Genomic DNA, 72089 nt, shown 5'->3' on the forward strand with positions numbered 1-72089 from the left:
GGCTGAAAGAAGGGTTCTGCCATCTTAAAAATGGGCAGAAGAGAGCACTTTGGGATAGCTAGATGCCACACTTCACAGGAAGTTGTCATCAGTAGGAGGAAACCTGGTAGGCCATTGGCCAGTGACCTCGACCTCCCCTGAGAGCATTTCTGGGCATATAAAGGACAGCCCTGGTACCCAGAAGTCAGATCACGTTGGACGGAAGAAGAGGATTGAAGAAGGAATGCGCTGCTACACCAAGGATATTGCAAAAAGAGGCTGCAACGGTGTAAACTGCACCTGCTGTACCTGGCGTGTAGCAAAGGAAGAGGGACTCTGCCTCCTGTGCCCTCCATCACGGTAATGTGGTGCTACGCTTAGTAAAATTAATGTAGCTAGATCTAAATCTGACATGGTTTCTTAGAATTGTTGTATACATGTCATACCTACGAAGCTCAATTATACTTTGTTATATATATATGTAAAGCACTATGAAGCTTGATACTGTCAGACACCAAGGTACATCATACACAATTCAATCAGATCAACAAATGAAATTAAAAGCCACAAAAAAGGGCATTATTAAGCAAGTAGCAACATCACAAAAAATGTGTCATGCTGTATTGTGGGGCAATGAGTTCCACTATTATCTGCCCTATGCATTGCTGTAATATGATGTTTCTCATCCAATGTTGTGCTCTTACTCAAAAGAGTGGCGTTCCTCTGTGCTTTTACCCTTGCCACACTAACTTTGCGAATTGATCCTTCTTGTTAGGTGCCCTGTTGAGATTGGTGTGCTGTTAGTGGGGAAGATCCTTGCAATCCAACTCATCTGCGTTCAGCTGTATTATTTACTCCCATGGCCAGCATGTCTTCTTGACCTGTCTTCAGGTGTGGTGCAGCGGCCAAGGTGCCTTAATCCGGACCATGGGTTTCACGGTTCGATACCCGGTGGCAGGTTAGCCCAGCACCATGTGACTCTGGGCAAAAGCTCGCTTAATCTTCCCGACGGCCCCCAGGACCGGGACACCTCTCCGGAGGAAGTTGTGTGCTTTACAAATGCTGGTATTTCATTATTTATTTCATTTCCTCATCCTCTTGCATGCTTTACCTACTTCCGAATTTTCTTAAATCACCTGCTTCCTCTTTTTACTGCTGGTTAGACGACCTGTGTGGTCATCATGCTCACCAAAGCTCACTTAACAGCTGTAATTTCCTCTTCAATATCTGCTCTTCTTTGTGTAGCGCCCCAAACAATATGGCTGAGTAGGACACACATGAGAGATGTTTATGCCATTAGCTTGCATCTTCGGCCAAACATGTGGAGTCGTTTTTGGGGGTTGGTTGTCCTGATGCCATGCCCTTGTAAGTGTTTCCCCCTGCACACTACCTGGAATAAATTCCCGCGACAAGTTCCCTTTTATTAACCTCGTCATTATCCTGCTCTTCCCCCTCTCCACCCTTATTTCAAATTGTACGCGAGATTGGGTTGCTCTCTGTAAATTTGCACTCTGTGAAACAGAGCCTGGGCACCAGGTAGCAGGTAGTAGAAAATCTGTACGTGCATATATGACAGCCATTTCTAATAAATTGTTTAAAAAATGCAATGGATAGATCAAAGAATTCTGTTATCGTTTCAGAATCCTTCCTAGAATAGACAACCATAACCTTATCTAAATGAGAAAGTTATGCAAAGGAAGAGCTAGGGTCGCAAATTATAATTAGGGGTTTTTACACTCATCCTGCATAACAGTATTCTCAAATTAAGGCATTCTTTCAGTCAGAGCACATGGCAAATTGCTATCCACGTCTTCCACCTTCTATGCAGTGACATACCAGATAACTCCTGAAGCAAAATCAATCAGTACAACTCGAAGATGTTCAATCAAGCTAATGTCAATGCAGTAAACTTTAAACGCCAAAATAACACCACCGTCTTGCATTGATTAGATGTATGTTCATGCACTAAGTCACTACTCTGTGCTGCAATTAGATATATAGATTTCATTTGGCATGATGTAGATAGTGTTTGATGATGAATTATACTTTTATTTTAGAAAATGTTCCTGCACTATTAATTTTGTGAAGCTGTGTGTCTTTTAAAACAAGAGTTTCTGAAAGTGCTGGATCTGATGAAGACGTCAACAGTGAAAACAATAGTCAACATACTCTTAGTTGTATTTACATAACGTTGTATGCACCTATTTCAAGCTTATATGCGCACAAGCTGGTATACCAACTGCGTAAGAGAAGATCTTGCTTACCAAACCATGCTGTTTGATTGCGGAAAAGCCAGAAAATACGTGTATTTTCCACGACTGTGTTAGCAAGGGCAGGAACATTTTTTGTATCATTGGAGGGTCGTGTGAATTGTCATTGGAATATGATAAACACTCATAAATGTATATCTTTGTAAGTATTCACAAAGATTTCCACTTTTTGAACATATATATATTTCTGTTAGGCATAAGCCGGGCAGTATGGACAGATAAAAGCCCACGTGGATAACGGAGTGCGTGGCAAATCACAATAGAATGCATCACGACACAAAAATGGAGTGGATACGAGGCCTAAATTGTCAAATGTCTAGGAGTGGAGGGATACATCAAAATAGGAAGTTACATTGCAGGGTAGAATGACGTAGAACATTATTCTTCCATTTTAAGGTGTAATTACAACAGGTGGTCATTAACCCTTTCTGGTAAGCTAGCATGTTTGAATAGAGGGTGAGATTTCAGGTAGGTGATTCCAGAACCTGGGAATGTGGCATGAGAAGGCCTGATTGAAAGCTGTGGGTGCCCCGGTCCCACCCAGGTCACCCTTAGGCTTCAACAATCATTGGGGACTGCAGGGGAGCCTCAAAGCCTCTGCGATCCTACCAGCTCTCTGTCTTCTGCTCCTGAGCTGAGTGGAAGCTGGCACTCTCTACTTAGCTCGCGCAGCTACAGAAGCAACCCTGTTTTGACTTCCGCAGTGGGAACAGCTCGCTTCTTCTATTCCTGATTACAGCTGCAGTAGAAATCTTGCATTGGGTTTAGCGGCCCTCCACTGTTTTTAAGTCGAACCTAGTGACAGCACACACGCACTGCTCTGGGAGGCATGCTGTAGTAGAGTATGCACTGGAAGCCCCGCCCACTCTCCGCCAATATTTTTAATTGGCTTGTGTCATTGTCCTTCATAAACGCTGGCTTCCTATTCACTATGAGGCTTGTTTGTCCCTCTTTGGTACCGCCTTGCCTCCATTTGTTACCGCCCATAAGGACTGGACCTTTTCCTTGGCTCGTTACACGGTCTGCTTTATTTAGTAGGTGAGCACTATTTTCATTATTGATACTGATGGGGACAATGGCAGTCGCTTGTTTGTATTTGCAGCGTACCAGGCGCGCTTTCACTTTGAGACGAGTACTCTGGGGGACGGCGCATGGTGAAGTACTGGGTTTTTCGGAACCCAGCGGTGCCAGGGAACACACCCTAAGACTTCGAGTTCTTCCTGTTTCAGACTACAGAAACACAGAGTCTTCTAGGTGAAGTCAAAGATCGAATTTATTGGCTGCAGCCAGTAACAGGTATCCTAGAAGTACAACACGGTGTATATTCTCAGGAGACTGCTCAAACTTACAAAACTAGCCATCCCTTTTATACAAAATATAATGCTTTAGGCAAACATTCCTTAATTTACAGTTGACCATTCACATATTTTCACTACAAAGAAAAAGCAGAGTAATGATGACAAGCCCATCCATATTTCAGTTTGTTCGGCCCACAATCAATTACCCGGCAAGGCCCAACATTTTCATCAGATATCGGCGGACCCCCAATAAAAACGGGCACCTCCTCCTCGCAAAGTAAGTCATAAAGTAAGGAACAGAGACAGGTGTGAGTAAGATTAGGCATGGTTTGTGTGCGATGAAAGGTTTATGGTATTTTGTGCCTTGATATTAATCTCGATCGGCCACTGGGAGAGGAAGTGCCCGAACAGGTTTCGCCTTGGGCAGTAGAGTCAGCTTGCCCAGGTCGTGCAGGAGTCAGCAAAGGTGTACGTGTCCTTCAGGCTCGCTTTTGGCCTTAGTCACCGGCCTATGTGAGGGCAATTACAAAATGGCTGCCAATCACAAAATGGAACCCGAGGGTTCAGAACGGAAGCTCTGTTTTTCAGGATGATCTCGTGACTCAAATACGACGAAAATACTCGTGCATAGTATACTCGTCATTCTCGGTCTATTGATACTAAAATCGTCATGATACGACGATTTTTATGACACGGGTCAGAATTTTCAGTACCACAATGGTGCACTTCAAATACAAACAAGCAACCGTCAAAACAACAAGGGTGCAAAACAACAGAACACCGACTTCGGCAATGGCGGCTACTTATTTGTATTTGCAGCACACCATGCATGCTTTCACTTAAAAGAATAGCTGCAGTTTCTCACAGCACTCGCCTCAAAGTGAAAGCATGCTGCAAATACAAACAAGCTGCCGCCAATGCTGGTGTTCAACAGACTGGGAGCAAAGGAAAAATCATCTTCAATGTAATAGGTCTCGCATTTACGAAGGTTTAAGCTATTGGCATTGTGTATGACAATGCCTTTTGTTTATGTTTTCAAAACAAAAACAAAAATAAAAGGCATTGTCATTTACTCTAGTTGTTCATTAGAAAATTGTGGGAAACTGCATTAGAACACTGGGGAATCAACTGACACACTGCTGCTGCTGTAGGTATATGATTTATTCAGAACATTAGACATTATTATCACATGGCTGAAGACAGTGTGAAAATATAGATAAGGTGCTCTCCTTGTAGCTTCTGTAGCACCTTCCTTAACCGCAGACACAATCATGAGAGACAACAGTTTGCTCTCTGACACAGTTCATCAAATCCCAGAAGAGGATCATAATTTTTCATAGGATAAAGTCACTGTAGAACACACCACAGTTCCTAAAATTAGTAAGGTACCACCAACAATTCACTAGAACCTGCTATCACCCTTTCGATGTGTTCCTTTTTGTGGCCCTCAAAGACGGGCTTTCACTACATGCATTTGAATGGGGACCATGTCCCCAAATCCTGTAATGGCTGTAAAACATTTTGTCTATGTTGTGGCTAGCCACTCCATGTTTCATCTTCAGGACACAGAGACCCTGTCCCTAAGTCCTGTAATGGCTGTCAAAATATATTATTGAGGTAGTGGCCAGTTAATGTGAATTCACTAGTCTACTTTAAAGTGACCAGAGCATATATTGACTCCAACAACCCAGATATAACATCTTCATGACAAACCAAGCACTTCTTTAAATGCAAATGTCTCAAAAATGGTTGAACTGATGACACCAGTTAATAAATATTAAGAACGAGACGCAGAACGTACAACAGATAAATGTCAATCACAATGAGAAACAGACTAGTGGTAATGAACTGATTCACCATTTATAACCTTTCAAAACATCCTTTGACTAAGATTGAAGAAAGAGTGCTACACAAGGGTTTATCATTCGTCCCCTTGACTTTACAGGACCCTGTGAATATCAAGGCTGATGTCTTACAAGTCCTACGTAAAATCAGATTAAAAATATTCTCCTCTAATTTGGACGAGACCACTGAATTAAATAATAGTGGGTTGCATAAAAAAATCTATGTTTTGTCCTGACAGTTCGACAATGCCCGACGAAATTTTATACTTTGAAGAACAAATTTTGAAAGAAATTGATGAATTTAATCGGAATAAAACATTCTTTAAACCAAATTTTTCCAAACAAGAAATGGTAGCACTTAAAGATTTGTCTAATAACCCCTTTACCATTATAAAACCTGAGGACAAAGGGGGAGGGATTGTTTTATGGGATGCAGATGAGTACGACAGTGTGATTTTGAAGCAACTCCAAAATATAGAACATTATCGTTCTATTAGTGAGGACCCGACCCAAAGACTTAAGGCCCACATTATGCAGATCACTACACAAGCCCTGAATGAGGGATATATATGCAAGAAGGAATATGACGTTTTAAATTTGACGACACAAAAGATCCCTAATATCTATGGCTTACCAAAAGTCAATAAGGACATAAATCTACCGCCAGGTCGCCCAATCATTGCAGCATGTGGCTCCCTGCTGGAACCACTTGCTAAGTATATTGACGTGTTCTTAAAACCCTTTGTCCCACTGACAGAAGCTTACATCAGGGACTCTATGGATTTTATTGCCAAAGTGGAAGATTCAGTATTCGAAAGTGACCAGCAGTTGTTGGTCACTTTCGATATTGAAAGCTTATACACTAATATACCGCAGGAAGAAGCTCTACTTGTTATAGACATAGTGTTGGATGGGAGACCAAGACCTCATGCAGTACCCACTAGCTTTATCTCAGCCTTGGCTAAAATTTGTTTAAAAAATATTTTTTTTGCATTTAAAAATGATTTATTTTTACAAATAAAGGGAGTAGCCATGGGCTGTTGTTTTGCTCCGGAGATTGCGAATTTAGTGATGGACATATTTGAGAGAAATTATATTTTCATGAGACAACACCTTTCAAATCTCACATCATAAAATGGAGTCGATTTATCTATGACATTTTTATGATATGGTCCAGGACTGTAGAGCAACTCTTATTGTTCCATGATTGGCTCAATGCTCGTTCTGCAGATTTAAAATTTTCGATTGCTCATAGCAACTCCAAAATTAAATTTTGGGATCTAAATGTTGTACACAAAGATGGGAAAATTGAGGTGTGCCTTTATTCTAAGCCTACAGATCGTAATACTCTCCTTCATTTCAATAGCGGACATCCCAGGACCCTTAAACAGAACTTGCCATATGGGTAGTTCTTAAGGATCCAGCGTAATTGCACCAAAAAATGTGACTATTTTAAACATGCCGAGAAATTACAAGGCAAACTATGTAATAGGGGAAACCCAAAGAAATTGGTTAGAACGGCCCTTAAAAAAGCATGGTTTACACCATGTGAGACTTTTCTGAGCCCCAAGGAAAAACAAAATACAGATAGGATGACTTGTGTTTTAACATATAATCCTAAGGCTAACAAAATCAAACAGATCATCCTAAGAAACTGGAGATTAATAAACAGTTTGACATCCCAAGGCCCTTATTTGCATTTCGCAAGGGCAAAAATATTCGACAACACTTGGTCAAAGCAAGTAGGATGCCTCCGGAGAAAGGCAATTTAAGAAGCATGTTAAACCTTTCTCCTGTACTTTAAGTGTAATGGATGTGTAGTTTGTCCGCTCACCACTAATTCCAAACACGTGACAATAAATAGCCGGAAACACACCCAACTAGGTTTTTCTAATTGCAACACCAAAAATGTGGTGTACTGCATCACATGCCCTTGCGATAAAACGTATATAGGACAAACAACTCAGAGTACGAAAACACGAATTGTCCAACATCAATCAAGAATCAGATGTAAAATCTCAGGAGCCCCCTTTGTACAGCACTACATTGAGTCAGACCATATTGAGAATGACATCAGATGGTCAGTCTTAATGGTAGTGAGGGCCCAAAGTAAAATGTCTGTACAAATGACTTTAAACAAGCTAGAAGCTCGAATGATTGAGAAATATGAGACTGCAAGGGTAGGCCTGAATGATCGTGATGAAATTTGGGCATTGATAAGATCTTAATGTGCGGGATATTAGACTTGAATGAACTGTATATGCTGAACGCTCTATATATCTCCCATACATGGCTATGTATGTTTTTGTGAATATTTATTTTATATATATTGGATTGTGCATATATATTTGTTTTGTGCATATATATTTTTTGTATTTATACATATATTTATGTTATGCTGAGGTGGAGGAGTGTGGCTCAATGGTTAGAGCAGCAGACCCTGACGCAGAGTTCTGGCCAGGGACCAGAGTTCGATTCCCGCCTCGGCGGGGTCTCGGGCTCAATTTCCTCGGACCTGTTAATTCTCGCCTCTGTGACTATTCTAATCACGGGCCCCACGCTGCAACGCTGGGAAATAGCTTGCTTAGCCTCCACACCGGCCCCAACAGAGCTAAGGATGCCTGGCTTCACCCTGGGGGTGCCCAGGAGTGGACACTTTACAGGAAAAGCCAGGACGGGTTCCACAGCGGTATGAGTATCAGCCCCAGGAAGCCGAATAGGCGACACCGCAAGGTGACCGTCTGGTGACAGTGCGCTCTATAAGTACCATGACATATGTTATTTGTGTTGTATAATTTAGGTGTATGTACACTGTGTGAGTAGCTTTGAGATTGTACGTCTACCTCTGTGCCCCCTTTGTTTCTCCGGATCCATTTGAGTGTCACCATTAGTATATTTGAAAGGTCTTTATTTCGTTGTGATAGGTGTCCTGTTGCTGCTTAAGGACTCTTTGGTATATTTATTATAGTTACCTGTATTTTGTTTGGATTTTTTTATTTACTTGCTAATTACTTTATTAATTTTTGTACATAGTGTGGGGTTTGGTTATGATTTTACTAATTATGGCATTTTGTGATTGTAGCCTTTGTCTTTTTGATTTTGGAGCACGGGGCACATACTATTTGTTGTTTACCCCGGGGATTTATTTTAGACATGCCCATTAATGTGGAGCGATCTGCCGCATAAACTCGTTTCTGCTTTCTTTGCTTTCTTCTGTGAGCATAGTCCTCTCTCGATGTCCTTGTTGAGACGTCGGTACGTCCTGGTCACGTGGGACATTACGCACCTCGTTTTAGAGATGAAGTGGCCAGCATTGTGATGCTGGTGATTTATTTACCATGACGGCGGCCCTGCGTTGGGTTGAATGAGCGACTTGCGATTAATAAAGGTGAGATGGCCCATATGATCAATTAGGGCATTAGAGTGCTTTAGTTAGGGATTTTATGTTGCTTGGTCTTAATAGTTATTGATATTTGTTTCCCATGTTTATTTGTAGTTGTTTTCTGGGATATTGAGTTCCCTGAGCCAGACGCTAGTGAGAGCTCTGCTTTAGCAGACACGTGCCTGCTGTGTTGAAGGTATGAAATCCTGGTGATGGGTTTGGCACAGTGTCGCTGTCTAGTTTTGGCATAAGGTAGAGGTGTTTTGAGCCCGTGGTCATAATGTCCTTCTTGAATTTTTGTTTCTTTAGCAGTGGTATTTTCCATTGTGAGAAACCCTCTGCCTGGTGCCGCTGGATAGATTTCCAGAGGTAAGTGGTTTTGCTTTTGATACAATTTGGCATGCTTGATTGCATGTGTTTTTCTTTTTTCTTTTTTCTCCCTGTGTGATTGATTAGTTTATTATTCTTTAATTTTTGGCCACTTCTTTGGACTCTGCCCCTTTGGTTCTGTGTTTCTTATTTGAATGCACTTTTTGCACTTACTTGTTTTACCTGATGCACTCACTGGTCCATGGTTGGTGACGGAAATGGATTTAGGTGGAGTGGGGCACAGAGTATATGACAGTGTCTTTCTAAAAGGTATTTATTGTGTTATATATATTTATAGGTTCTTTATCGCCCTGTCCTGAGGAGGCCAGATTTGTTGGAAGGCCGAAACGTTACCGCGTCGACACTTTCCATAAGGAGGAGTCATTATTTTGAAATACTTTGGGAAATTATTGCCATTGACACATCCGATGATTTGGGTTCTGTTGAATCATTTGTTCAACCAGTTGTGTCTGACTACCTCTTAGTGTACCCCCTAGACTGACTAGGAGGACACTCAGCTGTTGCTGTAATATTGTTTCTGATTGGGCGAAGAAGAAATAATTTTGTGATTTTTTTTGATTTTTGTATAAAGTGCATATGTTATTTTCTTTGTATTCGTTGTATATAGGTGTGTACATATGTATGTATATTTGAGTATAGTGAAAAAAAAATAGATAAAAGAAATTGGTGGCGAATAATTCTGCTTGATTACATTAAATAAAAATGTGTAATCACGTCCTCCCATAGTAGTGATGGCCTTGGTAATTTGTTAGTGATAGATAAGTGGACAAGTGACACAAACGATAGGAGAATTTAGAGTCCCCTATTGGATAAAAAATTTGATATATTTTTCCTCCTTTTTCCACTTTTTTCGGTCTTCTGTACCAGTTAATAAAAAGCACACTTTCTGAATAAAGTTTTAACTTTCTGCCAAATTTGGTGTAATTGTATTTGCCCATTTTTTTGTATTGCTTACCAAAATTTCAATTAACATGGGAAATTAACGTTTTTGGACTCCTCTTTTTCTTGGTCCCCACAAGTCAGATCAGCACAACACTTTTCAGGGAGGAGCGTAGGTATATGAACTTTTTGGGAAAGTTTCTCAAAGATTAGTCGAACAGTGCAAATGTTATTAGCGTAAAAAAACGCATTTTCTATGGAAATTCTGACCTAACTATAATCTCACAGTAGTAACTGCCACTGTGCAATATATCTGCATAATGAGACTAGGCCCATCCATCAGCCCATACTTCGCCAGAAAAGTAGGGAGCAATGAGAATGTGAAAAATCAAGTAAAAGTGATAACATATCCAAAGGATATACAAAGGCTTCTTATGCCCCAGAGGTCAGCACAGCAACGTGGACAATGACATGATTAAAATGATTAAGATGACAAATGTCTTAACACTGAGAGCTCTGGAGAACTACCCCAGCCAAGCACTTTTAAAAGTTGCAGAAAATATAAATTAATCAACCATCTTACACAGACTCACACAAACACTTGTTTGACAAAATTATTGATGAGTGTTTTGCAAGGGTAATGACTGCTGATAACGAAGAAAAATGACTGACACCCTGGCCCTGAAGGCCCCTCAACTACCAACAAGCATACCCAGACAATATAATACCTCAAATATGGAATACATTGAAGACCACCCACAGGATTCTAGAACATATTTAGCACAGCAGTAGTGAGAATGTGATAAATGTGTTAAACGAATTGAGAAATATATCAAAGGGCTCACAGATTGGTACACCAGGCCCCAAACAGTAAAGCAACCCAGTAAGAATGCCTTGTTTAATAAAGTGTGCCCAGATCTTGCCAGTGACTTGTGTTTAGAACAGTCTTGTCATTTTCCAACCCTTGGCCTGAAATGGTTTAATCAGGTGCGGGGAAGACAGGTTCCTGGGACTGGGACTGTCGCTGCATTGCAGATGGAGGGGGAAGCAGACGGCAGATAACTAACCTGCGAATGGTGTACCTGAAAGCCTTAATTAATCAGTAGTGACATGAAGCAGAGCAGGTGCTGGCTTTTAATGAGGTGCGGTTATATTACATTTTGCTAAAAAATCTTTTTTGTGTTAAGTTTCCATGAATATCCCTTTAGTTAAGTACAGTTATACTGGCAAAATATAACTTTATTTTCCTGAGAAGGATCACATTAGGGATTCTATTGTTCTAATATAATACCATCAATTCATTGGCCTGCCAATATTTCCACCTGTCTACATTTGCACCTTAGTGCAATACACATATATTAGTCATTTGCTTAGCTCGGGATATGTTATAAAGCTTAGTCCTCCAGAGAATTAATTACTCAAACCATTCCTGCTTCAGAGTTGCTTGGTACGTTAAATAAAACGTAGCAATTGAGAACTCAAACTTCTTCGGAAACCACATATGACCTAGGACTCCAGCGTTTTAGACACATCTACAATGCATAAGGCCCACTGTTCTAACAGTAGAATAAATTAATACACCTCCAAAGATGTTACTCTTCAGAATGCAATCATTAATTATATATAAAGTTTAACGAGTAATGTTTTTTGTAGAGTTAGTCATGAAATAATATCAGCATTCCTAACTTTCGTATGCCATGATTTTATTTACTGGTACCAAAGTACATGTGCCTCATTAGCCGTTCTTTACCACAGGAGTTTCAATTCAAGCTTTGACAATGCTGACATGTCCAAGCAGCATGCACAGTTTTTTTCACTAATCTTTCTAATCTCACCTTTACTAGGTAACACTTTCTATCGATGTCCATCATTTTATATTCTTTACTATTTACTATAAATTTGATTTGCATCTTCGCTTACAATTGTCTGGCACGATTTTTACCCATTTTATTCAAGATGATGAGTCTCTTTCTAATTTTTCCCTGACATTGCATTGAAGAGGACCACCTATAGATTTTCTTTAAAATCAAAACTTTTTATGAGCTTTAGGCCTCCGATATTATGAACTGAACAGATTGATATTCCTGTGTGAAATTTCACTCCAGTTAATAATGAGTGGGCCATTCTTTCTAAGCCAGGATTTACAGGGAAAATCAATCTTTTGCCTGTAAAATCGAATAGCAGCCCAGACCTGTTCAGTGGCTCCCACTAACTCTCTAGTCTAGTATAGTCTGGCGTTCTTATAGAGCGCATGGCTGCCGAAGGCCTCTCAGTGCTAGAACAGACATCACAGGGTGTCAGATCATCACAGAGTGGAAGATTATTTCCTAAACAGACAAGTTTTCAGGGCTTTAAGGAAAGAAAGTTCATGCCCCAATTCACGCAACTGTGAAAGTAGGGTGTTCAAGAGATTGGGAGCCAAATAGGCCGTTGAACGGCCACCCCATTGGGATCTGCGGATCTTAGGAAAATTAAACAGATGTGCAGAGCAGGTTGGGAGGAGCCTCCCAGCAATGTATGGGGAGCCTGTATGGAGAGGCTAGAGATCATAGCAATAAGGGGCATTTTTTGTTGAGGGCCCTGTGTATTATGCATAACCACATACTGGGTGAGCCGAGGTACAGGGCATTCCCGTAGTCGAGGCATAAAAACATAAGGGACTGAGCAATCCATTTTCTGTGTGTGAAAGGGAAAAGATTGCAGACTTTCCTCAGCAGTCTCAAGATGCCAAAGCAGTTGGCAGCAAGCTTTTTTGCTTGGTGGCCTATCATAAGGCTGGAGTCCAGCCGAGTGGCTTAGTGTGAGGAATCGTTTGCTCAGCCTTTATCCTGCACTCTACTTCCACTTTATTGAAAATGTTGTTTTATGTTTTTTTTTAACCTTGCCTAAGCTCCGCTCTGATTGGCCAGTTTCAGCCAATCCGGGACGAGCCAGGGAGGAGCCAGTTGTGCCTCCCAGGTTCTTGATGTACACCGCATCGCGGACGTGCTCAGCGGATGCGCCGCTGGCGTAGCGAAGCGTAACAAAGGCAAGCCTGTCCGTGCCCGGACATCACCAGGAGCCAGGCACTCTACCCAGTTGTCACCCAACACTTCGTCTAGTCGCGTGAGACCCTGCTCGCCCTGCACCATAATGCCCCTCTCCATGTGGGAGTCATAGCTGGCCCCTACCGCTCATCTCCCTCAGTGTAATCTGTGCAACTTCAAGGTCAGTCCCTGCTCTCGCCCCTCCTCCCACATGAAGGAATACAAAATCTGCAGCCTAAATTGCTGCTCCCTGGCCAAGCATCATGCAGAGGTGTCCGACCTGTTATCTAAACGTTCTCCCGGAATTGTATTCCTTATGGAGACCTTGCTTTCTCAGGACTCTGACGCTATTCCAGCCCTGGCCATGCCCTCTTTCTATGCCATGAATAACCTAAACAGAGCAGCGGGGAGAGGTGGGGGTATTGCAATCATATATAAAGCTACCTAGGCTTGTAGTTTCACCCCGGAAAACTCCCCCGACTATGAAAGTGCTCTCTTTAAAATTGTACTGGCGGACAATTTTACCTTCTCTGGGCTGCTAATCTATCATCTGCCCAGCCCGTCAAAAGCTTTCAGAGAAGCTTTAGCTGATGCTGTCATCACATTGGTACTTGAAACAGCCAATTTCAATATCTTAATTGACCTGAATATTCATCTGGAGTCACAAAGTGACCCTGATATCTACAACTTCTTAGGTGATTTTGCAAGGGGTCAACTGTCGCAACTGGCCCCGGAACCAATGCACCTGGCTGGCCATCTCCTCGACCCTGTTTTTTCTAACATCCCATCCTAAAAGGGCCCAGGCCCCCCTCCCCATGACATGGACTGATCACTCCTTCATTTCTTTTCTCATACATGTAGCAGGCTCTAAATCACAACCCCATCGCATTCCTCTAAATAAACGTCCTTGGCACAAATTGGATCGCACCAACTTCCGAGCGGCACTAAGCGCTCAGAGACCGGAACTGCCTACTAACTTAGAGGCAACCTATAACTCCTTTCTAGGCTGGGTCACTCAAGCACTGGACAAGTGTATCCCGCCCAAACTGTCCTACCGAAAAGACGTGCAGGCTAACACCTGGTTCGATGAATCTCTAACATGGGAGAAGAAGAATTGCAAGGTTCTAGAGTGAGCCTGGAGATGGTCCTCTGATCCCATAGCCACATTGCAGTACAGAAATTCGATCAAGGCCTACCATAAACTGGTCCAGAAGATTAGGGCCACATAATATGCTAATAAAATTAACTCAAGTAGCAAGCCCTCCAAAACAATTTTCTCTCTTCTAAAAGACATGCAGAAATCCTCTCATGCCCCTGATAGTACCATATCCTCCAACTCTCAGTGTGAAGTACTGCCCAAATACTAGCCTATCACTTCATCAGCAAGGTCGAGCGTACCTATGGTAGTCTCTGTCCTGAGAGCAGTGAACCGGACCCCGAGGGTCCCTCCCTCTGGCTCTGTGATCTATTCTCTGTCTTTCCTCCCATCTAGATCGAAGCCCTCAAAGCCTTGTTCTCAAAGGTCAAGTCAGGGTCTCCAGATGATTCCCTTAAACCTGACCTCTTTATAAAGTTCCAACTTTTTCTTTTACCCGGGTGCTTGGAACTGACTAATCTATCTCTATCCTCAGCGTCTTTTCCGGAATCTTGGAAACATGCCAAAGTCATCCCCCTGCTGAAAAACCCTACTCTGGAGGCTACTAGGCATGAAAACATTTGCCCTATTTCCCTGCTTCCGGTCTTAGCTAAAATAACGGAATCACATGTTACCACCATTTTAACTCAGTATTTGGAATTCAATTCGATACTGGGCCCCTCTCAAAATGGTTTAAGGCCACAGTATAGTACGTAGTCTGCTTGCTTGCAGTCACTGAGCAGCTGCCAGCCTCTCTGGACAAGGGCAGAACCTTGGCTCTGATTCTGCTCGGCCTGAGGGCAGCATTTAACATGGTCTCCCACAAGATCCTGCTGCACCAGTTGCGGGAGATTGGCATCGATGGCAAAGCCCTCTCCTGGTTTGCGTCTTTCCTGGCCGACAGGACCTTCCAAATCATTTGCTCCCCTTTCCATTCCCATATTCAACCTTTATGCTGTGGTGTCCCCCAGGGTCCAGCGCTTAGTCCTACCTTGTTTAATGTCTACATCCAGCCTCTGGCTCTGGTAACAAAACTCGCAACATCGCCCTGGTGTCGTATGCTGATGACACGCAGCTGGTACTCTCCTTTTCTAATGATCCTAGCCAGGACTCCGCAAAATTTCAGGAGGACCTGACCTCAATATCTGATTGGATGGTGGCCAATTGTCTTCAACTGAACTCCTCTAAATCAGAGATCCTCCTTTTAGGGAGAGAACCCCACCTTTGGGGTAGCCATTGGTGGCCCCCACAGCTCTTCATGCCCCCCTTGCCTAAACCTGTTGTCAAGAGCCTGGATGTCTGAGTGGATAGCACCCTCTCCTTTGACGCCCCCGCCAAATCAGTAGCAGGCACCTGCTTTGGATTATTATGGGGCCTAAAACCCATTCTAGAACTTTTTGATCCTCACACTTGTCAGATGATTGTCCAATCCACTATCTTGGCTAGGCTTGACTATTTCTAACGTGCTGCTCCTTGGCTCTAATAAGGCAGTGATTAAAAGGCTTGGGCGCGTGCCCAGAATGCACTGCCTGCACTTTGTTTGCACTCCCCAAGTGCCGCCCTGTCTCTGGCCAGCTCCGCTGGCTACACTGGCGGCCAATGGAGCTAACATCCACTTTAAAGCTCCCTGCATCACCCAAAAGATTCTCTCGGGCCTCTGCCCTCAGATTCTGAGTGATCTGTGCCTCCCTTACGCACCTACTTGTGCACCCTGCACACCTCCATCTGGCCCGTGTGCTCCAGATACGCATAGCCAGAGGGCACTCGTGCCAGGCAATCATGCCTGCCCTCTGGAACACCCTACCTCTCTCCACCTGTAGCATTTCCAAACATTGGCCTTTTAGAAGGGCTGTGAAGGCTTGACTATTCTCTGATCATTAGTTCCCTCAGCCGACCTACTCTACCTTGCAGCTTTCATCTCTGGAATGATCCGTTGCTGGGACAGTCATGTGCTCTAAAAATATTTTATAACAACGAAGAGAAATGGCCTATACTGATGTTTGGTTAACAAAGGATTTGCCACCAGAGCAGAGAAAATGTATCAAAGCTGGGATGTGCTTATAAGTAGCCTTTTATTCGAGTATCTCAGTCAAAAAAACAAGGGTATATTTGTATCAATCATATACAGTTTGAACAAAAGCAACATATTTTGAATACACTTAAGAAATTGTGGACAAAAAAAACTCAATAGAATATTAAAATTCAACATACATTCTGAATCCAGTCATATCACAATCATACCTTATCAATCATACACAAAACACGTACAAAAGCAAATACACCCACGGCTAGGTAGAAATAAATAGTCGTGTGATGTATTAGGTCTGCTACAGTCTATACAGTTATATATACACAATTATATTTACAGATATAACTCAAAAAATAAATCAACAGAGTTAAATGTCAAATCAGAAACACTATATACATCAATTTTTTGTAAGCCAATAATGTGTCACTCTATTCACACTACAGGACAACATAAATGTGAAAGAAGCAGACACTGAACATGAGACGGCCTACGCGTTTCAAATCCCCAGGGTTTGACAGGGATTTTCGTCAGGGCCAAAAGTTTCTAAAAAAAGAGAGAGAAAGAAATTTCTATCATGTATCTTTAAAAACTATGTGTAATGAAATATCAAGATGCTCCAATGCATTACCACCCAAGAAGCCTTCAGCTTACCACTATGGAGAATATCCGGAGAAAGGAAAAGCCTGTGATGAGAAAAACAACATACAAGAGGCTACATAAGTAAGGTGAAGGAATCGAAAGGGAATTGAGCTGTCCACTGTCCAGAATTAAATTTACCTTGATAATGTCTGTAAGGGTTGCGTGTTCAAGTAGAGATGGAATGGGGAGCCTGTAAAAGAGCAACGTCCATTTAGTAAGCTAGCGAGACCGGGGTCGGTGTTCATGCATGGACATAAAGCGGAGGGTCTCTTACCAGGGGGTCGTGCGAGAGTACGTCCTTGAACAGGAACGATGGTTTGAAAACAATCCAACACACTTATTAGGAAACAGCCTCTGTTAAACGAGAAGAATGGAAGGCTTGTTTAGTCCATGTGCCAGATTTTAGTAGGCATGTATATCAAACATACCGGTCCTCCCCAGGCTTACCGATTTAGGGCTCTGCAGGTTTCGATGAATCGGCGTCCCCGCTTGCACTAATCTCCCGCGCATGCGTGGAGTGTGGTGTGACTAGCAGGCTCCTCAATAAATGATACTCTGATGCGCATGCGTGGCACAGAGACAAACCGCGGATGGCTCCCTCGGCTTGATTCCAACAGCGCGTCTGTAGCATTATACACAGCAATTGTCTAACCCTATAGCATGATGGAAACAGGCAGCTTTCCTGAATTAAAGTTTATAGATTTCCGATATCTCGTTTAATCCTTTGACTGCTGTATCATATTTTACAATTAGGTAGGCTTCTCTTTTGGATAATTTCTGATCCATATCTCCACCTCGGGCGTCTTTTTCGACGAGCGAGATCACAGTCCATTTGAGATCACTTAGCAAGTGGTTACAGCGTTTCCAGTGGTTGACCAATGGGGCGGTGTCAATCCCATTTTTTATTCTGGATTTGTGTTGGGTAATTCGGGTCCGAATTTCCTGGTTGGTTTTTCTGATATAGAGTAACCCACACGGGCAGGTGATGCCATAGACGACATATTTGGTTCTGCAATTACTAAAACTGTCATGTTTCCATGAAATTCCATGGTGCTGAAAAAGTGATCCCTCGATAGTTAGTTCGCAGCATAAACAAGTGCCACATTTGTGGTGGCCTGTGATGGGTGGTAATCCCATCATCTGTCTTAGCGATGGCTGTTTGTCTTTTTTTATTCCTGCCCTTATCACATGATTAGTCACGCTGCTTTCCTTTTTGAATGCGAATAGCGGTGGAGCTTGCAGGCTGTTATCCAAGTTTTTCACGAGATGCCAATTTTGTAGGATGATTTTTTTGAGGTTATTGGCGTTAGGACAGTAGGTGGTTACACAGACTTGCCTGTTTGAAATAGATTTATTTTTCCTTTCGAGGAGACTTTCCCTCGGGGTCCACCTGGCCCTCTTCATGGAGTTTCGGACAAGTTTTTTAGGGTATCCTCTGTCACATAATTTGGATACAAGATTTGCAGCATGAAATTTGTAGTCCTCCTGTAATGAGCAGTTTCTACGAATTCGTAGAAATTGCCCATAGGGTAAATTTTCCTTTAGGCTTCGCGGGTGATTACTTGAAAAAAGTAAAGCCTTATTCCTGTCAGTGGGCTTAGTGAAAAGCGATGTAACTAGTGTACCTTCTAGCGGAAATACTTCAACATCCAGAAAGGAAATCTTTTCAGCTGAATATGATATACTAAACTGTATATCTGATGTTCTGTTGTTGAGCCAGTTGAAAAATGATATCAAACTTTCTTCACCTCCAGTCCAAATCATAAAGACATCGTCTATAAAACGCCACCATGTGGTGATGTGTTCTTTAAAAGGGTTGTTATTATGGATGTACTTTTCCTCATAGAGTGACATAAATAATACTGCCAACTCCGGCGCAAAGGGACAACCCATGGCCACCCCCTTTGTTTGGAGAAAAAAGTCATTGCCAAAACTGAAATAGTTCTTTTTTAAGGCAAAAGATGCCAGGTCCACAAGGAATTTGGTAGGTACCTGGACAGGTCTCAGTCGTAGGTCCAAGAAATATTCTAAAACTGCCACAGCCTCATCCTGAGGTATTTGTGTGTAGAGCTGGGTAACATCCAGAGTTACAAGTAGATCTTTTTCTTTTTCAAATTTAATGCCGTCCAGCTTAGTAATAAAGTCCGTTGTGTCTTTTAAATAAGAGACAACTAAGTCCATGAATTGTTTTAGGAAACAGTCTACATACTTTGCAACTGGTTCCAAAAGGGAATCACAGCCCGCCACAATTGGTCTACCTGGTGGTTTTGTTTGGTGTTTATGGACCTTTGGGAGGACATAAAAAAGTGGTACTTTCGGATGTTTATTTCGTAAATATTCCAGCTCTTTAGGACCTAGGAAGCCTGCCTCAAAACCTTCTTGTAAGATGGGAAACAGAAGGTTTTGGAATTCTAGTGTGGGATCTTTACTAATCTTTCGATAACACGTTTGGTCATTTAGCTGCCTTAATACTTCAGTAGTATAGTCATTGGTGTCCCAAATGACAATCGATCCGCCCTTATCGGCTTGATTGATCGTAATTGTATTGTCATTTCTTAGCGTTGAGAGGGCATTTGTTTCATCCTTAGAAATGTTAAATTTCACAAACCTTTTTTGTTTTTCCATGTCCGTAATGGCTGAGAGGACAGTTCTTTCGAAGGTAACTACTTCCTTAGGTACTTTGTGCCCAGGGGGACAGAATGTGGATTTTTTCCGTAGTCCAGTAACTTCCGAAGGTGTAGAAGAGGGATTGTCCGCAAAAAATGTAGTGAGGCGCAATTTACGACAAAATTCAATGAACTCCGTTTTCATTTTGACAAAGTCCGTATTTTTTGATGGCACGAAAGATAATCCTTTGGATAAAATACTTTCTTCGGCTGTTGTCAATATCCTATTTGAGAGATTAAAGATCGGGGAGACTGCTAGTTTTTGTACTGTTTTTGGCGGGTTGTCATTTCCCATGGTTGATTGTAACGTTGTCTCCCTCTGGAGCTCGTTTGGCCCCGTCCTAAAAAAGAGTTCGAAGACTGTCCTTGGGGCTGTTGCATTTGGTTCCATTTGCGATTTTTATTGTTGCTTGGTCTACTGTTATTTGTATCGCTATCGTCCCCTGAGGAAGAGGTGTCCGAGAATGTAATGAACTTATTGCGGGATCTACCTCTATTGTCAGACAGATATCTCCTAGAATCTACCTTGGTGTAAAAATCCGGTTGGAGAAACGGATACACGTTCTCGATTCTAAAATTCTTTTTATCTTTCTCAAATTGATTAGATTTTTGAGTTATAGTGAAATCCTTGAATTCCTGAATCTCTTTGTTGACTTTTTCCAATAATCCCTTGGAATCCGTAATAGTTTGATTATTGCTGATTTCTTCTTCTAATTTTGCGATTTCCTCGAGTTCAGCTTTAGAAATCCTAACCGCTGTTTCAATAGTAAGGACCATGAGGTCCCTACTACATTTGGTTTCTATAAAACTGAACCCTTTCTTAAACACCGGGTCCTCAGTAAATATAACGGGGATGTTTTTTATTTGTAGTCCTCCAGGGATGGTGCCTTCACGGAGGTGGTTTAACAAAAAATGACCATGCAGGTCTGTGCGTATTTGTTTCTTTTTAAGTCTTAAGTGTCTGTCAGATTCGGTCTGAGAGGTAGCTGTGGTGCTTAGGGAGACAGATGAAAAAATGGGTGGGTCGCTTAGGAGGTTCTTAATATGATTCTCACTATATGCAAAGGTGTCCTCCTCTGCCATATCCTTTGTAATGAGACGTGTTAAAATGAGTATATCAGGTGTGTACACACAAACATAAATCAAAAACAAATGTGAAGAAACAAAGAACCTCCACCAAAAGAACCGGAGGGAGTGAAAGAGCGGGGATTTTAACCCCTTGTACCTACCGCTAGTAGGATTTACCAAAACCTCGCGAGACTGCTCCCGCTATACACAACCTAAGAACAAATAGGGTCGGCTCTTAATCAGCAAGGCTGAGCCACAGTTCTATAACAACGAAGAGAAATTGCCTATACTGATGTTTGGTTAACAAAGGATTTGCCACCAGAGCAGAGAAAATTTATCAAAGCTGGGATGTGCTTATAAGTAGCCTTTTATTCGAGTATCTCAGTCAAAAAAACAAGGGTATATTTGTATCAATCATATACAGTTTGAACAAAAGCAACATATTTTGAATACACTAAAGAAATTGTGGACAAAAAAACTCAATAGAATATTAAAATTCAACATACATTCTGAATCCAGTCATATCACAATCATACCTTATCAATCATACACAAAACACGTACAAAAGCAAATACACCCACGGCTAGGTAGAAATAAATAGTCGTGTGATGTATTAGGTCTGCTACAGTCTATACAGTTATATATACACAATTATATTTACAGATATAACTCAAAAAATAAATCAACAGAGTTAAATGTCAAATCAGAAACACTATATACATCAATTTTTTGTAAGCCAATAATGTGTCACTCTATTCACACTACAGGACAACATAAATGTGAAAGAAGCAGACACTGAACATGAGACGGCCTACGCGTTTCAAATCCCCAGGGTTTGACAGGGATTTTCGTCAGGGCCAAAAGTTTCTAAAAAAAGAGAGAGAAAGAAATTTCTATCATGTATCTTTAAAAACTATGTGTAATGAAATATCAAGATGCTCCAATGCATTACCACCAAGAAGCCTTCAGCTTACCACTATGGAGAATATCCGGAGAAAGGAAAAGCCTGTGTGATGAGAAAAACAACATACAAGAGGCTACATAAGTAAGGTGAAGGAATCGAAAGGGAATTGAGCTGTCCACTGTCCAGAATTAAATTTACCTTGATAATGTCTGTAAGGGTTGCGTGTTCAAGTAGAGATGGAATGGGGAGCCTGTAAAAGAGCAACGTCCATTTAGTAAGCTAGCGAGACCGGGGTCGGTGTTCATGCATGGACATAAAGCGGAGGGTCTCTTACCAGGGGGTCATGCGAGAGTACATCCTTGAACAGGAACGATGGTTTGAAAACAATCCAACACACTTATTAGGAAACAGCCTCTGTTAAACGAGAAGAATGGAAGGCTTGTTTAGTCCATGTGCCAGATTTTAGTAGGCATGTATATCAAACATACCGGTCCTCCCCAGGCTTACCGATTTAGGGCTCTGCAGGTTTCGATGAATCGGCGTCCCCGCTTGCACTAATCTCCCGCGCATGCGTGGAGTGTGGTGTGACTAGCAGGCTCCTCAATAAATGATACTCTGATGCGCATGCGTGGCACAGAGACAAACCGCGGATGGCTCCCTCAGCTTGATTCCAACAGCGCGTCTGTAGCATTATACACAGCAATTGTCTAACCCTATAGCATGATGGAAACAGGCAGCTTTCCTGAATTAAAGTTTATAGATTTCCGATATCTCGTTTAATCCTTTGACTGCTGTATCATATTTTACAATTAGGTAGGCTTCTCTTTTGGATAATTTCTGATCCATATCTCCACCTCGGGCGTCTTTTTCGACGCGCGAGATCACAGTCCATGTGAGATCACTTAGCAAGTGGTTACAGCGTTTCCAGTGGTTGACCAATGGGGCGGTGTCAATCCCATTTTTTATTCTGGATTTGTGTTGGGTAATTCGGGTCCGAATTTCCTGGTTGGTTTTTCCAATATAGAGTAACCCACACGGGCAGGTGATGCCATAGACGACATATTTGGTTCTGCAATTACTAAAACTGTCATGTTTCCATGAAATTCCATGGTGCTGAAAAAGTGATCCCTCGATAGTTAGTTCGCAGCATAAACAAGTGCCACATTTGTGGTGGCCTGTGATGGGTGGTAATCCCATCATCTGTCTTAGCGATGGCTGTGTGTCTTTTTTTATTCCTGCCCTTATCACATGATTAGCCACGCTGCTTTCCTTTTTGAATGCGAATAGCGGTGGAGCTTGCAGGCTGTTATCCAAGTTTTTCACGAGATGCCAATTTTGTAGGATGATTTTTTTGAGGTTATTGGCGTTAGGACAGTAGGTGGTTACACAGACTTGCCTGTTAGAAATAGATTTATTTTTCCTTTCGAGGAGACTTTCCCTCGGGGTCCACCTGGCCCTCTTCATGGAGTTTCGGACAAGTTTTTTAGGGTATCCTCTGTCACATAATTTGGATACAAGATTTGCAGCATGAAATTTGTAGTCCTCCTGTAATGAGCAGTTTCTACGAATTCGTAGAAATTGCCCATAGGGTAAATTTTCCTTTAGGCTTCGCGGGTGATTACTTGAAAAAAGTAAAGCCTTATTCCTGTCAGTGGGCTTAGTGAAAAGCGATGTAACTAGTGTACCTTCTAGCGGAAATACTTCAACATCCAGAAAGGAAATCTTTTCAGCTGAATATGATATACTAAACTGTATATCTGATGTTCTGTTGTTGAGCCAGTTGAAAAATGATATCAAACTTTCTTCACCTCCAGTCCAAATCATAAAGACATAGTCTATAAAACGCCACCATGTGGTGATGTGTTCTTTAAAAGGGTTGTTATTATGGATGTACTTTTCCTCATAGAGTGACATAAATAATACTGCCAACTCCGGCGCAAAGGGACAACCCATGGCCACCCCCTTTGTTTGGAGAAAAAAGTCATTGCCAAAACTGAAATAGTTCTTTTTTAAGGCAAAAGATGCCAGGTCCACAAGGAATTTGGTAGGTACCTGGACAGGTCTCAGTCGTAGGTCCAAGAAATATTCTAAAACTGCCACAGCCTCATCCTGAGGTATTTGTGTGTAGAGCTGGGTAACATCCAGAGTTACAAGTAGATCTTTTTCTTTTTCAAATGTAATGCCGTCCAGCTTAGTAATAAAGTCCGTTGTGTCTTTTAAATAAGAGACAACTAAGTCCATGAATTGTTTTAGGAAACAGTCTACATACTTTGCAACTGGACGGGGCCAAACGAGCTCCAGAGGGAGACAACGTTACAATCAACCATGGGAAATGACAACCCGCCAAAAACAGTACAAAAACTAGCAGTCTCCCCGATCTTTAATCTCTCAAATAGGATATTGACAACAGCCGAAGAAAGTATTTTATCCAAAGGATTATCTTTCGTGCCATCAAAAAATACGGACTTTGTGAAAATGAAAACGGAGTTCATTGAATTTTGTCGTAAATTGCGCCTCACTACATTTTTTGCGGACAATCCCTCTTCTACACCTTCGGAAGTTACTGGACTACGGAAAAAATCCACATTCTGTCCCCCTGGGCACAAAGTACCTAAGGAAGTAGTTACCTTCGAAAGAACTGTCCTCTCAGCCATTACGGACATGGAAAAACAAAAAAGGTTTGTGAAATGTAAAATTTCTAAGGATGAAACAAATGCCCTCTCAACGCTAAGAAATGACAATACAATTACGATTAAACAAGCCGATAAGGGCGGATCGATTGTCATTTGGGACACCAATGACTATAGTACTGAAGTATTAAGGCAGCTAAATGACCAAACGTGTTATCGAAAGATTAGTAAAGATCCCACACTAGAATTCCAAAACCTTCTGTTTCCCATCTTACAAGAAGGTTTTGAGGCAGGCTTCCTAGGTCCTAAAGAGCTGGAATATTTACGAAATAAACATCCGAAAGTACCACTTTTTTATGTCCTCCCAAAGGTCCATAAACACCAAACAAAACCACCAGGTAGACCAATTGTGGCGGGCTGTGATTCCCTTTTGGAACCAGTCGCAAAGTATGTAGACTGTTTCCTAAAACAATTCATGGACTTAGTTGTCTCTTATTTAAAAGACACAACGGACTTTATTACTAAGCTGGACGGCATTAAATTTGAAAAAGAAAAAGATCTACTTGTAACTCTGGATGTTACCCAGCTCTACACACAAATACCTCAGGATGAGGCTGTGGCAGTTTTAGAATATTTCTTGGACCTACGACTGAGACCTGTCCAGGTACCTACCAAATTCCTTGTGGACCTGGCATCTTTTGCCTTAAAAAAGAACTATTTCAGTTTTGGCAATGACTTTTTTCTCCAAACAAAGGGGGTGGCCATGGGTTGTCCCTTTGCGCCGGAGTTGGCAGTATTATTTATGTCACTCTATGAGGAAAAGTACATCCATAATAACAACCCTTTTAAAGAACACATCACCACATGGTGGCGTTTTATAGACGATGTCTTTATGATTTGGACTGGAGGTGAAGAAAGTTTGATATCATTTTTCAACTGGCTCAACAACAGAACATCAGATATACAGTTTAGTATATCATATTCAGCTGAAAAGATTTCCTTTCTGGATGTTGAAGTATTTCCGCTAGAAGGTACACTAGTTACATCGCTTTTCACTAAGCCCACTGACAGGAATAAGGCTTTACTTTTTTCAAGTAATCACCCGCGAAGCCTAAAGGAAAATTTACCCTATGGGCAATTTCTACGAATTCGTAGAAACTGCTCTTTACAGGAGGACTACAAATTTCATGCTGCAAATCTTGTATCCAAATTATGTGACAGAGGATACCCTAAAAAACTTGTCCGAAACTCCATGAAGAGGGCCAGGTGGACCCCGAGGGAAAGTCTCCTCGAAAGGAAAAATAAATCTATTTCAAACAGGCAAGTCTGTGTAACCACCTACTGTCCTAACGCCAATAACCTCAAAAAAATCATCCTACAAAATTGGCATCTCGTGAAAAACTTGGATAACAGCCTGCAAGCTCCACCGCTATTCGCATTCAAAAAGGAAAGCAGCGTGGCTAATCATGTGATAAGGGCAGGAATAAAAAAAGACAAACAGCCATCGCTAAGACAGATGATGGGATTACCACCCATCACAGGCCACCACAAATGTGGCACTTGTTTATGCTGCGAACTAACTATCGAGGGATCACTTTTTCAGCACCATGGAATTTCATGGAAATATGACAGTTTTAGTAATTGCAGAACCAAATATGTCGTCTATGGCATCACCTGCCCGTGTGGGTTACTCTATATCGGAAAAACCAACCAGGAAATTCGGACCCGAATTACCCAACACAAATCCAGAATAAAAATGGGATTGACACCGCCCCATTGGTCAACCACTGGAAACGCTGTAACCACTTGCTAAGTGATCTCAAATGGACTGTGATCTCGCGCGTCGAAAAAGACGCCCGAGGTGGAGATATGGATCAGAAATTATCCAAAAGAGAAGCCTACCTAATTGTAAAATATGATACAGCAGTCAAAGGATTAAACGAGATATCGGAAATCTATAAACTTTAATTCAGGAAAGCTGCCTGTTTCCATCATGCTATAGGGTTAGACAATTGCTGTGTATAATGCTACAGACGCGCTGTTGGAATCAAGCTGAGGGAGCCATCCGCGGTTTGTCTCTGTGCCACGCATGCGCATCAGAGTATCATTTATTGAGGAGCCTGCTAGTCACACCACACTCCACGCATGCGCGGGAGATTAGTGCAAGCGGGGACGCCGATTCATCGAAACCTGCAGAGCCCTAAATCGGTAAGCCTGGGGAGGACCGGTATGTTTGATATACATGCCTACTAAAATCTGGCACATGGACTAAACAAGCCTTCCATTCTTCTCGTTTAACAGAGGCTGTTTCCTAATAAGTGTGTTGGATTGTTTTCAAACCATCGTTCCTGTTCAAGGACGTACTCTCGCACGACCCCCTGGTAAGAGACCCTCCGCTTTATGTCCCTGCATGAACACCGACCCCGGTCTCGCTAGCTTACTAAATGGACGTTGCTCTTTTACAGGCTCCCCATTCCATCTCTACTTGAACACGCAACCCTTACAGACATTATCAAGGTAAATTTAATTCTGGACAGTGGACAGCTCAATTCCCTTTCGATTCCTTCACGTTACTTATGTAGCCTCTTGTATGTTGTTTTTCTCATCACACAGGCTTTTCCTTTCTCCGGATATTCTCCATAGTGGTAAGCTGAAGGCTTCTTGGGTGGTAATGCATTGGAGCATCTTGATATTTCATTACACATAGTTTTTAAAGATACATGATAGAAATTTCTTTCTCTCTCTTTTTTTAGAAACTTTTGGCCCTGACGAAAATCCCTGTCAAACCCTGGGGATTTGAAACGCGTAGGCCGTCTCATGTTCAGTGTCTGCTTCTTTCACATTTATGTTGTCCTGTAGTGTGAATAGAGTGACACATTATTGGCTTACAAAAAATTGATGTATATAGTGTTTCTGATTTGACATTTAACTCTGTTGATTTATTTTTTGAGTTATATCTGTAAATATAATTGTGTATATATAACTGTATAGACTGTAGCAGACCTAATACATCACACGACTATTTATTTCTACCTAGCCGTGGGTGTATTTGCTTTTGTACGTGTTTTGTGTATGATTGATAAGGTATGATTGTGATATGACTGGATTCAGAATGTATGTTGAATTTTAATATTCTATTGAGTTTTTTTGTCCACAATTTCTTTAGTGTATTCAAAATATGTTGCTTTTGTTCAAACTGTATATGATTGATACAAATATACCCTTGTTTTTTTGACTGAGATACTCGAATAAAAGGCTACTTATAAGCACATCCCAGCTTTGATAAATTTTCTCTGCTCTGGTGGCAAATCCTTTGTTAACCAAACATCAGTATAGGCAATTTCTCTTCGTTGTTATAGAACTGTGGCTCAGCCTTGCTGATTAAGAGCCGACCCTATTTTTTCTTAGGCTAAAAATATTTTAACATAACATAACATCCAAAGGGTCTTAATAGAGCTTTTTCAGCTAGGAAGCCAGGAGTCAAGACTTTGTTACTGAGATTATTGCCCAGAAGCATAAACTGTTGTGTCTTAATTGAGTTCTAATCAACAGTTAGCCATCCATCTGGCTAATTTCTGAAGGCACGGGGTCAGGGGTAGGTGACTTGAGCTGGGGTCAAGGGAGATTGACCTGACCAGGTGAGTGTCATTGGCATAAGAAACCAGTTACACCCCGAATGAACACACAAATTCAGCCAGGGGTTACATATAGATGTTCAAAAGGGTAGGGCTCAGGGAGGTCCCCTGAGGTACCCCACAACTAAAATGAAGACTGGCAGAGTAGCAGGACTGGTCTACAACCTGGAAAGTTCTGTTCTCCAAAAAGGAGGAAAGCCATCCAGTTTAGTGCTCTGCCCTTGATACCTACATTTGATATTGTCTGAATAAGTGTAGAATGATCTACCATATCGAAGGCCGCAGTTAGATGGCTGCCGAACCTCCTGATCCAGACGTTGTCTAAGTTCTTCAACCACAGCCAACAAAGCCATTTCTGGGCTGTGCTCGGAATCCCATTTGGGTGCAGTGAGGAACTTCATTGGATTCAAGGAAGGCGGAGAAGTTTTATTAACATGTTTTTCCAGGAGCTTGGAGGCTCCTTGTAACTCTGAGATCGGCCTGTAATTCATCGCGCAGAGGGGGTCGAGGTTGGGTTTGTTTAGACATGGCTTGACTATTGCTGCTTCCATTGATTGGGGACCTGCCCACTAGTGAGAGAAAGATTTAGTATGTCTGTCAGTGCAGGGGCAGTACATTAAGACCCTCGGTGAAGTATGTGAAGGGGGCAGGCTCTAATGGGGAATCTGATTTTACTGTGCTTAAAACATCTATTAAAAGACAATGTAAGATGGGGAAAGGCCGTAAGATTGCGTTCTGGTTCATCTAAATGGGGCTTTCTGTTTGGAGAGTCATCCATGTTAGAACTATCGGGTAAAGAGGAGTAAATATCCATTACTTTTTTTTAAAGAAGAGTGCCAGTTTGTTACTATGCTCTACAGAGGCTTCCGGAGTAGGGATGGCTGGTTTAGGCTTCATGATTCCTTTAAGGATCTGAAAGATCTCTTTAGGGGAGTTTGAAGAGTTTTCCGTTTTTGTGGAGATGTAGGAGGCTTGGGACACTTTTATTTTGGCATGATAAAACCTAATATCTTTCCTCTTCTTGAATTTTCTAGCCTAGTCATAGGACCTTCTCCAGATTCTCTCCAATTGCTTAAACTCCTTTCTCAGGGCCATTAGAGGGGCGTTAAACCAGCGAGATTTGTAGTTCCTCTGGGCTTTCTTCTGCCACCTTGCCAGTAAGACCTTATCCAAAGAGTCAGTGAATCACTCATTAAACCTGAGAGTGGAGAGAGTTATTTGATCAGGTGGCATGGCTTTCTCAGGCAAGGCATGGGGAAGAATATACTGTTCCCGTCTGCCAGCCAGCATGCTCCCTTCCCTTTCCCACCCTCCCCACTCCTCTACCTCTACCCTCTGCCTCACATCAGCCCCTTACACATTCTCCACCAGCTCAGTGAAAGGGGTATGTGCTTTAAACCACATGGAAAGGGGAACACCATGTGGAATTTCAGTCATAATTCTAGATTTGAACAGTGATTCCCCATTAGAGGGATTTAATTATTAGTTCCAAGAATTGTATGAGGACATTCCAGTCAGAATCAGCAATTCCAGCTGGCCAGAATCTCTGCATGCAATTCCTTACAGTTTGTGATTGCAGCCTTCTCTTTCTAATATTGCCAGGATTTCTGGTCCCACTCCCCAGAATGTAGAACTATCCAAACCAATAGGTGTGTTACAGGCAGAATTAAATGCAGAAGCCAAAGGGAAATGGGAGAGAGAGTGGCAGAGACAAACAACACACCAAGGTCTTCTGCGGAACCACTTACTCTTCTATCACACCATGTATCACATCAAGGTTAATAAAGAATATTCTCCGGTGCAGAATTATCTCATCTCCAAAATGGCAGGCCAAGTGCCTAAGACCATCTGAAGGATGAAGAACCGGGTTATTTAAGACCCGGCGGCGCCAGGGGCACCCCCAAAGTCTTCGGGTATCCCCTGTCTTAGAACACAGAGACACGGAAACTTCTTGGTGGCGTCAAAGATCGAATTTATTGGCTGCAGCCAGTAACAGAAGTCCTAGAAATCATCACGGTATGAGTTCTCAGGAGACTGCTCAATTTTACAAAGCAAGTCATCCCTTTTTATGCCAAAATCCCATTCCAGACAAATACCTTACGTTTACAAACTGTCCAATCACATGTATCCACACCAAAGGTATCGCATGACGGTAAAACCCACTTTTCAGTTGCCCAGCCCATGATCAATCATCGGTCAAACCCAACATTCTTCTTTAGACAGGTCGAACGAACCCATAATACAAAAAAGGGCACATCCCAATCGTAAATAGACCATAAAGAAAGGAGCAGAAACAGGTGTGAGTAGGATAAGGCATATTTGTGTGCAATAAAGTTTTACGATGTCCTGTGCTTTGATCCTCAATCTTGATCAGCTACTGGGAAAGGAACGGGCCTAACAAGGTTGGCTTCAGGCAAGAGGGTCAGTTCGCTCAGGTCATTCAGAAGTCAGCTAAAGTGTACGTGTGCTAAAGACTCGTTCGGCCATAGTCATCGGCCTATGTGAGTGCAACCACAAAATGGCTGCCATACACAAAATGGACCCCAAGGGTTCAGAACGAAATCCCTAAATACGTAGTGAATCCATCGGTCTAACGTGATGAAAACACTCATACTTGTCGTACTAACTAGTTACGGTTCGCTAATATCAAATTCGTAACGAAACCATGACCTTTATGAAACGGTTCAGAATTCACGGAACCTCAGACCCTCCTTTTGCCCTTACATAGGCAATAACCTACACTCACTTCAATCTGAGTCCAGGTCTATATTCATCAGATCATCAAGATGTTGCTGGAGCATAATCCTATTACTTAGTACCTCTCTTGGGACAGGTCTCCTTGCACACGTAGTAGCACAGAGGCCACATATAGCAGGAGCGCACTGCACACAAAGACAGAACAGGAAAAGAATCCCTAAAGCCATCCCAATGATCATCAGAATCTTCCATCCCCAGGTCGATAACAGTTCTCAGAACCATCCAATCAACGACCAATCTCCTTTATCCACATTTATAGACTCAGAGATCTTATGTAACCTGGAAATGGCCTGGTATACCGTAGGAGCATTGTCTGGTATGAAAATGCAGCACCTGGATTGGATCACTTTACATACCCCACCTCGATCTGCAAATATGACGTCTAAAACCATACGATTTTGTAACGTCATAAGGCGATCCGCTTGAAGCTCAGCTGTCAGATTACTAAGGGCACCGGCAGTTTCGTTTATGGTGGATTCAACCACTCTCGTCAATTGCCGTAAGCCTCTACTGTTAGCCATAGGTCCCCAAAACGGTAGGAAACCCTCGAAAAAGTCTCCCACTTCTTGTCCTGTGGTATCTTCCTTACTGAGGACACCCCTAACAACTCTCGTTCTGTGGTAATCTACGGCAGCAGTATATGTAGGAGGCAACAAATATGCAACATAACATGTTCCCGAAAAATCAGGGGGCAACCATGTATATGCTCTATCATAGCAGACAAAATACGTGCCCTTAGCTGCTAAAAACGGTGGGGAAGTTTGGGACGGAAAGACATACGTCTGAGTACAAACACTCTTCCCTAACTGAGCTCTCGGATTCTTGCCCTTCCCTTGCATACAAAAATGACCACGATGGGGTACAATCCAAATCAGAGGTGACCTTTTTCGTCTCTGCTTCTCACCCAGACTAATACTATATCCGGTTGCATTCCAGCCAACATATGCTAATAACTCATCCTTGGGAATAGTCTTATACGTTTCGATATCTCTACTCATATCTGTAATTCCCTTCACCAAGGCTTTATTACTTTAGTTATCTCTCATGGAACGCAGGGGATAAACTTCAATGGCATAAACAAACATCGTCTGATATGCCCATACGGACCCATTGTAACTGAATGGCAGAACCAGATAAGGAATACCTCTATCCATAGTATGTGGCATAAGACCACACACCCAACAATTAGTGGTGTTTACTACTAACTGGTGTTGATGCAGAAGTTGTACAAAAGAATTATTCACAAATTCCGACCTTCTAAATTGCTCGTGTTCAGGTAAAGTATGAAAAGAATGCAAAGAAGTAGTAGTAGGAAAGGACATAGGTTGGGAGGTGGGTGCAGAAGTCAATTGGGAAGAGAAAACGAGATATCCCACTAAGAACATCGTTATGCTAAGTAACATTAAAAGACATGTTATCAAAAAACATTTGCTACTCATTAGTTTACACAGTTTCATTTTAAAATTATTTTTCTAGGCAGCTCTCTCAATCTCAAAAAACTCCATCCTCTAACCGATGCCGTTCACAGTGGTTGGTTTTCTTCTGCTAAAGAACGCTTCTGTCAGCCCAGGTAACTCCCTTAGACCAACCAGAACCGTCGACCTTGCATCTTCGACTTGCACTCTCTAGTCTTTTCACCGTGACCCTACAGCTGAACCCGGATGGTGGTTCACAAAAATATACCAAAAATGTTTCTTGGCTGAGAGAGTTCAGTTCCAAAAATCAAAAAGGAATTGTTCGCTTTATTAGTTCATTGTCCCTAGGTCGTAGATTATAACGGTCTTTTCCAGGCTTCGTTTGACTTCGGAATAATAGTTCAGGTTCAGTGGTGTCCAATCTCAAATGCGGAGGCACAGCAGCTTGTAGAACTTCATCATCCTCACGTTCAGACCTTGTCCATGTCAAATGAGCATCACTAAATGGAATGAATCTAGGGACCTTCTCACAATCAAAATCAGCTTTACCATCCCTTACCCACTGATCATATCTTTGTTAAACCTTCTGATTGAACTGCAAACCAACACCTGGGTACAGGTAAAGCTCGGTAATGGCACACATCTCTCTGGGCGAATTCCGACCACAAAAGGCCTAAAGCAAGGCTGTGTTTTAGCGCCGACTCTTTTTAACTTATTCACAGCCGACTTGCCACCTGTCCTAGAAGCCTGTAATGCGCACGCCCCACGACTGGGGGGCAAGGCGCTGCCTAGTATATCCTATGCAGACGACGTGGTTCTGGTGAGCCATACAAAAGTAGGTCTGCAAACTCTGATCAACACGTTACATGGATTTGCTGAATCTAACCTACTAGAAGTAAACACCAACAAGACCAAAGTTCTTTCTATAACTAGGAACAAGCAACAACATACTTGGTTCCTCGAAACAAAGGCTCTTGCAAATTGCTCGGAATATAAATATCTAGAAATCTTGGTTGATAAAGGAGGTTGCTTCTTAAACCAACTAGAGGCCATCAAGAGGGAAGGGATGCTGGTAGCAACTACACTTAAACAGTTAAAGGCAAACTTGAATGGCCCTACCTTACTGCCACTGCTTCGCGTGGCGCAAGTTAAAATAGAGTCATCTTTGACTTATGGCAGTGAGGCTCTAAGAGGCAAAGATGCAGAATTACTGGATATAACCATTGTAAGGGCCTATCGACTTCTTTTTAACCTGCCAACTTACACCTCACAAGCCCAGATCCGATTAGAATTTGGATTGACCAGCCAACTGCTCGCAAGACGAGGTTCTTACATAAAATGTTGGCATAAAATGAAGAACGCACCGGAACCTACACTGAATCACCAGCTCTGGCAAGATTTAAGCAACTTCTCCTCTAAAACGCTGGCAAAATCATACTTAGAGGAGTCTCTGACTGCGACAAGTCTGAAAGCTTTATGGGAAACTCCACTACCACATGCGCAATTTAAGCGGATAGTGAACAAGAGCATAAAAAGACAATCACATGTGGAAGACAAAGCTACCTTTTCCCGTAGGCGACATGCCTGGATGACTCTGTGTACATACAAACTGCCGGGCCTGCAGGCATATTTTGGTCTTGGGTATGGCAGGAAAACGAAAGAAGCTTTTTTGAAGCACAGGTTAGGCATTCTACCATCTATACCTCATCTACAGCCGTGGCTGAGAAAGGCTTGTGGAACAAAATGCAGGCTGTGCGGTGCAGAGAATGAAGACTTTGAACACGTGCTATGCACATGCCCGATGCTGAAAGAGGAAAGGGTCGCCCTGTTAAAAACTGCTTTTAACTAACATAATATCCGCACACGCAGACAGGCAGTTCAGGCCTGCTTCGATCCGGGCCTTCCACCATTAAATGGGAAGTTAGTGAAATTTTTGAAACTACTTGAGCGGAAAGTCACAAGTTCATGAACTTGGCCCTGACAAGATCGATTGAACTATGTCCTAGACAAGACGAAACGACCAACGCTCACTTCCCACATCATATCGTTTTTAGCTTTATTATTATTAATAACTAATGTCTTTCTGGTTTTATAAATATCCCTTTTGTTTTGCTCTTATAATCTTTTACTTGATGACATGTGTTTTAATGTACTTTTGTAATGGTTTTTATTAACCTGAGACAATAAAATGTACACTCTGAGTGATATATATATATATATATATATATATATATATATATAAATATATATATATATCGCTGCTCGAGAGTTGCCCTCCGTAGGGAATCACTGATCATATGGCAAAGGCAAAGGAACTTTTTTACAGTGGATGGCATGCACCCAGTTCTTTTTGCCTGCTACTCTAACAGTGGTTCTAGTAACCAACAAAATCAGATAGGGGCCGGTCCATCTAGGCTGTAAGTTCTTAGTACGCTGAAAATTCTTTGCAAGAACGTACTGTCCAGGTTCAAGTACGTGGCCTGGATCTGTAGTGACTGTCGGCAGAGTGTCATAGACCTGTTGGTGGAGAACACGTAATTTAGCAGTCAAGTCATGTAAGTAATCCACCAACATAGGGTATTCAATACTGCTGTATTCTTTCGGACGAGGCACTCCCCAAACATTCGCTGGACAACCAAACACAACCTCATATGGACTAAGTTCCACTCTAGAATGTACAGTCGTCCTTGTTGACAAAAGAGCCAACGGCAAGGCATCTGGCCATGTAAGGCCAGTGCTCGCTTGTACCTTAGCCAATTTTAGCGTAAGTGTACCATTGTAACATTCAACAAGTCCAGCAGACTGGGGGTGATTCGATCCGTGGTACTTTTGCTTAATTCCTAATCCAGAGCATACTTTCTTCATGATCTGACCCACAAATTCACTCCCATTGTCCGACCATACAATTCTCGGCAATCCATACCTAGGGAAATACTCTTTCAACAAAACCTTGGCTGTAGACAAGGCAGTATTATCTTTTAGGGGGTAAGCCTCTATCCATCTAGAAAAGGCGCAAACAACCACAAGAACGTATTTTAGGTTGTTGCATCTCTCCATGTGAATATAATCTAACTGTATCACCTCAAATAGATACGTCGGAGGAGCAAAATGACCAGCTGGAGTTGGAATTCCCTTACCAGGATTATATTGCAGACAAATCATACAATGTTTCACCACGTTCTCTGCACATTTCGGGATTCCAGCATTCTGCCAAACTGGAGCCAACAACTTGCATATCCCTTTCGAACTTATATGAGCCAATCCATGAGCCATTGTAACCACTGGGAGCACATACGCATCTGGCAACAACCATCGCTGGTGTTCCGACAACTCAATCCAACAACCTGTAGAATCCAACATACCCGTACTCTCTCTCCAAACATTCATTTCCTTTTCTGTAGCTTCAGCCTGAATCATCTTCACACTTTCTATCGTGTCTTCACACATTCCACCAGCCATAACCCAATTAGCTGGGCCTGCAACATGCATACGGCTCATCACATCCTTCTCTGTTTCCTTTGCAACTTCATCCGCAAACGCATTCCCTCGGCCAACATCGTCCACAACTTTCTTATGCGCACTACATTTCACAATTGTAATCTGCTTTGGGAGAGTGAGAGATTCCAAAAGATCATTCACTAACTGCCCATGCGGAATTTTCGTTCCATGGGAAGTAAGGAACACTCGCTCTCTCCACAAACGGGCAAAACTGTGAGCAACACCAAACGCATACTGACTATCGGTATATACATTCACTCGCTTTACTTCCGACAACACACTCGCTCAAGTCAATGCAATCAGCTCTGCTGCTTGCGCAGAATTCTGTGGTATGCGTGCTGTCTCAACAACTGTATTTACAGTTGTGATAGCATATGCTGCAGTCGTTTCACCATTCGGAAGCTTAAAACACAAACCATCAACCCACAGCGTACCATCAACATTCTCAAAAGGAGTGTCCCTAAGTTCCACTCTAGCTTTTGTTTCTTCCTCTGTACGAAGAAAACAATCATGCTGTTCTTGAGCATCCGTCTCTGTAGAGATCGGCAACAACGTAGCTGGATTCAACAAGTTACATCTCTTAATATGAACATGGCTAGCCAACAGTGTCAACTCGTAACCGGAAAGACGTGCACTAGTAAGGTGCTGTGTCTTAGTCCTGTTTAATAAGGTATCCACTGCATGGGGAACCATCACAATCAACGTATTATCCAATACCAGACCAGCAGACTGTCGGATAGAAATGGCAGCTGCGGCTGTAGCTCTGAAACACTCGGCAATGCTTTAGCAACTGGTTCTAACGTCGCTGAGAAATACGCGCATGGACGCTGCTTGTCCCCAAAAGATTGTGTCAATACTGACAACGCACATCCTTCTCTCTCGTGCACGTACAACGTAAAAGGCTTGCTATAGTCTGGAGTACCCAACACAGGAGCTGAACACAATGCATCACGTAACTCAGAAATACTTTTCTGGCATTCATCAGACCAGGGAAGAGGATAGGGAGTATCTTTCGTTGTCAATGCTAACAGAGGTTTCGCCAACAGTGAAAAGTTGGGGATCCATTGCCTACAATACGACGTAATACCCAAAAAGGCACGAACTTCTCTCTGTGTGGATGGCACACTCATTTGCGCAATCGCTTGAATTCTTTCTGGGGTCAATCGCCTTCCCTCCTTTGACAAGAGATGACATAAGTAGGTTACTTCTTGGCGGCAATATTGCAACTTTGAAGGTGACACTTTATGGTGAAGGTCAGACAAATACCGCAACAACGAAAGGGTAGCCTCTTTACAAATCTTTTCATCATCAGCAGCAATCAACAAATCATCAACGTACTGAATAAGAGTAGCACCAGCAGGCAACACAAAACCATCAAGCTGAGTTTTCAACGCCTGACTATAGATTGAAGGACTTTCACAATAACCTTGGGGAGCTCTCTAAAACCGGAAGCTTCGTCCTCCTAAAGAGAAGCCGAAAATATCCCTACTCTCCTCAGCGATTGGAATGCTAAAGAAAGCATTCTTCAGGTCAATGATAGAAAACCAGGCTGCCGAAGCAGGAATCAACGTCAACAAAGCAGTAATATCAGGTACCACGGGAAACTGTGGCACGACGATCTTATTGACCTCTCGAAGGTCGATCACAAACCGATACACAGGTGGCTTAGAAGCATCAGTACGCTTAAGAACAGGCAAAACAGGACTGTTACACACATTTCCTCTCGTTTCTTCAACTACATCCTTCTCAACCAAATCATAGACAATCGCCAAAAGAGCTCTCACCATCGCTCGATATTTTATACTGGGGAATACGAGGTAGCTTAGCATTCGTTTTAAGGGTAACAACATACGGTGGGATCTGCAAAAGACCAACATCATTTGGACCCGTAGCCCAAAGCGTATCAGGAAGCTAACGCAATTCCAGTGGCAAACAATCTTTAGACAAATACATTGGAGAAATCACTTTCTTACCAAGAGTGAGCTGTACTCCCGAAGGAGAACAATGCAATGTCGCATACATTCTTTTCAACAAGTCCAATCCCAACAGATTCTCATTACAACCAGTCGTTAGAATAAGTGGAGCTTCCAATTCACAAGGGCCAATGGAAAGGGACAAAGGACTAGAAACTGGGTTACGAACTGGGGGGCCCGAAAATACTATGGAAACATTAGTTAAGCCAGACAAAGGTGCGCCAGGGAGTTTAGAATGCATAATAGAAGTCTTTGTCGCACCAGTATCCAAAAGAAAAGGCTCTACTACACCTGATGTAATCACTTCAACATAAGGTCCACTCTGATCTACTGGAACTGACACTACCCCCTCTCTTTGCCCATAGCTGTCCTAGCTATCATTATAGCCAACACTCTCACCTTCGACACAGTAATCCTCAACATAATACTGGGCAGACTGTCCACTCGGAGCATTTTGTCTGTCAAAATAATTCACAGATTTCTGAGGGAAGAGGAACGCTCATTCTGGGGGATCACACCACGACCTCTTCCTCTAGGCGCTTGCTGAAAACCACCACGACCTCTCTGACCAGGTGCACCATTCGCACGCTGTAACAGAGCCGGGCAACTATTCTTGAAATGACCTTCTTCTCTACAATAAGCACACTGATTAGGGCCAGGAAAGAATCGCTGAACATATGGCTCAGGTTTCTGTAACAATCTCTGAAATTGCGGAGGTTGCTGAAACTGAGGCTGATTCTGACGAGGCGGATAAGCTTGCTGCAAAAGAACTTTCGTCTTTAAATCTTTCGTTTTCTTCTCCGCTTTATCCTTCTCATCTTTATCCCTATTCTCGTAATATTGGCCAGTAGCCAATATCTGGGCCGACGAAGAAACGGCCCATGAACTCTCAGAATCTTTCAACTTATTGGAAAGTTCGGGAAGCAAATTAAAGACAAATTTATCCACGAACAACCTTTGACCACCTTCCGTACTCATATCCTGACCACTGTGATCGATAAACGTCTCTTCAAACCTAGTGAAGAAGTCAGACACACTCTCCTCTTTCTTCTGCTTACATACTGCTAACTTATCCCAATTCACTCGTAACGCAGGCATCATCGCTTTCATCAAAGTAATAATTTTACCTGGCAATTCTGAAACCAAAGGTTCAGGTTTAGCACCTCCCTCTTGTCTACCATCTGCAGCAATAATATTTGCCCAAGTATCTCCTAATTCTGCTGCATGATTCTCATGACGAATCTTCGCCCACAAAGGTTGCGGAACTACATTACCCATCAACATATCTATGTCAGCTAGATTCATGATACATGCTTCTACTGTCTGAGACAACTCTTTGTAATAACCAGCAGGATTCTTACAAGGGTCAGGTAAGGTCTGCTTAAGAGCCAAGACCTCTGATCTCTTCCAAGGAACATGTACCCATATTCGCTGAAAATACGCCGGAGCGGCAACAATACCCCGATTTACATCAGCCTGAACTGCTTCCTTCCATACAGGAGGAACTTCTCTCATAGGATACTGTCTCGCTTTTCTCCTAACAGAGGAATCAGGTTCGTACAATGTCTGAGGCGGAAGTCTAGACCTAAAAGCCAGTATCGTCTCTACGGCGTCTGTAATATCAGATTCCACTATCATCCCTTTAGCAAAATCCAACTGAACATCAAGTAGTTCCTGCGGGATCAAACCCAAATCATTATCTTCCCATTCCTGACGCAGAAACATACACATCACATTAAAAACATACCTTTGCTTAGGCGGTTCCCACTGACAGAAAACATCCATAACTGCTGGCAAATCATACCTTGAAGCATTTATAATCCATCTACTAGCCAACAAATCCAACACAGCCCGTTCCTCGGAACCAGGAAGCTGACTACGACTCTGCTTACGTTCCGAAACAGGGGTCATATTCAGTGACCCAAACAATGGAGACAACAGAGTGGAAACAGTCTCTGTCATTCGTTTTCGAACAGAAGGAGAAGAAGCAGACATAAGAACAGGCGAATACGTGTTTTGAGGCAAATAAGGTGTAGGAACAAGAACAGTCGGAGTCTCAGATGCAGAAGCGGAAGGCAAAGAAGTTTGAGGCAAAGCTGGTAGCAAAGCTGGCCAGCCTAGAGCGGGTTGCGCAGGAGGAGCACCAGGTGGCTGAACAACAGCAGGAGGTTGAACAACAAAGGGTGGAACAACCGGTGGTAATGGAGGCGCAGTAGCACCCTGTACATAAGGAGGTGGCAATCTCAACAAATGAGAAATCAAAGGATCTTTCTCAAGATCTTCAATCGCTTTTGGAGGAGGAGATGGCAAGGCCGGATAACATTTATCTATGGCCATACAACGCTGCCTATCTGACACCTCAATTGCTTTATCTTCTTTGTTTTCCTTAAACTGCCTAGCAGCTTGCATTATTGACACATTCTTTTCTCTTTTATCTCTTTTAGCTTGTTTAATTTCTCTCTGTTTGGCTTCTTTACGCCAAAGGCGGAAAGAGTCAAACATTGCCAGCCGGGCTTTCTTCCTAAACAATTTTGTTTCTAGATTATCTAAAATCTCAGTATCAAAACTACCATGTTGGGGCCATCGTAAAACACCATCCTTTTTAGTGTAGCGGATCCATACTTCATTATAAGTAATAGGACCCACTCCGTGTTTTGAATAGAGCTCATAAGTCGGAGTTCCAACCGGAGGTATCGGACACGAGTCCTCTAGTCTGGAATCCTTGTTGCAACCACAGCTAAACCATTTTCTAAGTTTGCTAAGACCAGGCATCTTATAGCTCACTAATCTAGCTTCCAACTTCAAGGGGTTATCGACTTTCGATACTCTCGCAAATATATGAGCCCCTCGGCTTCGATTGCTGCAGCAGCCAAATCAACCAAGAACCAAGAACCAAACCAAGAACCAAACAAATTCGTGGGAGCGACCCACTTATACTTAACCAAAATATCTGTCACGCCACCAGAAGACCGTCTATCATCTCCCAAGACAGGGTGACAGTCAGGGCAGCAGTCCTTCGTAGCCGTCGGAAAGCGGGAAGCCTCGCAGCAAACACCTTCGGTCCACGTCGACATACAGGGGTCGATGAAGTGGCGGCCTTCCTCCAGAATTTCCTCACAAAGCTCCTCCCGATCCTCGGGCTTGGACCGGTACCACTGAAGTCGCCCCACGTTGGGCGCCAACTGAAGAACCGGGTTATTTAAGACCCGGTGGCGCCAGGGGCACGCCCAAAGTCTTCGGGTATCACCTGTCTTAGAACACAGAGACACGGAAACTTCTTGGTGGCGTCAACGATCGAATTTATTGGCTGCAGCCAGTAACAGAAGTCCTAGAAATCATCACGGTATGAGTTCTCAGGAGACTGCTCAATTTTACAAAGCAAGTCATCCCTTTTTATGCCAAAAATCACATTCCAGACAAATACCTTACATTTACAAACTGTCCAATCACATGTATCCACACCAGAGGTATCGCATGACGGTAAAACCCACTTTTCCAGTTTCCCAGCCCATGATCAATCATCGGTCAAAGCCAACATTCTTCTTTAGACAGGTCGAACGAACCCATAATAAAAAAAGGGCACATCCCAATCGTAAATAGACCATAAAGATGTCATGATTCCACACCTGCCCTTCCTTAAGAACTACATATCCCCTTTAGGCTTCTGTAGTATTTCCCTTTTTGAAACCCACCCCTGTCCCGTGCTCCCGCACGCTTCAAATCAGTGTGTTTGGTGGTACAGTATTTCATGCCTTGTGAACTATTGTGGGTATTTCCAATGTTTTGTGCAGGTTTCTGTGTTCTCATGCGTTTTATTTCAGGATTAGGAGCCAGCGCTGTCAGAAGACCAGGCCTTCGCTTTGAGCGCTGACGGAAGCCAGGCCTTCGCTCTGAGAGCGTTCTCCTCGCATCCCTCGCACGCGCCTTTTTGGTGCGCTTCTGAGGGGATTCGGGAAGCTTCTATCTCGCGCACTTTCTGTGTGCGTAACCGGGTGGAGCTGGGTGCGGCCCAGTATTTAAACCGCACCCAGCCTTCTGGAAGGCGCTTTGCCTTCAGACTTCCTTTGAAGAAGGTCGCGTCTGGACTTGGGACTTACCTGGGAGGATTCTCCATACCGGCAGGACATCTTCATTGCTCTTCATAATGGCGAATCGATCTCTGCAACAGCGATGATGACCCTAGAAGACAAAGAGTCAGAAAGCTAAGTACTTTCATTTTTTTTGGTTAAAGGCGCCCTTCGCAAGAAAGGTCGATAACAATTTTTGGAACTTTGCTTCACAGAAGAAAACGCAAGGAAAAGACTTTGGACTATTCTGTTTCTTGTACCTCAGTTTTCTAAAGAAGAACTTTGTTTAGGTTTTCATGAGTGTTATTTAGAGCCATATTTTGATTGCGAATACAGTCATCTCTTGTTGTTGTTAAGGTATAGGATATTGTGTATCTTTGCTTATCTTTCCGAAATTAGAGGAAGATTATTAAGAACCCCAAGTCTAGGAAGCAAGACGTTTATTGCAAGTAAGTGGTAGAATTGTTAGGAAGGTTTTGCGAAAGCCTTTTAAAGAATGTTAAGTAATCCTTCTCTTTCATTTCCAGCCTAATTCAACTAGAGCATACAAGCCTACAAGCTGACCACTTATCCTAGAGGGCACTTGACGACATCGTCTTCACTACCATAAAGAAATACTGGACGAAGGCCAACTCCTTACTGATCGCAGGTAGGGGAACGTCTAGACATCCAGTTAGAACCTTAAGTGCCTTAACTAGATTAGTTAAAAGATTTAGAGTAGAATAGGAGGAAACTATAGGACCTAAATAGTAAAGTCTTCTGTGCTTGTTGCCTCGCAGGTCGACAGCAAGAATCAAGAGTCTTCACTGCAACGTCCAGTACCGGCCCTCCTCCCTAATTTCTAGTTAATTTCTTGCTGTGATTTTAGAATCAGTAAGTGTTAGTTAGTAATCAGGGAAGTTGGTCCCTTGCGTCTCTGCGGAATCATCTGCGTCATCCTAGAGGGCATCTGTTCAAGCAAGGTAAGGGACGACGTGGATAGCTTGACAGAAGGCAAAGCCCACGTTGATAATTCCGCCCAGACGCAATGGATCAGGTATCTATGCAGGATTTGGCCGCTGTGTTAGAAGCAATTAGGCAGGATAACGCTGCTTTACGTAGGGATTTATCCTCTCTCCAGGACACAGTGCAGCAGAAGTCAGCCACTTATCAGGGGTCCTCCAGTTCTAGTACTCCAACACAAGTCCATGTTGTGACTTCGGTACCCACTCCTTTAGCCCCCCCTGAGAGGTTTTATGGGGATTGCAATAAGTTCTCAGTGTTCTTGCAACAATGTCATTTACACTTTATAGCAAAAACCACAGCTTTTCCTGATGATTCTTCCAGAGTTGCATTCATGTTATCCTACATGGGTGGAGACGCTGCCCTTTGGTCAGTCCCCTTAGTAGAAAGAGATGATCGGATCTTGTATAACTTCAGGGATTTTGAGAGGGCTTTAAAGAAGATGTTTGCTAAACATCTATTTGTTCAGTCAGCTGACAATGAGCTGTTAGGTTTAAAACAAGGCTCATCCGATTTGTTACATTATATATCTACCTTCAATCGTTTGGTGTTAGAAGCTGATTAGCCTCACGACAAAAGAATCTCACTCTTTTATAGGGGATTGAAGGACGAATTGAAAGACATGATCACCCAGATTTTAGACCCCCCCGAAGAAATAAGTGCCTTCATTGACTTAGTGGTGAAATTAAATCATCGAATTTCCGAAAGAAGGGGAGAAAGAGGGAAGTCAGAACACAAATTAGTTTTCTTTAAGGAAAGATCCGCATCAGCACCTAACCGAGAACCTAGTTCCAAATCTGATACTGCAGAACCTATGCAGATAGGTTCTATCCGAGGTCCCTTGTCAAAGGAGGAGAAAGAAAAGAGGCGGCGATTAAATCAATGCCTCTATTGTGGGAAGACAGGACACTTTGTGAAGGAATGTCCCACACGACCAAACAAATTTAAAGTTAGGTCATCCGATTTAGCAGTCACACAAGAAAAGTCGGAAAACTAGAAAACTCGGTAAAGGGAGAGGTCGGTTTATCGAGTTTGTTCTCTAGTTTGGCCTCAACTCTTCCTCCCATTGGTTGTAGACACTTTTCAATACTTGTAGAACTTCGAGGTCTGCTTCCAGAATCTTACTCTAGACAGGTGGAAGCCATCATAGATTCTGGTGCTACCGGTAATTTTATAGACTCTGATTTCTTCCTTCAGTTATGCTTCAGATCCTTGTCAAAGGACCATCCAGAAATCGTCAGAGCTGTGGATGGCAAAGAATTGACTTCGGGTCCAGTAAATAGGCAGTCTGAGGTTTTAGAAATGGATTGTTCTCCTATACATAGGGAGAGAATTCAATTAGACATTATTGATGCCCCTCAATTCAAAATGATTTTAGGAATCCCTTGGTTAGTAAAACATAACCCGTCCATAGATTGGGTAACCAAGACAGTCACTTTTCAATCTCCTGCTTGCACTGATCATTGTCTCCTTACTAAGAGATCTAAGGATATGGTTCAAGGTTTTGACTTTGGAATGGAGTCACCCAATATACTAATTCTGGAAGGGGTGCCATCAGAATATAACGACCTGTCTGACGTTTTTGACAAAAAGAAGGCCAACACCCTTCCACCACATAGAGATTTCGACTGTAGAATAGATTTGATGCCTGGAGCTACCTTACCTTGCAGTCGAATATATGCTCTTACGGAGGCAGAAAACGCTCATCTCAGAGAATATCTTGATGAGTATCTTGCTAATGGCTTCATAAGGCACTCTAAGTCTCCAGTTTCATCAGCTCTTTTTTTCATTCCAAAAAAGGGGGGGGAGCTGCGCACGTGCATAGACTATAGAGCCTTAAACAACGTAACCATTAAGAACAGGTACCCCTTGCCTTTGATCCCTACACTATTAGACCAAATAAAAAAGGCTAAAATTTATACAAAATTGGACTTACGCGGAGCATACCATTTAGTTAGAGTAAGAAAAGGAGACGAATGGAAGACAGCATTCCGTACTAAATTCGGTCTCTTTGAATACCAAGTCATGCCATTTGGTTTGTGTAACGCTCCTGCAGCCTTCCAGTTTTTTATAAATGAGGTATTACATGAGTTCATTGACATCTGCTGTGTAGTCTACATTGATGATATTCTCATATATTCTGATTCCGAGGAAGATCATGTAAAACAGGTTCGCGCCATTCTTCAGAAACTACTTTCAAACTCACTCTTCGTGAAATTGGAAAAGAGTCTATTTCACGTTTCCAAAGTGGATTTTCTGGGCTATATTATTAGCCCCGAGGGAATAGAAATGGACCCTAAAAAGGTAGAAGCTGTAACAACCTGGCCAAGTCCCACTTCTGTGAAACAAATCCAAAGTTTTCTAGGGTTTGCAAATTTTTACCGCAGATTCATTCAGAACTTTTCTCAGGTTATAACACCTATTACCAAACTGTTGAGAAAAGGAGCCAAGTTTTTATGGTCCCCAGCCGCTGATGAAGCATTTCAAAACCTAAAAAAGTTATTTACCATGGCTCCAATTTTAAGTCATCCAGACCCCAATCTACCTTTTATTGTGGAAGCAGATGCCTCTCAATTTGCATTGGGTGGCATTCTCTCACAACGAGATTCAGATACTGGCCAAATGCACCCTATAGCCTATTTCTCAAGAAAATTATCAGAAGCCGAACAAAATTATGCAATTGCCGACAAGGAGTTGTTGGCAATCAAAGCAGTGTTTGAAGAATGGCGTCATTACCTATTAGGAGCTCGTCATCCTGTAACGATTTATACTGATCACAGGAATCTCCAAGCTCTAAGATCTGTAAAGGCTTTATCTGCTAGGCAACTGCGTTGGTCCATGTTTTTTAATGACTACAATTTTGTAATCACATATCGCCCAGGAAAGGAAAATTTAAAAGCAGATGCTTTATCCAGACTAGGGGAAATGACGTCGGATCAACCGGTAGTCATTCACCCTGTAATCCCAACTTCTTGTTTTCAGGGAAGTTTAACTGTTTGTGACATCATTAACGACATTAAGGAAGCTCTGAAAGAAAAGGCATTGGAGCTTTGGAGAAAAGATCATCCTTTTCTTTTTGAGAAAGACGGTTTGCTGATGGTCCACGACTTGATCTTTGTTCCAAATGAGAAAATTCAAAGATCCATTATTCACCTTCATCATGATACGGTTCTGTCAGCCCACCCAAGCGTTATAAAAACTATGGAACTCATCAAGAGGAAGTTTTGGTGGCCTTCTATGTCTAAAGACATTAAACAATTTGTGGAAACTTGTAGCATCTGTATCCAGCACAAGTCCTCTCATCAGGCTCCTAGTGGTTTGTTGATGCCATTACCTATTCCTCCTCAACCATGGCATACTATATCATTAGACTTCATTGTTGAACTACCTGAAACCAAGAAGGGATTCAATACCATTTTGACTGTGGTAGACCAGTTTACCCGTATGGCCCATTTTGTTCCTTTAAAAAAGCTTCCCACTGCTTTGGAGCTTGCTCATTTGCTCATGATCCATGTGATAAGATTACACGGAATTCCTTCGGTTGTCATTTCGGACAGGGGATCACAGTTTGTTTCTAAGGTTTGGCAGAAACTGAGTTCTTTGTTACATATGGAGGTTCGTTTATCCTCTAGTTACCATCCTCAAACCGATGGTTTAACTGAAAGAACTAACCAGACTATTGAACAATATCTTCGTTGTATGTTACCTAATGTTTCCGAAGAATGGTCCGATCTGTTAAGTCCTTTGGAGTTCGCCTACAACAACTCTGAGCATTCTTCTATTAAAATGTCCCCATTCTTTTGTAATTTCGGTTTTCATCCAAAAAGCATTCCTGAAAACTCCAACAATAACATCAATGATTCCGTACCCACAGTTTATGACTACGTGTCCCAGATATTCACCATTCAGGAGGATGCTAAATTCAACTTGGCCAAAGCGAAAGAATCTCAAAAAGAAGCCAAGGATAAACATCGATCCGAACAACCTCTTTATGAAATAGGTGACAAAGTATGGTTGAGTACAAAAAATTTGAAATTAAGAGGGAACAGAAAATTCAATCCAAAATTTATTGGCCCCTTTTCCATTGAGAAAATACTAAATCCAGTTTGTGTTAGATTGACCCTCCCTAGTAAGTACTTGATACATCCAGTCTTCCATGTCTCTCTAATCAAGCCTTTTCATCCTCAAACTCGTATTCCCAAGTCCCCACCTCCTATCATTGTTGAAGGCAACTCAGAATTTGAAGTAAGATCAATCTTGGATTCCAAGAGAGTTAGAGGAAGGTTATTTTACCTCATCGACTGGAAGGGTTATGGTCCTGAGGAAAGATCATGGGAGCCTCTAGAACATCTTAAAAATGCTCCCAGATTGATTCGGAACTTTCATTTAAGATTCCCAGATAAACCTAGACCCATTTCCACCGTTCTTGGGGGGATCTTGAGGAGGGAGTACTGTCATGATTCCACACCTGCCCTTCCTTAAGAACTACATATCCCCTTTAGGCTTCTGTAGTATTTCCCTTTTTGAAACCCACCCCTGTCCCGTGCTCCCGCACGCTTCAAATCAGTGTGTTTGGTGGTACAGTATTTCATGCCTTGTGAACTATTGTGGGTATTTCCAATGTTTTGTGCAGGTTTCTGTGTTCTCATGCGTTTTATTTCAGGATTAGGAGCCAGCGCTGTCAGAAGACCAGGCCTTCGCTTTGAGCGCTGACGGAAGCCAGGCCTTCGCTCTGAGAGCGTTCTCCTCGCATCCCTCGCACGCGCCTTTTTGGTGCGCTTCTGAGGGGATTCGGGAAGCTTCTATCTCGCGCACTTTCTGTGTGCGTAACCGGGTGGAGCTGGGTGCGGCCCAGTATTTAAACCGCACCCAGCCTTCTGGAAGGCGCTTTGCCTTCAGACTTCCTTTGAAGAAGGTCGCGTCTGGACTTGGGACTTACCTGGGAGGATTCTCCATACCGGCAGGACATCTTCATTGCTCTTCATAATGGCGAATCGATCTCTGCAACAGCGATGATGACCCTAGAAGACAAAGAGTCAGAAAGCTAAGTACTTTCATTTTTTTTGGTTAAAGGCGCCCTTCGCAAGAAAGGTCGATAACAATTTTTGGAACTTTGCTTCACAGAAGAAAACGCAAGGAAAAGACTTTGGACTATTCTGTTTCTTGTACCTCAGTTTTCTAAAGAAGAACTTTGTTTAGGTTTTCATGAGTGTTATTTAGAGCCATATTTTGATTGTGAATACAGTCATCTCTTGTTGTTGTTAAGGTATAGGATATTGTGTATCTTTGCTTATCTTTCCGAAATTAGAGGAAGATTATTAAGAACCCCAAGTCTAGGAAGCAAGACGTTTATTGCAAGTAAGTGGTAGAATTGTTAGGAAGGATTTGCGAAAGCCTTTTAAAGAATGTTAAGTAATCCTTCTCTTTCATTTCCAGCCTAATTCAACTAGAGCATACAAGCCTACAAGCTGACCACTTATCCTAGAGGACACTTGACGACATCGTCTTCACTACCATAAAGAAATACTGGACGAAGGCCAACTCCTTACTGATCGCAGGTAGGGGAACGTCTAGACATCCAGTTAGAACCTTAAGTGCCTTAACTAGATTAGTTAAAAGATTTAGAGTAGAATAGGAGGAAACTATAGGACCTAAATAGTAAAGTCTTCTGTGCTTGTTGCCTCGCAGGTCGACAGCAAGAATCAAGAGTCTTCACTGCAACGTCCAGTACCGGCCCTCCTCCCTAATTTCTAGTTAATTTCTTGCTGTGATTTTAGAATCAGTAAGTGTTAGTTAGTAATCAGGGAAGTTGGTCCCTTGCGTCACTGCGGAATCATCTGCGTCATCCTAGAGGGCATCTGTTCAAGCAAGGTAAGGGACGACGTGAATAGCTTGACAAAAGAAAGGAGCAGAAACAGGTGTGAGTAGGATAAGGCATATTTGTGTGCAATAAAGTTTTACGATGTCGTGTGCTTTGATCCTCAATCTTGATCAGCTACTGGGAAAGGAACTGGCCTAACACGGTTGGCTTCAGGCAAGAGGGTCAGTTCGCTCAGGTCATTCAGAAGTCAGCTAAAGTGTACGTGTGCTAAAGACTCGTTCGGCCGTAGTCATCGGCCTATGTGAGGGCAACCACAAAATGGCTGCCATACACAAAATGGAACCCAAGGGTTCAGAATGAAATCCCTAAATACGTAGTGAATCCATCGGTCTAACGTGATGAAAACACTCATACTTGTCGTACTAACTAGTTACGTTTCGCTAATATCAAATTCGTAACGAAACCATGACCTTTATGAAACGGGTTCAGAATTCACGGAACCTCAAGGAAGCCAGTAAGACACAAGGGATTCAGTGCATATCAATGGAACAGGGAAAGTGGACACAGCAAATACAACAAAGCACACATAAAGTCCAAGAACAGAGTCAGGCAAAGGTCAGAATATAGAGTGTTAGACCTGACAGCCTTTGGTATGGTGTTCCCCCAAACATTTTGCATTCTCTCCACCTGTTTTCTGTCTTTCATTTTTGTTGGCATTAAAAGTCTGTGCCCTTTCCACTGCTAACCACTGCTAAAGTATTTGTACTCTTGCCTTTAGCCATAGTTAAATTAGCTTACACCCAATTGGCACATATAATTTACTTATAAGTCCCTAGTAAAGTGGTGCCACATGAAACTACGGCCTGTAAATGAAATACTGCTAGTGGGCCTGCAGCACTTACTGTGCCACCAAGTTGCATAGCTCTTCAAAACATGTCTCGGGCCTGCTTTTGCAGCATGTGTGCAGTTTTAAGCTGCCAAATTCAACCTGCAACATAAACCTTTTGCTAGGCCTAAACCTCAATGTTTAATACATACAAGTCACCTCTAAGATAGGCCCTAATCAGCCCATATAATAGGGTGCCTTGTATTTAAAAGCGAGGACGTGTGTTTTTCAGTTTACCATGTCCTGGTAATGAATAACTTCCAAATTCATTTTTCACTACTTTGAGGCCTGCCTCTCTCTTAGGATAACATTGGGTTACTTATTATATTGAATACGTTCTAATGTTTTATTGGAAACAGGTAAAAATGTCATGTTTGTTCACAAATGAATTGTGATTTAAAATCCTCTTTAATGGTAAATTCGGATTTAAAGTCACTATTCTGAAAATACTCCCCCTAGAAAGTTGCCGTTTCCCAGTACTAGTCATTTGGTGCCTGCAGACTGTACCCTGGGTCACATGTGTTGGCCTTTGTGTCTTCCTGCCAGACGGTGAGACAAATGGGGACTAGGTGTTGGCAGGATGGACCATCCTACCAGGATCAGTGTGACAGAGCTGTTCCCTGTCCGACTTACATTTCAAAGGGCTGCCTCCACAGACATTATTTGGGGGTAGTTGGGGGTTGCAGCTGTAACCTCTTGCTTGCTCCCTGCTACTCCTGGCACTTCCTTTGTGACCCGAGCCTCAGAGGAGGCAAAGGTTTTGCCCCCACTGAGGCCAGGGGTCACAAAGGAAGTGGCAGGAGTAGCAAGGAACAAACAAGATGTCACAGCTGCGACCCCTGACCACCTCCAAATGATGTGCATTGCTGCCTCAAGCACACTCAAAAAGCAATTTGGCACCAGATTTTCGTCACCCTAGAGCACTTAAAGCCAGGAGAGGGGACAGGAGGATATATCCAGAACCAGGTTGGGGGATAGCCTAGAAGTTTCCCCCACTTCAAAGGCTGACACCAGATATAAACATTGGAACTTGAGACCAACTTTACAGTACACTCCTGGACTTGCAGAGGAACTCCAGAAGGACTGCCTTGCAGTGGTGGTTCCTCTTCACGAAGATTTGAGCATTGCCCCACCACCTGAGACCTGCAATAGACACTATAAAATATCAGTATGAATTGCCCCATATTTACTTTAGGCAGAGTCTGCACTGCAACTTTGCAGTTACGTAGTGCAGGAAGTGTAGCCTTCTTCCTTGCACTGCTCAGATGAGTGATAGAGATTGCTGTAAGTACTTGCACATGGCAGGTTGGGCAAGTATTTGGGCACTGTCAAATAGACATGTGCACTTTGAAGTCTCTGAACTGGCACTGTATTAGAGAGCCAGGTGGACAGTGACTGTAGCCCCCATTCTTCAATGGAGTATCGAAGTGCCCTGTCCAGCCAATCCCAAGGCAGGTCTCATACACTGTTGAACAAATCTCTTGCTTATTATTTTAATGAGCAGCATTGGGATTTGCTGGGCAGGTGGAAAGCAAAAGCTGCACTCAGAAGGAATGAGGATCTCCTCATGTCTGTTCCACTCATGAATAAACAGAGCTTGTGTGGAACATAAAGACAGAGTTTTGAAAAACAGATAAAGGATCACCACAGTAGACCTATTTTCTCTTAAAAGGCAGGTCAGATAGTATGATGATGTGGCGTTATGTCAACTTTGTAACTGGGGAACCACAGTCAAGTCCCATCATTGGCAGACCATCCTGTGATTCTGGGCAAATCACTTATTCCCCTCATTCCTAAAAAAAGACGAATTGGGCATTGTGTATTTTAACTGGTGCTCATGTAAAACTCTCCAGTCCGATATCCTTGGGTTGAGTTTGTGCTATTTGTACAATAAATAGTCATGCTTACTTGCTCCTTGAACTTTGGAACAGTCATTTACGCCCACCACTTTTAAATCCCAAAAGCCACCACTGCTGCCTTCTATGACTTTGCCCTGATCTCGTATGACCAGATACCCACGGTTGGCACTTTTTATCTTTTATTCACTTAAAACCTTTTAAAAATCATAACTTGGGTTTTACTGATTGGATTTAATTTGTTATGGTGTCATTTTATTTATTAAATGTTATTCTATTTTTCTAAATTGGTGTGGGATTATGCTTGTCTTGTTTTCACGGTATTGCTGTTTATGCGCTGCATAAATAATTAAAGCAGTGCCTCTAAGTTAAGCTTTTCTGCTTTTGTACCAAGTTACTAGAGGGTTAAGCACAGGCTAATTTAATGGCTTTTGTTGTTCACCCTGACAAGAATTGTAGTTGTTGCTACAGAAGGGTCTTTACCCTCCTCCATCAATAACACAATTCATTACACAGAGGGAACCTTAAAGGAAGAAAATAATAAAGGTGAGGGGTGAAACTGTAAATGAACTCTAGGGCAAGCAAAAAGTTATTTCAACACAGAAAGTTGCAAGGCAGCTTCCATTTCCTTTTCTGGCTCCATATGACAGAAGTTCCGCAAAGGCGCAATGGGCATTTGTGCCCACCTTGTTTGCCTCGTGGTACTTTGGTATTACAGAAGGGGCAACAGATGCTTGTGTGGCCCCTTACGTAAAACTGATAGCGATGGCACACATGTAGTGCCAGTGCTATCGAGAGTGGGTTTCCCCACATTTGCATGGGCGTGGCCCCATGCAAATGAGGGAACCTCTTTGCTTCTGCAGCTGCACTGTATTAGCAACGTAGATGCAGAGGCAAACATGCCTTTAGGAGATGCACTGAAATTGTGCAACAAAAAAGTGGTGCACTTTCAGTGCACTTTCAAAAGGCAGCCCTCTGGAGGTGAGAAAGGGGTTCCCTGGGACCTGCCAGACATCCTCTAGCAGGTGGTTGCAGTAACTCATTGCACCCGCCTGCAAGGGAATCTCTCTCCCCTCTTGTAAGTGCAGGCTGGATGCTGCCTGCAGAGAAAAACACATAGTAGATTTTAAACAGCTACTCCGTATTTCTCTTGAATGCGCTGCCCTTGGAATAGCACAAATTCGCTCCTGCCCTGAGGGCAACGCATTCTTCCTAATAGGGCACACCTTTCCTGTTTGCACCCAGTGCACCTGCTTTAAGGTGCACCATGGTACAAACAGTGAAAGTGTGCTCTATCTGTAATAGGGCACCACTTGTCTTGATCTGGAGGCCTCACCCTTTCACTCTATGTGAACTGCTAGTAATGGCGCCTTAGTCTCCAGAGGCCAGTCAGCCTTAGTCTTAAACAGGAACGCTGCAGTGCTCTTCCTATAACAGGTCTCAAACTCAGCATCCTTGACAAACATTTCTTTTCACTGTGAAACAGGTACTGATAACTGTACAATTCAGCTGGACTGAAATAATCTTTTCTGTTGTGTGTGTTAACCCTCCTTGTTAGTTGTTTTTTGGCTATGTTGACATGAGAGTTGCCCACTCAGAGGGCCCATAATGACACATTACAATCACTATTCTCCCTACTTATCAAACAAGCAGACAATGTAGCTATAACGGGACACTGACTTTACAATGCGGGGTGAGCCAAGAGGGCCGTTTCAATGCAAGTGGAAAAATGCTTGCCTGAACGACGCATATGCCTTACTCAAGCATATGCATTAACCCCTCATATGCGTGATTAAAGCAGACAGCAGTCTAGATGTGTGGCTGGGTGGAGAGAGGAACAGGAAGGGTCGAGAGAGGATGGACCGGGTTGCAACGTGGTGAGTAGGGCTGGGGCCCAGTTTGATTGCGGGGGGGGTGTCGTTTTTAGGTCTCGCAGAGAGACCTATTGCCACCCATCCACAAAGCTGACTTTTACGATCCGGATTTGTAGAAGTGCACGTGCTTGTGACCGCGCTTCTATCCCCCTGCCTTGCTCTTCAAAGGCTCCCCTTACCATTTGCTTGATGGCCGGGACTCTCTTCAGGCAGCTGATTGGCTGTCCTCAAGGAGGATTCCCAACAGTTCACGAGCTCGTGGACGAGCTTGCCCGATCCTTCCCCCTGCCAGCAGCCTTTGGCACATCAAAGGCTTCGCTGCCCCGCCCCCGCCGTCACTTATTCACGGCCGCAGGCCGTGACTCCCTGTGCGTCACTTATTCACGGCCGCAAGCCGTGCCTCCCTTCTACTTCCCCTGCTCTCTTCCCCCAGTGCTTGTTTGGTAAATGTTCCTCTTGCTCTGGTCCTGAGTTGCGTTTATGCTCCGTCTGCTATAAAGAATGTATGCACTCTGCGCTGCCTGTCATTAGAGATACCTGGAAACATGTCACCGCTCATTTTGGTAGATTGCCCTCGATTGAGCCAGCCAGCCAGTCCTGCTAAAATAGAGCTATGCGCTCTTTCTATCTGTTCTGGATATTCTCAAACTCAGAGTAGTGACCTTTGCTCTCCAACTAAAACGGATGTGCGTATATTGATCCCTTTACTCTTCAGCGATTACCCTGAAGCCCGTTCTGCTCATAGCTTCTTTTGTGTGCAGATTTTATATAGTGCAAACTCGACCCGCAGGTATTGGAGCGCTTCACAAGAGCACCAGTTATGTTACACAAGGACACTTTCATTGTGTGGTAGGCGCAGGGAGATAAAGTGATTTGATCAGAATCACAGGATGCTGAGCCCACGCCGAGGCTCCAACTCGGTTCCCCAGCAGCATTTGGCACATCAAAGGCTTTGATGCCCCGCCGTCACTTATTCACGGCCGCAGGCCTGCCCTCCTCTTGCTGTCTGTAGTTCCTTTCACCCCCTCCGTCGTCCTGCTGTCCGTGGTAACTCTCACTCATTGCTTCTGTTGCATATGTTTAAACTTGCTGTTATATCGGCCTTTGTGTAGCACAAGCAATGGACTCCAACCTCTCATCGTGAAAATTAGTACAAAAGGAAAGATAGCTCAGAAGAGGAATGTTAACAACAGAGAAGTGTCACAGACTCAACTCAGCCGTTCACCCTCATGAGGATGATGAAAGGAGTACCCATAGTTATTTTCATAGCTTTCAAGATGTCATGTTTTGATGCCATGCCACATACCACTCACTTGAAATCATTTGCAATTTCTGCCAGGTATTGGAGCGCTTCACATGAGCACCAGTTATGTTACACAAGGACACTTTCATTGTGTGGTAGGCGCAGGGAGATAAAGTGATTTGATCAGAATCACAGGATGCCCGCCCCCCCGCCGTCACTTATTCACGGCCGCAGGCCGTGCCTCCCTTCTACTTCCCCTGCTCTCTTCCCCCAGTGATTGTTTGGTAAATGTTCCTCTTGCTATGGTCCTGAGTTGCGTTTATGCTCCGTCTGCTATAAAGAATGCATGCACTCTGCGATGCCTGTCATTAGAGATACTTGGAAACATGTCACCGCTCATTTCGGTAGATTGCCCTCGATTGAGCCAGCCAGCCAGTCCTGCTAAAATAGAGCTATGCGCTCTTTCTATCTGTTCTGGATCTTCCCAAACTCAGACTAGTGACCTTTGCTCTCCAACTAAAACGGATGTGCGTATATTGATCCCTTTACTCTTCAGCGATTACCCTGAATTGCCTTGCAGCCCGTTCTGCTCATAGCTTCTTTTGTGTGTAGATTTTATATAACGCGAACTCGACCCGCAGGTATTGGAGCGCTTCACATGAGCACCAGCCATCTGTTCCACAGCCTTACTCGGATCTCTCCTCCCCCTCCCCAGCCAACTTCCCCCAGGTCGTGTTCCCTCCCACCTTTCCTCCTCTGTCCCTCTCTTGCATGTAATATATATGAGACAAGTTTGATGCTTTTGTTAATTTTAATTATTTTTTAGCTTTACTGCGCGCAAACACGCAAACACGCCGACTACAACTTCTCTGTCAGTCAGCTGCACGTTTTTTATTCCACCCCCCCACTCTCATGGTCCGTGACTCTCATCTGTATCCGTTATTGCATGTAATATATATGAGACAAGTTTGATGCTTTTGTTAATTGTAATTATTTAGCTTTACTGCGCGCAAACACGCCGACTACAGCTTCTCTGTCAGTCAGCTGCACGTTTTTTATTCCATCCCCCCTCCCCCCTCACTCTCATGGGCCGTGACTCGCATTTCTTTGTACATTTTCCCTTCTTGGTGCTCGCCTCAGTTTTTACCAGACACTCTCGCGTCACCCCCTGTCCCCCTGTTTTCCTACGGCCTCTTTCATTCCCTCTTATCCATGATTTTCTTCTCGACCACCACCAGAGCATCACTCAGCACCACCACAGCATCACTCAGGGCCTCCACAGCATCACTCAGGGCCTCCACAGCATCACTCGGGACCACCACTATCGGCCTCCCTCTATCTATCACCCTCCCTCTATCTATCTTTCGCACTCACTCTATCTATCGCATCACTCAGCACCACCACAGCATCAATCTGTGCAACCATTCAACAACAACTGGTTCAAATATGTTCTCTCAATGTTTCAAGCTTTATTACAAATGTCACAAAAAGATGTTAATATTTCACTTCTGTTCTTGGATTTTTGTCACAATAAAATACACTGAACACAATCTTCACAAAAGTCATTTACAAAAGTTTAAGCTATTGCCATTATAAATTACAATAATTTTCATTTAAGTATTAATTATTAAAAAAAATTAAAAGCCATTGTTATTTGTAATATCAATACATCTAAGTCACGTCAATACAACACATATTGCAGTACAAATGCTATAGGTGTCACATTTGCGAAAGTTAGAACAATTGGCATTGTCAATGACAAAGCTATTAATTTGGCTATTTTCAAAACCAACGCAATAATTAAAAAATTGTCATTTACAATACCAATAGCTCAAAATTTCCTAATGTGAGACCTATTGCATTGCAAATGCTTGTTAATGCTGTGGGCCAGTTTTAGGACTCAGGGCAGGGGGAGAAGGGACACTTGACAGGGCTGGAGGTCAGTTTTAGGCTCAGGGAGGGGGATGGGGTCGTGGTAGTTTTTTGGGCAGAGAGCTGTGTTTTAGGGATCAGGTCGGGAGTAGGGGTAGTTTTTAGGCCTGGGTCGCGGTGGATTGCAAGGCAGGGGTATCTGGTTTTAGGGCACAGTGCAAGGGGGCTGGGTTGCGCACTTTACCACTCATATACGTTTACTGTATATCTGAACGGGCATATAATATGGGAATTTCCATAATTAGACGATCGCAGAAGTTGGCTGCAAGTTAGCAGCAAAAGTGTGTCTTTCGCCAGATGCAACATATTGTTTGACAGTTAAGGACTTTCGAATTGTCTAGGTGTTCATAACCAGATGGTGTGATATAACTTGGATAGCACAACGTATCTTAAGTTACATAACAACTGCGAAACAATATAGCATGCTTTAACATAAAATAGCACAACACAATATATAATGTAGTTATGTAAAACCAGGAAGCAGAAGTGGTAGTCAAGGTCTTTCTTTGGGTTCACAGGAAGGAGAAGGGAAGAGATCCGAATGATCCGAATGGTTTGTGCTTAGTCAGGTGCAGTTATATCACTGGGTCGTGACTCGTGGCACAAGTTAACACATTCATCTTGCTTCTCGACCCACGGACCAGCTTCAGTCGAACTTTTGTCACCTCGCTTTCATATGCTGGGTTCGTCTGAAGCTTGTTTCTGCAGCAAATGGGTCCTCTGGGTAATGGAGCAATTGTTTCTCTCTCATGTGAAATTGTGACTAAAAGTCTGCCTCTGGTCGTGGTCTTCCCTGGGAAATGGGGATAAGTGTCAGGTTGTTTTTTTGTGCAGGGGTGTTTTTATATCATTAGTGCACCAGGTGAGGTGGCACATATACCCAATGGCCCACTGCACGAAATAACAGTAGAGCAGCATGGCAACACAAAAGTTTGTTTTAACAATACAGCATACAGATGAATCATAACGTAAAATAATACAATACAGTAAGGCAACACTAAATAGCACAATTTAATAGAAATTTTGGACTGTAGTTTATTGTGTTGTGCTTATTTATGAACTGCCACTGCACCAAGAGGCAATGATGGGTTTTATGTTAATAGATGCACTGGGGGGTTTCAGTGGATGCACTTAGGTTCATTTGGTAAATGGATTCTGAGGGTTATTTATCACAAGTATATGATAATTATTATTTGTGGTTTAGATTGACTGAGGTTTATTTGTTGGAAAGATGCACAGTCTGTTGTGCGTCGAGGTTTGTTTGTGATGTGGATGCCCTGGGTTGATTTGTTGCAGGTACGCGCTGAGGGTTATTTGTTATACTGATGCAGTGAGGATTATTTCTTGAATTAATGCAGGGGTTATTGGTGGAAAGGATGCAATGGGATATTAGTTAAATGGATGCACTGGAGCTTTTATTGAAATGTTGCAAGAAGGATTATCGGTCCCTTCCCTTTAATTAGTTTAGGATTATTTTGAGTCCGTCTTCAGGCTGCCAGCCTTTACTTCTCTGACTCCTGCCCACAGAGGTTTCTTGTTACCCAACTCCATTGGATTTCGTCCAGGAATGAATTTCCCGGCCCTACTGCAGTAAATTATGGCTCTCTTCCCAAACTATGATTACCTAATTTTTGCTATCCGTTTCAGCATTCTTGGTGATAACTGGATTTCCCTGTGGAGGGGTGGAAGTGTTTTTCCACTGGTACACAAATTATAAAGCAGGAGAAAGTTGTCATACTCCCTGGGGAATGGTATATATGAAGTGATTCTAGCCATCATACTGCACATGTGAAAGGGTATGCCAGACCTATAGTGCCTACCACTAGGGGTGGGCGTAACTGGCGTATTTTTTTCAAACGTAATTACTTGCAATTACCCACAAAATACTTGTAATTATGCATAATTGTGTGGGGAGCATAATCCAGCATTTAGCGTTATTTTCTTAGTGTAAAGTGCACCCTTCCATCCAAAATTGGATTAAATTCAAGAGGACACGAACAGTATCAGCATTAATTAATTGGGAATTATTTGTTAAATAATAGGCTGAGTTTTTAGGGCTGACAACATTCATCACCTACCCTCAGACATACCTCAGATAGCCGTTTAACAAAAAGCCCCCATTATTCAATGAATATCAATTATGGAATGAATTCACCAGAGGTTATTTGTGAGATGGAACATCCCAGAGTGCAGTGAATGTCTGCACAAATGATTGTTTGGTTAATTGTTGAAATTGTGATTCTTTGTTGAGTGGATGTTTGCAGGCTTTTTTGTGGAATGAAGTCATTAAGGGTTACTTGCGGAATGGATGCACCAAAGGGAATTTAATTAAAAATGTGTATTTTTTAATGTATGCACTAAGGAGTAGTTGTGCAGGAGACGGAAGTGTATTTGCTGAATATGTACAGTAATTATCATTTGTTGAATGGGTGCACGAAAGGTTTTTGAATGGTGGCACAAGTGTTTATTACCCCCAGGTCCCTACGTCCTCGACACCTTCATAACAAAGTGAGATAATCCATCTCACTGACAGGAAGAAAGAATGAAGGAATGCTGGACCTACCCTCCCCATTCCCGCTGGGAGTACATAAGTGTACAGGTCCCAGTATTCCCTCTGTTCTTTTTTTCTGTCATTCTGACAGTGTCTTGGACGTGGCAGGAGCGAGGGCGCTCCTGTGTTTGCTGAACTTACGTGGAGGGCAAATGTTTGGTCCCTCCGGTGGTAGTTGCCTCTCCCTCCCTGCCAGGCTTGTGGGGAGTGGCGTGGGCTGTGCTGGATGATTCTTGAGCCGCGCGGCGGGGGTCACACAGCGTGGGCTCTTATTTTGCCCGATAGCTGCCCCTCCTGGTCTGCCGGGCTTACTGGGGGGCGCGGCCTCTTCGTGTCTCCCATTTGGCTGATGGTTGCTTCCGCCTTCCGGTTTGGACATGCCTGTCTTCCGCCCGGACGAGGTTCAGGCACTTCGTCTCCCGGCGGTTTTTGCTCCTGATAAAACCGGGTCGGTGTGGTGAGTACCGCATAGCGGTCTTTTCGCTGCTGCATTGCTGTTCCTCTGCTGAGTTGTTTTTTTCCTCTCCAGACGTTGTGTAGGATGGGGAAAAGTTCAAGGAAACAACATCATAGGGAGCGGTCTTCCTCCTCCTCATCCTCAGATACTTCCCTGTCTCTGTCTCCTGCCAGGTCCTGGCGCCGTGGTAGGGATGAGGATGCGTGTCTTAAGCGCTTGATCAGGGAGACTTTATCTGATTCTTCTGGCGATGAGTCTGCCTGGGTAGGGGACACTGACCTGAAGGGCAAGTATGTGGTTAAGGATGCTTTGCCTGGCATTCTGAAGCATGTGAAGGAGAACATGGGGTTTCTGGACGAGGCCGTTCCAAGTACCTCTAAGGGTCCTTGGTTGCGACAGTTTCGGAGTGCTGCCACGGTTGATGTCCCGGTGCATCCCTTCATTACGGATATCCTGAAGAGGGAGTGGGCTGATCCAGATCGCATTTTGATTCCACGATTTATGGCTCGGCTTTATCCTCTGCAGGATATGGCTACTGAACTTCCTGATTCTATTCCTATTGACTCCTTTGTGGCTAGTTTAGTGGGGAGCACTTCCCTGGCTGAGGACGCCGTGCTGAGGGATCCGGTGGATAAAAAGGCAGATGCTGTGGTCAGGAAGGTTTATTCCGGTTCCCACCTGACCTTGCGGATGTATGACATCACAACGCATGCTTTCACAACGCATGCCATTACGACGCAACTTTTACAACGCATACCATTACAACGCATAGTGCTTTGGGGCGCTGGATAGTGAATAGTTTAATTTACTATTCCAACTCCAGTCCCCGTGGATAGTAGGGAAGGATAGTAAATTAAACCTATTCCCTATCCTAGAGCGCCCCCCAGCGCAATGCGTTGTAATGGTTTGCGTTGTAAAAGTTGCGTCGTAATGGCACTGCGTAGTAAAAGTTGCGTTGTAAAGGTTGTCTCCCGACCTTGCAGGCTGGAGTCTATGGGACATATGTGTCACAGTCACTGCTGTCTGATCTTAAAACGCTCTATCAGTCGATGGACGATGCCATTGACTGTTCCGGTATTCTTGAGCAGATCGAGCGTCAGGTGGAGCTTCTGTCCGATGTCTCCTTTGATGTGGTGCGTGCTTCTGCACTGTCCGGTGGGGCAAGTGTAGCGACGCATCGAAGTCTTGTCCTTAAAGACTGGAAAACTGACTTTGCTCAGAAGGCTTGTGCTTTGCGTTTGCCCTTCCAGGGCACTATGCTGTTTGGGGGGCGGGGGGTTAAAATCCAAGTTGCATAAGCTGTTTAAAGAGAAGAAGCACTCTTCTTCGTCTAAGGTCTCTTCTGCTGCTCCTGTCCCTTCTAAACCTAAATCTTTCTTTCGCCATTCCACTGGTAGGCAGTTTGTGAGGAGACAAGGAAGGTTTGCTTCTGGCCGGGGTCAGGATCGTAAGGCTCGGTCCCCTCCCCCTGCCAAGCCGTGTTCCTGACGGTTCCTGGGTTGCTAGTAGGAGGGCGGATGCGTTTCTTCCTGGATGCCTGGGTTCAGTCTTGTTCCGACGCCTGGGTGTTGGAGGTCGCTCGCGTGGGTTATGTTGTGGAGTTCTCTGTTCCCCCTCCGGATTCTGGTGTTCGCCCGACTCCCTGGCCTTCCTGCCAGTCCAAGAGGGCTCATCTTTCTCAAGGGTTGGAGGCTCTTCTCATGACGGGTGCCATTCAGGAGGTTCCTCCTTTGGAGGTGGGGACGGGCTTCTATTCCCTGATCTTTCTGGTTCCCATAATTACAGGGGGTTTCCGCCTGGTTTTGTACTTAAAAGTGTTGAACCGGTGGGTGGTCCGGATGCCCTTTTGTATGAAGATTTTGCAACAGGTGATTCCTTTGGTGTTTCTGGGTCACTTCATGTGTACCCTGGATTACCATGTCCCGGTACATCCTCGGTCCCGTCGCTTTCTGCGGTTTTGTGTTCGGGCCGTCACTATCAATTCCAGGTCTTGCCCTTCGGTCGGCCTCACGGGTCTTTACGAAGGTGGTGGCTCCTTTGGTCGCCTGGCTTCATCTCCGCGGGGTGATGGTGTATCCATACCTAGATGACTGGTTGCTCCATGCTCCCTCTCGTGTCTTATTGTTGGAGGCCAGGGACTTGGTGTGTTCTGCGTTGCGTCGACACGGATTTCTGATCAACTTACCCAAGTGCCAGCTGACTCCGTCTCAGGACCTGGTGTTCATTGGGACTTGCTTCCGTATGGATCTCAACCGTGTGTTCTTGCCCGATCCTCGGATTGTGACCCTGGTGTCCCTTGCTCGGCGATTCAGGGTGGGGGGGTTCCTTTCCGGTGCGCCTCTGGTTGCGTCTTATGGGTCTGATGGCAGCGACTGTCTTTACGGTGGCCTGGGTACATTTTCACCTGCGCCCCCTTTGGGTGTACCTCCTGTCTCGCTGGAATCCTTTGTCCCGCGATTTAAAATCTCTTCTGCCGGTGTCTCCTGTGGTCCTCCTGGTTCTTCTTTGGTGGTCTGTGAGGGTCAATCTGTCTCGGGGACTCCCTCTGCAGGCTTCTCCTTCTCTGGTCTTAACGACGATGCCAGCTCCTTGGGGTGGGGCGACCTTGGGGTCTCGGTCCCTTCTAGGTCATTGGTCCCTCCTGGAGAGTCGCCGTTCTTCCAACTGGAGGGAGTTGACGGCTGTGTCCCGTGCTGTGATGGGGTTTTGGGGGCTGTTGCTCGGCCAGAACGTTTTGGTTCGGTCTGACAATATGGTGATGGTGGCTTATCTCAATCATCAATGGGGGGTTCGTTCGGCCTCTTTGGACGCGGTGGTCATTCCCCTGTTCTGTTGGGCGGAGAGTCATCTGCTGTCTCTGACTGCGATTCATATTCGGGGAGTGGACAACTGTGTGGCGGATGTCCTGAGTCGTTGCTTTCCAGGTACTCTGGAGTTGTCTCTCACCCCAGTTGCGTTTCCGCTTGTGTGCGGGATGTTTGGTCTTCCCTTTCTGGACCTCTTTGCCTCCCGGTGCAATGCGCAGCTTCCTCGCTTCTGCTCCAGGTTTCTGCAAGAGGGTTGTTGGGGGGTGTATGCCCTGTGGATTCCTTGGCCGTCCCGCCTTTTCTATGCCTTTCCCCCTCTGGCTCTGATTCCCCAATTTCTGGTCCGCCTGTGTCTGGAGGATCGGGAGGTGGTGGTGGTCCTGCCCATTTGGCATCGGAGGTCGTGGTTTCTGACGGTTCGTCTTTTGGCGGTGCGGGGTCCCTGGTTTCTTCCCCTGTCCCCGTCTCCCCTGAGGTCATCCCCGTCCCTGTCTCTTCTCAGATTGTGGCAGTCGGTGTGGAGATTGAGAGGCAGGGGTGGCAACGGCGCGGTTTCCCGGACCGTTTAGCAGTGGCCTTTTAGCGTTCCCGTCGGCCGTCTACCCTCAAATCGTATGATCGACTTTGGGGTAATTTCAGTCGCTGGTGTTCGGCGTTGGGCCTTTCCCCATTGCAATGTTCTGTGCAGGTGTTGCTTCAGTTTTTTTTTTTGTTGAAAATCTGTTTATTAGCATAGCAATGGGGGCAGTTACATACATATTCGGGCGCAGCAGTAAACAGAATGTCACATGTATATGCTTGCTCAGTACTCACAGGTACTTAGTATCATTGATTTGTCGTTTTCGTCCGGAACCATGGTAACTTAACAATCCCATACCATTCCCATACCCTCCCCCACCCTCTAGAATCCCTCCCGACACTCTTCCAATGTGCGTATAAATGTGATATTTACATCTGGGTCACTCATTACTCCGCAATTTCAGTTTTGTCCATACACATGGGCAGGCTGGGATAGAATTGTCAATGGTACGGGGTTCTCCGTACCTCAGCACAGCGCACCTCATACTGTGATGATATTCGGAATGTCTAGAAGGGCTGGACACATTCATCCTGTATGTAGTGAGTTATCTGTATCCCCATCATCCCCATCATCCCCAGCCTCGAAGGTTCCCAGTACGGTGAACCAGTCCAGGGAAATCAGTGTTTTCCTGAGGCCTCTGCGTTCCTCACGCTGCAGCGCTTCGCCTTCTGCCTTGCCCCATCTTATTACCTCTGCCTTCCATAAATCCGGGTCAGGTGGTTTGAGGGACTTCCATCTCATCGTGATTGCTCGCTTCGCTAGTAACAGGGCCAAGTCTGTGAAACGTGTCGCTACGGTTCTCGTGCGAGTTGACGGTCCCAGCCCCAATAGTGTATATTCTAGGGTGAGTGATCTGGACAGGGTGCCAGCTCTCTCAAGCGAGTCAGCGATGGCGGTCCAGTAATAACCCAACTTGGGACATTGCCAAAGCATATGTATTAGCGACGCGTCGTTAGCGTCGCACCGGGGGCAGGTACCACTCGTGTCGGGGAACATCATGCATATGCGATGTGGGGTCAGGTAGGCTCTATGTAGTAACATCAGCTGAATAAACTTAAATTTGGGGTTCCTAGCTACCTTCTTGGGAAACTGGAGAATGCGTTCCCATTCTTTGTCCCTCAGTGGCCTACCAACATCTCCCTCCCATGCTGTCCTGAGTGGTGATAGAGGGACCGCCCTCCCTGTGGTGATACTAGCAGTGAGCCATTTGGTCAGATGGCTACCCGTGCCCATGAGGTAGTGCATTGTTATCAGGGGGTTTATAGCTGGCTCTTGTCCTTCAGGTGCCCACTTGTGCGTTATATAGTGACGAAGGCCCGCGTGTAAAAGGAAGGAGCCCCTAGGAACGCCATGCGCAGCCTGGAAATCTTCAAAGGACAGTAGGCGCCCCTCTGCGAACAGGTCGCCCACATGTGACACACCTGCGTCCTGCCAAGTCATTAGTGTGTTCTTCGTGAGTGTTCCCGAGCCCAGCGGTATACCCAAAAGCGGGATTGTGGAGGCATAAGAGGTCGTGGGGGAAGTGTATTTCAATGCCTTCCGCCAATATGCCACCGCCAGCCGGAGGAGCGGTGGGGCGTCTCTCGGCAGTTCCGAGCGGGGTAGAAGCAACTTGTGAATGTCCCGTCTTTCATGCTCCCTCTCTGACATGTCGATCTCGTGTAGGTAGCGGCCTGCCACCCAGTAGGCCAGCCATTGTAGCTGGCACGCATAGTTGTATGCCCTAAAGTCCGGTAGGCCCATACCACCAGAGCCTGAGGGGAGCTGTAGTTTAGTGAGGCCTATGCGTCTGCGCCCATGTCCCCATATAAGTTCCGTGAGTAGTGTGTCGAGATGTTTAAATGTCTCTGTTGGGATCAGGAATGGCAGGTTGGTGAAGTGGTAAACGAGGCGAGGGAGCATTACCATCTTAGAAATGGTCACTCTGCCAGCAACAGAGAGGGGCAGCGTCAGCCAGAATTGAATTTGTGATTTCAATGCTCTCATGGTCCTCCCAAGGTTGCCGTCAATCATCATGCCAGCTTCCCTGTAGATGTGCATCCCAAGATATCGGAAGGTTGTTCCCGCTATCTGGAATTCGTGTGGGGCGAAGGGTAGGGGAGTGGATGAGCCTGGATGCCTGAAGGTGAATCCATAAGATTTGGGTTCGCTTATGGTAAGGCCTGAGATCGCCCTGAAGTCCTCAAATATTTGGGTTAGAGGGCCCAGATCGCCCCGCAGATCCCGAAGGTATAAAATGATGTCATCAGCATAAGCTGACACAATATGTGCCGTCCCATGCCTCTGAATACCACAGAGGGGGGCCACTGTCCTAAGTCTGCAGAGTAATGGTTCGAGGGCGAGGATAAATAGGAGAGGGGAGAGAGGGCAGCCCTGTCGGGTGCCCCTCGCTATAGCTATGGGTCCTGAAATGTGCCTGGAAGTGCGTACTCTCGCTGTAGGGAGAGTGTACAGTAGTCTGACCCAGGGGACGAATTCGGGCGGTACCCCGAATTTCAAAAGTGTGGCAAACATGTAGTCCCATCTAAGGGAGTCAAACGCCTGCTTCAGGTCCAGTGATATGCTGCCCTCTGAGCCCGCGTCCATCAGGTTTCCTAGCATCAGCTGGGCTAAGCGTCTAAGATTCATGGCCGTGCTCCGGCCCGGCACAAAACCACATTGGTCCGGGTGGATCAACTGTGGTATGTATTGCACTAGTCTCGTCGCCAGCACTTTGCTCAAGATCTTTGAATCAGTATTAAGGAGGGACAGGGGTCTGTAGTCGACCAGCTGCAACCCGTCTTTGCCTGGTTTTAAGAGGGATGTGATCAAAGCCTGCATGGATGATTGTGGCAGGGAGGCTGACCGTATAGCTTCCAAATAGACAGCGTGTAAACGTGGGGCTAGGAGATCAATGAACGTTGTATAGAATTCGTCCGGGAGGCCATCGGTGCCGGGGACCTTGTTCCTAGGGAGAGTTCGTATTGCCTGCCTAATTTCCGCTAGTGAGATGTTGCGCTTCAGGTCTTTGCCTTGCCTGTCGGTGAGTTGGGGTAGGTCCAGGTCCCTCATGAAGGCCTCATAGGCGGTCTCTGACAGGGGCGGGGGGGCTGTATAGCGTGGTATAATAGTCTTTGAATGCCGTATTAATCCCTATTTGGGTGGTGGTCGGATTGCCTGTTTGATCCAATATTTCCAGGATTGGGTGGCAAGGTGGGGAATCACGTAGGAGACGGGCCAGGAGGGGGCCAGCTCGATCCGCTTGTGTATGCTGCCTATTCGTGTATTCTCGATAGTCTAGGAGCCTCAGGTCTTCTAGCAGCTCTGCATGTCTAATGTGAGCCTCCTGTAGTGGTGTGAAATATGCATTGGTGCCCGCTGCCTCACTCTCTAGGGACGCTAGCGAACCCTCCACCTCCCTCAATAGACTGATTACCTCTTTCTTCCTGCCCACTCGAGCGGCCATCGCCTCTCCCCTGAGACAGACTTTAAATGCATCCCATTCTATCTGACGGGTGCTGGCTGTATTCGCATTTGTGGAGAAGTAGGTTTCTATAGTGTCGGATAGGGACGATCGGAAGACTGCGTCTTCAAGTAGATCTGGGGGTAGTCTCCAAGTTGGGACGGGGGCCAACAGCTTGCCCCACTGCCAAGTGAGCTCAACGGGGTTGTGGTCGGACAGGGTTTTCCCCATGTGTTGGGTTCGGACAATTGAAGTTGTCAGGGAGCGGGAGCAGAAGACATGGTCGATTCTGGTGTGGAGCTGGTGAGGTGGGGAGAAAAAGTTATATTCCCTCTCCCGTGAGTGTGTGCTGCGCCATGCGTCTGCCAAATCCCAGCCCTCAGCCCATCGTGCTAGAGCGTCTGCCTGCCTCCTGCTCTCAGTGGCCAATAGGGGGGGTGTGATCTATCCAGTGTAAGATCGAGCACAGCGTTGAAATCCCCCCCAATGACCCAATGGTGGTCCGCCCAATCAGCAAGTATCCCGTTCAAGGTTAACAAAAACTCCGATTGACCTGTGTTTGGTGAGTACACACAACCAAGTACAATGGCATCCCCATCCAGCAAACCCCGCACAAATACATATCGTCCCTCCTTATCAATCTTTTGTTCTAACATTTTGAAAGGGACAGAGTTGCGAAGCCAGATCGCCGCCCCCTGGAAAACGCAGAATAGGAGGTAGCGAAAAGCTGCCCTCTCCATTTTTTGCGTATCTTCACGTTTTCAGCATTGTTCAAATGTGTCTCTTGTAGGCAAGCTATCTGTGTCCCTCTGCGGTTGAGTTGAGCTAGAATTCTGTGGCGTTTGTGTACCGAGCCCAGGCCCCGTACATTCCAGGTGCACAAATGAGACATTAAGAGGTCCCATAACCTTCTGTGTGTGGTGGTAGAGCGGAGCACATGGGTGACCATGTCAGATTCGTCTTGTTACTAGGTGAGAGTGTCTTGTGAACATATATCCCCTTAACTAAAAGGTCCCCAGGCCAACGGGCTCGGGAGCCAAACAAGGGTGCCCAACGTGGGCACAAGTCAGTGAGTTCCATGTTCATAACAGGGGGAGTAGACCACCAGTGACTGTCACTTGATGGCCTGCTTTGGCATGGTAGCCCTTAACAGGGTGAGCCCTTATGCAACCCACCACTTATGAGGAAGGGGGTCAGTTATATGTTACCACTCGGAGAGGATCGAGCGTGTCGCCAATCAGAACTCCGCCGCCATCTGGGCTGTGATCTTTGGGAACAGTTGTAGGCTGTCCACTGATCCGGAAACCTCGGTGTGGGTGTCAGTGGTGACGGTGACCCTGTCCCCGGTTGCTCCCGCGTCGTGAGCGGCCAGCGCCTCCTCCTTTAGTCGCATCTGTGGTGACGGATGACCTGCTGTCTGGTCCCCTGGCGGTTGAGTGTTCGTCGGTGCACTTTGTGAGGGGTGCTGTCCGGAGTTGGAAGTGTTGACCCGCCGGTCCGGCGGGTTCCTGCGACTCCCACTGCGGCCATCTGCGAATGGGTCTTGGGAGGCCTGAGGGGTTAGTGTGACATCCATCCATTCTTCCGCCTCCTCCGGCGAGTCGAAGAAGTGAGAGTTGTTGTCATGCAATATCTTGAGTCTTGCAGGGAATAAAAGCGCATATTTCATATCTCTGTCTCTAAGTTTGCGCTTCACTCCCATGAAGGTGGACCTGGCTCTTTGTACCGTGGGCGTGAAATCGGGGTACACCGAGATGTTTTTATCCTCGAAGCGTATTGGTGCCTTCTCTCTGGCCGCTCTAAGAACAGTGTCCCGATCTCTGTAGTGGAGTAGGCGCGCGATCAGTGGTCGAGGGGGCGCCCCCGGTTGCGGGGGACGCGAAGGCATCCTGTGCGCTCGTTCCACACTGTATAGGGCCGTAAGATCTTCCTGGCCCACTAGTTTCCGTAGCCAGTCCTCCACGAATTGGGTGGGATTCCTCCCCTCGCTTTTCTCCGGAATACCCAGGATGCGGACGTTGTTGCGGCGGGCACGTCCTTCCGCGTCGTCCACCCTGTCCCATAACTGTCTAAGATGTTTCTCTACGGTCTCCAGTTTCGTGGAATGTTCCGTCTGCTGGGGTATGAGGTCACTCAGCGCTATCTTCTGTTCCGAGACCCGCTCCGCCAACTTGTTATGGTCAGCTAGCAGTAGGGATAGGCCAGTCGCCATGCTGTCTATGCGCGATTCTAATGCTTCGCGTGTGGCGCGTATTTCGTTAAGGATGAGATCCAACTTGGCGTCCTGGGATCCCTTCCCGGTCGGCGGGATGATGTCCGCGTTTGAAGAGGCTAGTGGGTCTTCGTAGCCCGTGGACTGCATGTCCGTTGGGGCGCCTAGGTCCTGGTTCCTGCCCCTGTGCTTACCCATTGACCTAGTAAACAGGGCGGCGCTGGAGTAGTCGCGGCCGCCGGCCTCCACCTTCGCACGTGTCCACTCAAGGGTGCCGGGCACTAATAGCGGCGTACCTAGGGTCTACTGGATGGAGGCAGTTGCGGTGAAGACCCTAGTTCAGCCAGGGATGGCGTTGGCCGACTTGTGTAGGGATGGCGTTGGCCGGCTTGTTGCAGCGCTGTCAGAGGGTGGAGCGGCGTTCCGCTGAGGTTCCTGCGAGTTGTTAGTGACTTGGCCCTGCAAGGTGTAAGGGGGAGTCCATAGGCTTCAGGTGATGGCGAGGAGGAATCTCCTTAGTGACCGGGATCGCAATAGGCGCCGGGCTTCTAGTGCGGCGGCAGGGCCCCGCCGCGCGCGACTTCTTCCTCTACTGCGTGCCTGTTTGTCCCAGCTCAGGTACGTGGGGCCACAGGTCCCACCGCAATGTAGACGTATATTGGGCATAGGTGTGCGCCGCCTCGCGGCCTCCCGCTGCGCAATGCCCGCTGTAGCTGGAGCTCGGAGGAAGCAGGTTGCCGTAGTCAGTAACCCGAGGTCCCGGTCTCGGCTCCGGGGTGCAGACAAAATGGCGCCAGTAGGACTGTCTCAATGCCGGGCCGCCCCGCGCCCCTTGGCGCGCCGTGCAGTTGAAGGACGGCGGAGTCCACAGCGCCAATGGCGGATCGGGCGCCCCTCCAGACCCGTCCTCCTCACCGGTGGGGTCGAGGGCGTGGATGCCTCGGTAGGATGCAGTCGGGCAGCGGGCCGGTCCCGAGTCTCCCGCGACCCAAGTGGGTCTCGCAGCAGGGTAAGTTGGCGGGGGTTCTGCAGTCCGGGGGGGGAGGCAGTGAGGCTAGAGGTGGAGCGGGGGACCCCTCGGTGTGCCCCGATGTCTAGGCAGGAATCTTGCCGCACCTCCGGTCCGGAGTCCCGTCCGGAGCGAGTTAGCGACCAGGGGTAGGTCGGGCAGGCCGCTAATCTAGGCCGAGGCCTCACTCTGCTCCTCAGGCCGCAGCAGGCACCACGGCCACGATGCTTCTCTGGTGAGGTCCGGGGGGAGCAGCACTTCACCGCTGCACGCCGCTCACTCCAGGGGTCTCCGTGCACCGAGTGCAGGTGGGTTGCAGGTCAGGGTTGTAGGAGAAATCGCTTGTATCTCGGGCTAAGGACGGAGCTCCGGGGCTACACATCCACCATGATCGGCTCTTGGCCACGCCCCCCGTGTTGCTTCAGTTTTTGTGGGAAGGTTTCGAGAAGGGTTGGGCTGTGTCCACTTTGCATGCCCAGTAGGCCGCTGTTCGGGCGTTTCGTTCCCCGTGGGGGAACCTTTCGGATGGTGAGGACTTGGTTTCTCGTCTGCTACGCAGCTTTTCTCTTTCTCGTCCTGTGTTGCGCCCTTCCTTTCCCCTGTGGGATTTGCCCTTGGTTCTTCGGGCTTTGATTGCTCCTCCGTTTGAGCCCTTGGCTGAGCTGGACTTGAAGTTCGTTGCTCTCAAAGTTGTTTTTCTGGTGGCCATCACCTCTGCTCATCGCCTTGGCGAGTTGGGGGCTTTGATGGCGCGTGAGCCTTTCTTGTCCTTCTCGGAGGGTGGGGTGGTGCTTCGCCTTGATTCTTCATTTGTGCCGAAGGTTGCTCCGCAGTTTCACAGGTGCCAGGAGTTGGTCTTGCCTGCTTTGGGCTCTGTTCTGGATTCCCCTAGTGGTCCCCGTTGGTCTTTGTTGGATGTGTGCCTGGCTTTGCGCATTTATCTTGAGCGCACTGTGGTGTTTCACGTGACTGACTCGCTTTTTGTCTCCTTTGGGGCTGCTTCGCGTGGGGGTAGGGCTTCGTCTGTGTAGATCGGTCGTTGGCTGAAGCAAGTCATATCCTTGGCCTACTCTCTGACTGGGTCCCCTCCTCCTGTGGGAGTTCAAGGTCGTTCTACGAGGGGGTGGCTGCCTCTTGGGCAGAGGTCCGGGGTGTTCCTCTCTCTGAGATCTGTAGGGCGGCCACTTGGGCTTCTTCTAATACTTTCATCAGACATTACCGCCTTCTCAATCTGCTGGGGGATGAGGGTGGTTTTGCTTTGGGAGTGTTGGGCTGTGTTCGCTCCTGATTTCTTCTGTTTTGTCAATAAATCTCTGGGTTTCTTTGATGTCCTGGTGGTCTGTTGTGTTTTTGGATGAATGCCGGGGTCTGCTTTGGTATTTCTCACTTTGTTATGAAGGTGTCGAGGACGTTGGGACCTGGGGGTAATGTCCTATCACTTACCGGTAATCTTCATTACTCCGGGTCCCGTAGTCCTCGACACCTTCATGACTTCCCTCCCTCCCTCCCGATCTGCCGGCCTTTATCCATGGCTTGGTATTTCAGAGGGAATGCTGGGACCTGTACGCTTATGTACTCCCAGCGGGAGGGGGAGGGTAGGTCCAGCATTCCTTTGTCCTTTTTTTCTGTTAGTGAGATGGATTATCTCACTTTGTTATGAAGGTGTTGAGGACTACGGGACCCGGAGTAATGAAGATTACCGGTAAGTAATAGGACATTTCTTCATTGATGCCCTGATGATTATGTATTCGCTAATGGATAGAGGGTTCTATATGTAAGTTATACACCGATGGCTATTTCGAAACAGATAAAATGAGTATTATTTGCTGGATGATACGAGTAATACGATTAATTCTTATTGTTTAATGGATGCAGGAATGTTTATTTGTGGGTCTATGCAATAATGGATGCACAGAGGTATCTTATTTGAATGTATGAATTGACAATTATTTGATGAATATGATCTTACGGTTATGTGATAAATATATAGAGTTTTCTTTGTGAAAAGAATACACTATGGCCCACATGCATCAATATTGGCTTTTGCGAGTTCTAAATTGCGAAAAATAACGATTCGCAATTTAGAAATCGCAAAAGCCTATGCATGAATATTTTTGCTTTTTTTTTGCAATTCGGTAAAAATCGCTATTTTTACCGATTTGCAAAAAAAATGCAAATTTTCAATTGCGAATTCACAATTCCCATTCATTCCTATGGGCCAAAATGCCCATAGGAATGAATGGGAATTGCGAATTCACAATGTGCAATTGCAATTCATCAATGCATTTCAAGGGTGGAGAGGGGGGTCAAAATGACCCCCCCCCTGCACCCATGAAATGTACTTTTCAGCATAAGTTACATACACACATGTCCTAAGGACATGTGTGTCTGTAGCTTAACAGTTTGAAAAATGCATTTTTGTGCATTTTAAAGCAATTTCGCAAATTACCACGAAGTTGAACTTCGTGGTAATTTGCACTTCCAATTTAAAAAATCGCACATTTTTCTGTAATGATGCATAGCATTTAAGAAATCGCACAATTGCGATTTCTTATATGCTAACGCAATTTTAGAAATCGTAAATAAGATGCGACTTCTAAAATGGCATGATGCATCCCAAACAGCACTTTTGCATTCGCAAACGGCCGATTTTAAGGAATCGCACCGTTTGCGACTACAAAAATGCTTGATGCATGTGGGCCAATGTGTTTTTTGCTTATCTTGCGCTCTGATTGTTATTTGATGAACATGAACTGAGGGCTGAGCAATGAATTATTAATTTTAGGACTATTTGCCGAATGGAAACACTAAAGCACATTTGTGGATTGGAATGTTTGTGAATATTTGGAGAATTTTTGGGGTCTTTAGGACACATCTGCAGACATGTATAGCTTTCTGTTGAAGGCGTATTTTTAAAAATGCAATATACAGAG

Source organism: Lissotriton helveticus, chromosome 10, assembly GCF_964261635.1.
Source record: "Lissotriton helveticus chromosome 10, aLisHel1.1, whole genome shotgun sequence".
Taxonomy (NCBI): Eukaryota; Metazoa; Chordata; class Amphibia; order Caudata; family Salamandridae; genus Lissotriton; species Lissotriton helveticus.